At 35.9% G+C, this 72,089-nt stretch overlaps 1 pseudogene; it reads left to right on the top strand.

The window, feature by feature from the left end:
- The first annotated feature begins 8,040 nt into the window (after positions 1-8,040).
- LOC149536744 (MLO-like protein 6) lies at positions 8,041-56,259 on the top strand (annotated as a pseudogene).
- Positions 56,260-72,089: the final 15,830 nt, after the last annotated feature.

The following is a 72,089-nucleotide window of genomic DNA, read 5'->3' on the forward strand; positions in this document are numbered from 1 at the left end:
TACGTACCTATCAACATAGATAGATGACTTATTAGTTGGGTCTTAAGGCTTGCCAACCACTTAGGCATGAGAAAACTTGCAATCAAGTTTGTGAGATCCAATTGCATTTTCTTAATGCATGTTTATGACTTGTAATTGATGTCAAAGACCTTGACTACATATGAGAACTAAGACAAACTATTCACATGTTGAGATTCAAATATTGACCTATACACTAGTAACTATAAGGATAATGCAAGGGCATTCAAAGACATAAAAAAAGGGCCTAAGAGACATCAACCTCAATGCAAATGGATTTTCGTGTAGACTTATACATAATTCTTACCAAGCAAAAATCAAGAGAAACATATTCAAGGTTATGTTAAACAAAAATAATTTTGATGATGACCTTCAATCTACCTATGAAAACTTTTAAAGAAAGTCACATCTCAATATACTTAGTTATTTAAGATGAAACAATATGTGCATTGTTCAATTCACTTGCTTCATATGTTCTTTACTCTTTTCTATCCCCACCTATATAATTCAAAATTATACTACATGCAAAATACTTTCTATTCTCCCATTATGTTTGGTATCATAAAAGGTGTTAAAAGATTGAAATTGCATGAATTATTCTTCATAACTACTTTATCTATTTGTTCAATAGACTCATTTAACCATAGTTGAAAATTTGGTTGGATCATAAATACTTTATCTATTTTTTGTGGTTTTAGTTGCAAAAATGTAGGTACAAGGGAGAAAGATGATGCCCTAGGTGCATGTAGCATATATGCACCAACTCACTATCCCCAAGAGGCTATACAATTCCAATGGTTGGATAGTGAGTTACACCATTATTTCTACAAGTTGCTGAAAATAGGACAACAAACTATCTAAAATAGAAAGATTTTTATAGCTATGAAAGAAACAAATTTCAAAGCAAACTTCCTAAAGTAAAAACATTCTAATTAACCCTATCTATTATTCCATTAGGTACAACAACCAAGGACAATGCCAAAAATGTCTTAAAACTCAGATAATCAGTAATTTTGCCTTCAAAATGTCATGCTACAACACTTGTCTGTACAAATGACAATTCCTTATGCCTCTTTTAGGGTTAGGAAGGTATTTATATGTCTTCTTAGGTGTTTTCCTTCCATATTAGGGCTTGTGTTGGCCTTCTTCAATTGCATATGTACTATGTGAAAATAAATCTCTCCCTATCCCACCATCCCCCATCCCCTATTTTCTCTCTCTCCTCTCCCATCCCCTACTCTCTCTTGCTCTATCTCTCCTATCCCATCCCCTACTCTCTCTCACTCTCCCTCTCCCACTACCTACTCTCTCTCCCCCCTCTCCCATCCCCTACTCTCTCTCTCCCCCTACTCTCTCTCTCCTCTCCCACCCCCTACTCTCTCTCCTCTCCCATCCCCTACTCTCTCTTTCTCTTTCTCTCTCTCCTCTCCCATCCCCTACTCTCTCTTGATCTCTCTCCTCTCCCATCCTCTACCCTCTCTCTCTTACACACACTCCCATCCCCCTCTCTCTCTCCCTCTCCTACCACCTACTCTCTCTCTCGCATCCCCAAGTCTCTCTCTCACTCACACACTCTCATCCTCCTCCTCCTCCTCTCTCTCTTGCTCTCCCTCTCCCACTCCCTCTCCCATCACCTACTCTCTGTCTCTCCCATCCCCTACTCTTACTCTCTCTATCTCTCTCTCTCTCTCTCTCTCTCTCTCTCTCTCTCTCTCTCTCTCTCTCTCTCTCTCTCTCTCTCTCTCTCCCCCATCATGTTCTCTCTGTCTACCACTTGCTACTCTCTCTCACACTCCCACACTCTCTCCCATCCCCTACTCTCTCTCTTACACACACTCCCATTTATCTCTCTCTCTCTCCCTCTCCCACTCCCTCTCCCACCACCTACTCTCTCTCTCCCATATGCTTCTCTCTCTCTCTCACACTCTCTCTCCCTATCTCTAGTCTCTCTCTCTACCATCCCCTACTCTCTCTCTCTCTCTCTCTCTCCCATCCCTTACTCTCTCTCACACTCTCTCCTATCCCCTACTCTTTCTCTCTCCCATCTTGTACTCTCTCTGCCACCCCTACTCTCTCTCACACTCTCACTCTCTCCCCCATCCCCTTCTCTCTGTCTCTCACATACATTCCCATCCTCCCTCTCTCTCCATCTCCTACTCCCTCTCCCACCACCTACTCTCTCTCTCTCTCCCATCCCCTACTCTCTCTCTTTGAAACACACACACACTCCCATCTCCCCTCTATCTCTCTCCTCTCCCATCCCCTACTGTCTAGATCTCTCACACACACTTCCATCCTCCTCTCTCTCTCCCTCTCCCACTGCCTAGTATCTCTCTCTACCACCCCTACTCTCTCTCACACTCTCTCCCATCCCCTACTCTCTCTTACACACATTCCCATCCCCCCTCTCTAAATCTCCCTTTCCCACTCCCTCTCCCACCACCTAATCTCTCTCCCATCCCCTACTCTATCTCTCTCTCTATCTCTCTCCTCCCCATCCCCTATCCTCTCTCTTACACACACACACCCCCATCCCCCTCTCTTTCTCCTTCTCTCTCTCTCCTCTCCCATCCCATAATCTCTCTCACACTCATTCTCCCTCTCCCACTCCCTCTCCCATTGCCTACTCTCTCTCTCTCTCTCTCTCACTCTCACTGACTCTCTCTCACTCTCACTCTCTCCCTCTCTACTCTCTCTCTACCACCCCCCACTCTCTCTCACATTCTCACACTCTCTCCCATCCTCTACTCTCTCTCTCTCTCTTATGCACATTCCCATCCTCCCCCTCTCTCTCTCACTCTCCCACTTGCTCTCCCACCCCCTACTCTCTCTCTTCCATTCCCTATTCTCTCTCTCCCTTAGGCTACTCTCTCTTTCCCCCTCTTGCATCCCCTACTCTCTCTCTCTCTCTCTCTCTCTCTCGTTCACACATGAACATTCCCATTCCCCCTCTCTCTCCTCTCCCATCCCCTACTCTCTAGATCTCTCACACACACTTCGATCCCCCCTCTCTCTCTCCCTCTCCCACCACCTACTATCTCTCTCTCTACCACCCCTACTCTATCTCACACTCTCTCCCATCCCCTACTCTCTCTTACACACACTCCCATCCTCCCTCTCTCTCCCTCTCCCTCCCCCACCACCTAATCTCTCTCCTCTCCCATCCCCTACTCTCTCTCTCACTCACTCTCCCTCTCCCACTCCCCACTCCCTACTCTCTCTCTCTCTCTCTCTCTCTCTCTTTCTCTCTCTCTCTCTCCCCTATACTCTCTCTGCCACCCCCTACTCTCTCTCACATTCTCACACTCTCTCCCATCCCCTACTCTCTGTCTTAGACACATTCCCATCCCCTTTATCTCTCTCTCTCTCCCCCACTCCCTCTCCCACTACCTCCTCTCTTTCTCCCATCCCCTACTCTCTCTCTTTCACACACACACACCCATCCCCCTTCTCTCTCTCTGTCTCCTCTACCATTGCCTATTCTCTCTCCCCTCTCCCATCCCCTACTCTCTCTCACTCGTACACTCTCAACCTACTCTCTCTCTCCACCACCTACACCCTCTCCCATCCCCTACTCTCTCTCACACTCACACACTCTCATCCTCCTCTCTCTCTCTCTCTCTCCCACTCTCTCTCCCACCACCTACTCTCTCTCCCATCCTCCACTCTCTCTCTTATGCACACTCCTATCCACCCTCTCTCCCTCTCCCTCTCCCACTCCCTCTCCCACTACCTACTCTCTCTCTCAGGCTACTCTGTCTCTGTCCCCTCTCCCATCCCCTACTCTCTCTCCCTCTTTCACACACACACACACACACACTCCCATCCCCCTCTCTCTCTTTCCCCTCTCCCATCCCCTACTCTCTCTCTCACACACTCCCATCCTCTTCTCTCTCTCCCACTCCATCTCCCACCAGCTACTCTCTCTCTACCACCCCTATTCTCTCTCACACACTTCATCTCTCTCGCATCCCCTACTCTTTCTCCCCCTCTCCCATTGCCTACTTTCTCTCTTTGCCACCCCTACTCTCCCTCACACTCTCACACTCTCTCCCATGCCCTAGTCTCTCTCTCACACACACTTCCATCCTCTCTCTCTCTCTCACTACCTCTTCCACTACCTACTCTCTCTCTCTCTCTCCCATCCCCTACTCTCAATCTCTCTCTCCCATCCAGTACGCTCTCTACCACCCCTACTCTCTCTCTCCCATCCCCTACTCTCAATATCTCTCTCCCATCCCCTACTCTCTCTACCACCTCTACTCTCTCTCACACTTCCTCTCTCTCCCATCCCCTACTCTCTTTCCTCTCTCCCATCCCTTACTCTCTCTCTCTCTCTCTCTCACACACACACACACACCCACCTATGTCCCCCTCTCCTCCCTCTCTCTCTCTCTCTCTCTCTCTCTCTCTCCCTCTCTCTCTCTCTCTCTCTGCCTCTCTCTTTCCCTCTTTATGCACTATTTAGGTCTCAATAGCGCATGTGCACTAAAGCGCATATGCACTAAAGTGTGTATGCAATAAAGCGTGCATGCACTATTATGACTCAAATTTAAAAAGCTTTAAATAGCCTATGCATGCTATAGCGCACACACACTATTCAAAGCTTTGCATTCCACCAAGCCTAAGGCTTGGTTTTTCCTTGGGGATCCAACCCAAAGGTTTGGAGTCTGTAAACTGGTCTGAGACATGTTTCGCTACAAACATAGAAAAAATGGTTGATTTTTCTTGTGTTCTCTCCTTCAAGTTTCTTTGTGGTTGAGTGTCGATAAAATCAGGTTACATGACATTGTAGATCTCTGTGTTAGCTATATAACCATATAATTTATTTTTTATTTGAACTATTTCAAGCTTTCAACTATAATTTCTTTTGAATGTATGTCCATTTTTTTTCAAAAACCAACATGTACTAATTGGATTGTAGATTTTAGCTCTTTCATTGAATTTTGCAACAACTTAGTTTTTTAGACACTAAACTCTATTCTACACACTTTGAAAAAAAGAAGTTTTGAGTTTAGATTAGTTTTCAATCATTTCTAGGGAGAGCACACAGATATTTCACATTTTTGGGATGTGTCTAATTAAAAAATTCATTAAAAAATACACATTATAAAATTACCCAAAAACTGGGATAAACTATATAGTGTTAGGTAACTTTTGACCAAAGCGATTAAATAATTTTAAAAAAATGTTAAAATTTTAGGGGGGACACACTTTGTACTATGTTATATTTTTTTGGAATAAATAGTACTACTTTATGTGGTCCCCTTTTTTGCTGACCTAAAACTAAATCACTTTGAAAAAAATAGTAGTTTAGAAACTAGATTCAAAGGACTACAACTTTTTTTTTTTTGTCATATCTTAAAATTTTGAGCATAACTATCTTCAAATTCTTGTTGAAGTTCAAAAATTGTTGATTTTAGAAAAAAAGTGTCCACTTATACCCCACTTTTGGCACCACAATTTGGTGCACTTACCCCTAAATCTAAAAATTATAGAATTTAAATTTAGTTATATTAACCATTCAAATGAATCGAGTAATATAATATATGATTTCCTAACTAAAAGAAATATAGTTTGATTGAAATGAAACAACCAAATATGCTCATAAGTACATAAACATATACATAGAATACAAATTTATGCTTTCTTAAAATAATTAACAAATACAAGATATAATACAACATAAAAATGTTCAAACTAAGTGGTTTACAAAAAAAAGTAAAGATGGAAATTGTGACAAAAATAAAAAGTATGTGGAATCAAATAAATTTCATCGAGCAAGTTAAAAATTAAATTAAGGATTAAAAGATAACTAATTTAAATTAACAATATTTATTTTTAAAAAATCATGAATACTCATTTTCTATTAATATAAATATACAATTACATTTTCAAATTATAAAAAGTTTAAAATAATTACATTTAATTTAAATTAAAAGTTAATTAGAAATATGATTTAAAAATAAAATTATTTAAAAACTAACAACTAATCAAGAATTAAATTCTAATTCAAAAACAAAACTCATCATAGATAAATAAATCTGAAATATAGGCCTTAAGATTGTTGACTAAATGTCTCCAAGAACTATCAAACATAAAATTTTGTCCTTTCCAAAATAATCTAGAAACTTCTCAATAACTATGCAAATTAAAAGATGTACCAATCTAGATTGATAATTTAGATACTTTCTAAAATATCTAGTTTTAAACTTTTTTTTTTCTTTTTAAAATAACATCTCAATTACGAGATTGTTTAAGACTAAGTTTAAAATAAGTAAACTTATTTTAAACTAAAAGTTTATTAGAAATATTATTTAAAATAAAATAAATTAAAAATAACAACTAATTAAGAATTAAACTCTAATTCAAAAACAAAACTAATCATAGATAAATAAATTTCAAATATAGGCCTTAAAATTCTTGACTAAAGTTCTATCAATGAAATTTTGTCCTTTCCAAAAATCAATCTAGAAACCTTAGGAATAACTATGCAAATTAAAAGACCATATACAAATTCAAATTGATAATTTAGATACTTTCTAAAATATCTAGTTTCTATGTTTTTTCCTTTTTAATGGTAACATCTCAATTACGAGATTGTTTAAGACATAGCAGACCTGAAATTTGACAGTCGCCCATGCCTGTCATATGATTTTTCAATGACGGCTAAGTATTTTTTCTTGCCTTTCATTTTACATTTTAAGAAAAAAAATTGATTGCCAATTTTTTTAATTTTAAGATAATTTAAGACAACATTTTAAATATAATTATTTTATAAATGAAAATAATAAATATTAATTAATAGTATGTGCAAAATTCATAATGAAGATGTTAAAATTATAAATTAGTAATATATACAAAAAATAATTTTAAATAAAAGAAGAAGTTTCTAAGTTCATGTTACTTTAAGAGATTTTTAAATTAATAAAATTATATAATAAGTAATATAAAAAATACATAAAAATAAGTTTTTAAAATTCATTATATTCTTATTTCAATTTTGAATTAATATAATTATACAATCATCAAAATAGAAACATATCTAAATAGAAGAAACATATATAAAATAAAATAATATATATTTATCATGCATATCTATTATACATATTATAAAATCATGTGTTTATATATTATTAAACATAATACTAAGTTCTCTATAACAAGTATTGATGGTTTACTAATAATTTTATTTGTCATATTGACAATTCTCTAAAATTTTAACCTATCAATTCATACGGTCTTACAATTTTATAGCCTGTCATATATGGTTAAAAATTGTAAGAAACAACCAATACGACCATCAAATTCTAGGCCTAGACGCAACTATCCTCCCTACAAATTGTACAATTGACCAAATTTCAAAAAATTGAAAACACCATGGATTTTTCTAAAAATTTCAGCATTTGATCTTATAATATGCATAGTTTGTAGTTGAAAACAACAATAAAATTAGAAAAAAATCATTATATTTTCATGAGTTTGAAAATTTTTTTTGACTTTATTTTGCCTTTAGTACATTTTATGTGGAGATTAGAGTGTCCTAAATTGTTTAAAAGCTCTCATAAATAGCTTATTCACTAAAAAAGGTATGTATGGTATGTTTAAAAAAACAATTGTTTGTTACTAATTTTGTCATAGACCGAGTCAAATACCATGTGATAGGTAATACCAAGAAAGAACACTCCGCATAGAAATGCACTTGTTAATGTTTATCGATCACAATTGAAGGTGTGCACTATCTTATGTTCAACATGAAATGTGGCTTGAATAGTTTTGCTCTTACTTTTCATGGTACCAATATGATCAATGCGCTTACTTTTTCCTTTGGAAGACTTTAATCTCTCATGAGTTAAGAAATCATATATAGTAAGTCTTAATTTTTAGGCTAAAAGTGTTGAATGGTCTAAGTTGACATACTTTTAGTTTGATTTTCTACTTAGTATGTGATATCAACTGTATTTTGAAATCTATAAAACAACCTATAGGATACAAACGTAGCAATATAACAATTATTTCAAAATGGCACTAGGCGGAGGAGATGCAGATTCTAGATCTTTAGAACAAATGCCCACTTGGGCTGTGGTGATTATTGTTCTGGGCTTTATACTTGTTTCTATATTAATTGAACAAGTTATACATTTTCTCTCTAAGGTATTCTATTGCCTCTATTGTATGTTTTATCTTTATTTTGGATGCAATATTGCTATAGTATGTTTGAAATGAATTGGAAAGTATATACAACTTTTAGATTTGATTATAGTATGATCTAGAACATTGATAAATTTTTTTCAATATAATCAAATCATATCCTAATGTTGGATCATGAAGTAATTGAAAGTTTTGATACAAAAGCTTCAACACAATAGAACCATAACATGCTTATGGATCATAAAATGTAACTTAGAACGTCAATACAATTCAATCTAGAAAAAATCTATACAACACAATAGACTATGGAAACTTGAGACCATAATGAACTGAAATGTTTTTTGTGTCTTTCAAATACAGTGGTTGAAGAAACATAGAAACAAATTCCTAAGAAAAGCACTAGATAAGATCAAAGAAGGTGAATGATTTGCTAATGCTATATTCAATCTCATAAAATTACATTAAGTTATATTGTTATTTTTTTTTCCATCAAGGTTCATATGAACTTGATTCTAATGAATAATAAATAACATACTAAGAACAAGAAGATTTCCACAATCCATATGAACCTATCATTTATGGTTTTGAATTTTATTGTGTGATTATTTTTGCATCAATGTTTCAGATCACATATTCTATAATCCATCATCTAAATAAGAGAAAGAGAGCATCATGACAAAGCATGATCTGAAATGTTAATACAAAAATAATCATACTCAAATCCACATAAATGATTGTTAAATAACATATTGTCAAAATTAAAGTATTTAGCTTATTCTTCTAGTTTTCTTGCACAATTGATGCTGTTAGGATTTATCTCACTTCTGCTTACTGTTGGGTAGACAAGAATTGCAAAGATTTATATATCTGAGAGCTTAGGAGACTCTTTTCTTCCATGTCCAAAGGAGGAAGCCTTAGAAGAAGAAGATAGTAGTGTTGAGGAGACTGAAAAATTTTCATTACATAGAAAGCTCATGTTCATAGCTTCTTATGAAACACCATTAAGGCCTAGCTTGGTCATAGATGAGGTTGCGGCTGGTCATTGTTCTTCAAACTTAGATATTTGTGCTTGCTATTCATACAAAATGGGGCTATATTAGTAATTGAAAGAAAATTAAATGGTCCCGTCCTTTATATTTTTGTTGCAGGGGAAGGTTCCTCTTATATCACAAGATGGACTGCACCAATTGCACATCTTCATTTTTGTATTGGTAGTTTCTCATGTCTTGTCTTGCATTATAATTATGACACTAGGATGGGCAAAGGTATGAGTCACTAGGCTTTCTTCTTATTGTTATATGCAAAAGAAATATGTGGTCATGGTTAATAATTAGAATACCTTTGTAGATGAGGAAATGGAAATCATGAGAGGAAGAAACTAAAATAGTGGATTATGAATTTTCAACTAGTTAGTCTGATATTTCCAATTCTCTTATTGAATGATTGCATCAACGATTGCATTTGATAACTTTTTCTGTAAATTGGGAGCATGTGTAGCATAAGAAAGAAGAGTTTGAATAGTTGAAACAAATGATATTAGATCACTCTAAAGTATAGATTATTCTTTTAATTCAAACAGAGCATTATCATATAAATTGACTTGACTTGATATGTTGGGTTGACTATAAATTTAAGTGGTAATTGAGAAACTAAGTCATATATCAGTCTTTTGATTTGTAAAGTATACATATGTTGTAGATCTTTCAAGGTTCAAATTTACTTGTGAAACTACTTTTGGAAGAAGGCATATGACCTTTTGGTCGACTAAACCAATTCTTACTTGGATTGTAAGTAAACTTAACAAGTCAAAAGTGTTTTTTCCTTCAAATTTAAATTTAATCTCACTACAGTTTCTATGCACTACAGTCTTCAGTCTTTGATCTACAGGTATGCTTTTTTAGGCAGTTTGTTAGATCTGTGCCAAAAGTGGATTACTTAGCACTCCATCATGGATTCATACTGGTAGAGTTTGTTATACTATACTACAAAATTTCTACAATGTTTGGTTAAAAATATACTTGTAGTTATATCTATGTTTAATTTTTTAGGCTCACTTTGCTCCACATAGTAGATTTGATTTTCAAAAATACATAAGAAGATCATTGGATGACGATTTCAGTGCTGTTGTATCTATCAGGTGTGCTTTGTAATTCCAATTTAAGAATAGTTAAAACTTTTGTTTTTTTATTGTTGATTTCCTAAATTAAGATTGATTTGTTTAACAATTCATAAGGTATGTGCAGGATCATGGTGTACCAAACTATGGCCTTAAGTGGCAATGAAAAATCGGCAAATCAGGTTTATGTCAACTTGACACATAATTTTGAAGTGGTTATGTACTTTATATCAAAAAGTTGTAAGAAAATAATTTGCAGAAAATTGAATGTAGTTTCTAAACTACTAGGCCTTATCAGGAGAAAAAAATAATTGATTAGTCAAAAGTTTGAATTTTAATGTAGTACTAAGAAAATTTTAGAGCGAAAATAAAAAGTAGGTGTATGTTTGACCACCTTAATCAAAATGAAATCATAATATTTTTTTAATATAATTATAGATATGAAAACTAGACTCATGCCCGGATGTGATGCATATTTTTTGATATTTTTATTCCAAATAAATAATTAAATATGAATTTTCTACCAAAACTTTTTTGGATTAAAAAAAAGTCCCATGTCTGACCACCCTAACTAATAGAAAATTTGACCAAATTTAATTTAATTTTTTTTTTCCTTATACTAGGTGAAGTATAGAATGTGACGCAACTTTTAGATTTAAAAAATGTTATACCATTTGAAAGTTATAGCTATTTTTCATTCAGTATGTCAATCAGCACTTTACAATAATCTTCATTGATAATTAACTAATAAATACTTATCAAACTTAGAATTTGACAGAAATTATATTGATGGAATCTAGAGAGAGATATTAAAAAACTCATTTCATTTCATTCAATTTTGATCAAAATAACATTGTCAGACGGCTACCTAAAGTTCTAGTATCACTAAAACTCTCTATAAACACGTCTTTGGGGTTGATCGGGCAAGCTTGGTAAATACCAAGCTTGATCGGATATCCGATTCCAAATCGGATATTTGATTTCCGATTTGAAATCAGATATCTAATATGGCTCGGTAGTCAAATTCCAAAAAATTTCAAATTTTGGAGGGAAATTCGATTTAAACATTGTAGTTTTTTATTTTAAAATCATTTCACTTATATTAATATGTAAAGGCATATTTTAAAATATTATACATATATATAATAACATAATGTAAACATACAAGATATAATCTAGCAATATATAATAATATCTTATGTTAATCTTATTACAATCTATAAATATAATTTATGTTATTATTATTTTTACTAAATATAATAACGTAATTTATATATATATATAAAATACGTATTATATATTATTATATTAATATGTATGTTATTAATATATCTATATAATAACGTAATATTTTCATTAAATATAATAATGTAATATATATATATATATATATATTAATATGTATATTATTAATATATGAGAGTCAAAGGGGGTCATAGGGTGACCTATGACCCTTTTTGACGCATTAAACAACGATATATGTCTCTAAGGGTCCTAGGACCCCTAGGGACATATTCGAATGGGTAATATGGGTCAAAGGGGGTCATAGGGTGACCTATGACCCTCTTTGACCCATTAAACGACAACATATGTCCCTAGGGGTCCTAAGACCCCTAGGGACATATTCGAATTGTTCATATGGGTCCAAGGGGGTCATAGGGTGACCTATGAGTCGAATTGTTCATATGGGTCAAAGGGGGTCATAGGGTGACCTATGACCCCCTTTGACCCATTAAACAATGACATATATCCCTAGGGGTCCTAGGACCCCTAGCGACAGTCGAATCGTTTATATGAGTCAAAGGGGGTCATAGGGTGACCTATGACCTTCTTTGACCCATTAAATGATGATATATGTCTCTAGGGGTCCTAAGACCCCTAGGGACATATTCGAATGGGTACTATGGGTCAAAGGGGGTCATAGGGTGACCTATGACCCTCTTCGACCCATTAAATGACAACATATGTCCCTAGGGGTCCTAGGACCCCTAGGGACATATTCGAATCGTTCATATGGGTCAAAGGGGGTCATAGGGTGACCTATGACCCCCTTTGACACATTAAATGATGACATATGTCCCTAGGGGTCCTAGGACCCCTAGGGACATAGTCGAATCATTCATATGGGTCAAAGGGGGTCATAGGGTGACCTATGACCCCCTTTGACCCATTAAATGACAACATATGTCCCTAGGGGTCCTAGGACCCCTAGGGACATAGTCGAATCGTTCATATGGGTCAAAGGGGGTCATAGGGTGACCTATGACCCCCTTTGACCCATTAAACGATGACATATGTCCCTAGGGGTCTTAGGATCCCTAGGGACATATTCGAATGGGTAATATGGGTCAAAGGGGGTCATAGGGTGACCTATGACCCTCTTTGACCCATTAAATGATGACATATGTCCCTAGGGGTCCTAGGACCCCTAAGGACATATTCAAATCGTTCATATGGGTCAAAGGGGGTCATAGGGTGACCTATAACCCCCTTTGATCCATTAAACGATGACATATGTCTCTACGAGTGCTAGGACCCCTAGAGACATAGTCGAATTGTTCATATGGGTCAAAGGGGGTCATAGGGTGACCTATGAGCCTCTTTGACCCATTAAATGATGATATATGTCTCTAGGGGTCCTAGGACCCCTAGGGACATATTTGAATGGGTAATATGGGTCAAAGGGGGTCATAGGGTGACCTATGACCCTCTTTGACTTATTAAACGATGTAATGCCCCGCCAAGGGATTCAAAGAATTTCACTAAGTTTGCCAAATAATTTTTTTTTTTAAAACATGAAAGTAAAACCATTCATAACATTTGCGGAAGCAATAGAAACAATTTGAATAAAATTACACATAACATAACAGATTACTTTCTTTAAAGATCCCTTAACGTTGTATCACATCTAAATTAACTATTCATCTAACATCCCATCCTTATGAAATAACAATGATACATCCAACATTCTTAACCATATACATGTGTCCTTTTAAAATTACATTTTAGATTACTCAATCATCCATTGTACATGTCACAGGGTATAAAAAAAACTTAAAAGTATAAACATCCATGTAAATAAAGTACATTAACATCCAATATTAATCCATGATGCAATAACATAATGAAACCATAAACCATACATGATACATTATCGCAAAAGATATAAACATCCATCATAAAAGATAACCATATATCACAAACATAAATAACTAAGTGCACGGTTCCTCCCAATCGTAAAAAGCATCATTAGACCATCGTGGATCCTAGCCATCCCTCCATGCGTAACATTCCAAATCACCGAAGAGATCATCGATATTATCATAGTAGGAATGTCACTCCTAAAACATCCTACTAACATGTAAAGTAAAGCATAATATATCATCAACTGACATATGCAAATCATCAATGTAAGAAACATACCCAATAAATACATCCATCATAAAGTATATCATCTATCATAGTGATCCAAGATCATAATGAAGATAAATATCAACCAAGAAAGCTCCAGTCACGGTGTCTTGGATGGATCTCAAATGATAAGTGTGGAAAAACACTACCACCCAACCATGTGGAACCTAAGTGGTCCACTCCCATCGTGCTTAGGAGATAATCTCAAGTCCCAAACACGCTATCCAAAATCACAAAGCACAAATCTCTATAAGTTCAAGAATCCTAAAAGTATACTAACTCAAAGTTTCCATCACACAAAACCGACATCTAATTCCTAGAGGCACACAATGACATGTAGGAAACCTACTCTGCAAGCGAGAAAGTGTCATCACATTTATCACGTATAAGTTACCCTGGCAGTTAGCTAAACTCCACGGGTCCATACTGATCTCATGCGGCCACTAGTATCCTCTCATACTGACGAGGCATACTACGGAATGCATAGTCGCAACCATGCATTCTCACTACTCCCATCCTAGCCTATACAAGTGCTCAAGGCATGGGCGAGAACATCAAAACAATTATATTTTTAGGTTCATTTAATCCCCATTTGGTGTGTAAATGTTATCACTTATTAACCAATCTTACAATGAGTTACCCTGGCAGCCACTGAGGGCCCCGACCCCCATTGCAAGCCACTTCCCGACACTACAAGTAGATTACCTACCCTAAGCTCATGGAATCATAAAATCACCACAGTCCTGTACAAGCGACTATAAAGAAAAATCTAAAAGATAATCGGAAAAAAGAATCATCAAATATCCATGATAAAAATATCAAATATCCATAATAAGAATCATCAAATCACCAAGATAAGAATCATCAAATCTCCATGAGCATCTAGAAAAGCATCCATAGAAAATCATGACCACAACAGTTCTCTATTAGCAACTAAAGGCATCATTGATAATCATAATAATCATTGGTTCTCAATAACCAAAATATATCTCAAAATAAATCACAATATCCATTGGTTCTCAACAAGAAACCAAGAATATCTCAAAATCATACTGATCGAAGACTCCAAAATGGTTGAGTCAAACATGTCACAATATGACATCATCAAGAAATAAATCAACATTTCAGTCCCATCATGGCGACTAGAAAATAATCCAAAGATAACTGATCGATGACTCCAAAAATGATTAGTTCAAGTGTCTCATACACATACATCTCAGCTTCACACATGAAGAATTATGAACAATAAAAATCAGTAAATACAAACATTTCATAGAGCATACGATCACATAACCATGGTTGGGCTTATAAAGATCGAGACCAGATAAGATCAACATGCCATCACATCTCATAACCCCCGAGCCTCTGGTAACAACCTAAGACTGGTCAACGCTAGTCAACCCAAAACCCAAAACAAGAAGCATATAGAATACACGATGCAAACACATGTTTTGGTTTACTAATATCACATAGTTGAATCAAGTGTAGAGCTTCAATTTTTGTTTCAAGTATACTTCAAGTGTCTTAAGTTTTATCATTTGACCTACAAGTCAACCCATTTTTTTCTCGATAGCATTATCCTTCCATTTTTAAGAATTACATTCTAAGAATAACTTAAGGATAAATATTCACTAAACTGATCATCATTGACCTTAAATGAAATTGTTCTATATTTAACCATGATCCATATTCTATTTGATTAGCCTTTCAACTTTTCTAGGATCATTATTCGCTACATTATAAGAGAGCCAATTATCAATTTTCGAATAGGAAGATTATAAATTAATTAAAATGATCAATTTAATCAACCAATTAACATAGGTACACCATCCATGACCTATTAACATTCTAATGGTTAAACTCAATTAAATATCTCTAACACTTAAGCCTCTTAATTATAATCATTATAATAATTAAATCGTTACTAATAACCATTAAAATATCTAAGTCATTATTCAAGTCATTAGAATAAGACTTATCAACTTCGATATCAATATTTTACAATCTCGTTAAAAGAATTATATCAACTAAATCCAATTAAATCTAATTAATTGATTCAATTAATAATTTACACAACCATACCATCAACCCAATGAATATTAGTTGGCTAATAACTATCTATAATTTGTATGTTAAAAGTCAACTATAACTCATATCTGTAATACTCATATTAATAGTTCAATAACGGCTTGTTATTATTTAATAGCAAGTTATAGGAAATCTATAATGACCACAGTTGTCAAGATTCCCTTGACAAATTCATATTATCATTAATCATTTCAAATAAGGCTCTATCGCACAACTTAATTATTAATATCATAATTATAATATCAACTCAATGAATATCAATTGATTAAAAATCAATTAAAATCTATCCAAAATTAATATCTTTTACCAAACTTATATCATCAAATAATCTCCTCTAGATTAACTCTAATCGAATTTATTGATAATTATTTAAACCATTATTTATTACTAGTTTGTTCGACTCAACAAACATTAATAAATAATAAACTCATCAAACTATTATTTCCATAAATTCCATTAGTTAATATTTGACTAACTCTTAACACTATTAAGGTATTCAAACGTATTAACCAATAACATAATAATTCAATCTTAATCCAATATCATTTAGAGTTTCTAAATTTAAATCAACATAATATAAATAGTTTAATCAATATTAAAATCAACCATTAGACTCCATTTTCTAATTGTTCTAATAATATTTTTTTTATATAAACGTTGTTTGAAAAAGATCCCTATCACAAACCAATAAGACTCATTGTAGATTTTAACATGAATGATCTCCAAATTCTTAACATTATCATTTTCATTAAACAACTCTAAAATTGTTTAATATATATTAAACAGTATTCAATATACATTATAAAAAGGCCACTATATAAACTATATTAAAATATCTTTTCTTTTAATTTTCTCTCATTTAAAAATTCATTTACCTAGATTGACTAATAATTAATTACACTTCTTCTACTATTAACTAATCTTAATTAAATTTGATTTAATTAGATTAGATAATAAATCATATAAAACTAATGCATATTAATAAGATTCTAATAAGAGAAGATTACAATAATATCTTTAATTAATTCCATGCTTTGATATATTATTTTTGTGAAGTTTAAGCATAAAGAACTCTTGGTTATGGGAAATAGAGAAATATCTGTCTTTGAATAAAACAGTCCCAGTACGACGGCCATATCTCCCTAATGAACCGTTGGATCGGGCTGAAATTAAAACATGTTGAAGAGGGCCAACTTGCGCCAATTCTAACTAGAGAAATTGAATAAATTTGATCTCGATAAAAAGTTATGAATGACTGAGTTTGGGTCTATCCAAGGGGCATCGACAGGACAATTTGTGATGAATTAAGAATTTCTCCTAAAAGGTAATTGTTGTCTAAATTTTTCCAATAATTCCACTAATGGATTTGGCCATAAATTTTGAAACTATTTTCAAATCTATTTCAATTTGATTCTAATTCGAACCCAAACCCGTTTAGATCTAATTTCTTTCTCATTTGGAACTAGTGTTTTTCTATTATTTTCTTCTCAACCAATAAAATATCTAGATTCCAATTTCAATTATAGATTCAATCACCAGAGTATTCAGACACATATAACAGACATGATGAAGACAGGAAGAGAAATAGTGCAAAGAGAATATGTGAATATCACGAGTGCACCTGGACACTGATGCTAATCCGGCATGCCTCAGAAGTCCATAGAAAATCTCTTCCTTCTCCATCATTCGCAATTCCTCCAAGATCCAAGCCAACCAAATCCTCCAAGTGACTAGAAGATCTAGAAGGAACATAGAAGCATGTAAAAAATATACGAGCATATGAATTTCTCCAATGCATGTAAGCTTTGAAGCTTCCATTTTAAGCTTGTAGCTTGTAGCTTCCTTTTAAGCTTGTCATTTAAGCTTGTACAAACACACTAGGAGAGCCTCTATTTAAAGGCCTCTAAGATGCATCTAAAGTGTCTCTAGAAACAACTAGAAGATAAGCATGACAACCAAGCATGGGTCTTCTCCAACCTTCTAGATGAGTCTTAAGGTTGTAGACACCATGTGCTCAAATAAAATGCTAACTCTTAAGTGTAGACAACTTGTGCATTCTTAGAGTGCAAACTCCTATGTTGTCTACATGACAACTTTCGAGAATTTGCCAACTCCTATGTGAGAAAATATTAAAATAATGCACAATGATTAATATAATATTTACTTTTACTCTTTCCAATTTTATTTATTTATTTATTAAATCTCATGCACTAACTTTTATAATTACACTTTTCAATCTTAATATATTTATATTTTAAGCACATGAAATTTAGAATCTTTTAATAATTTTAATATATTTTTCACTTTTAAATTTCGTTTTCCAAAATTTAATTGCTAAAATATTTATTAGCTTTAATAATAATAATATTTAGTCATTTATTTAAAAATGAACTCCAAATATATTATTATTAAAATAAATATAGTCACATTCCAAATTAAAGTTTAACTTTTTATTTTAATTTTTTTTATTTTATTTAATTAATTTTTCAATTAATTAAATAAAATAAATATTAAAATACCATATTAATTTTTCATTTAATTAAACAATTAATTAAATCTTTTAATTAGGCTTAATTAATAAAAAATACATCAAAGACACAAGATAAAAATATGAAAAACCCATCATAGCCAAAATACATACAAAATCAAACCAAGGGTTTAAATCATGAATTGCGTCATCTAACGCATTCAGAGGGTACTCAACTCAGATACTTGTCCTAATTTTCCAATTAGGACAAATGGCTTAAAGGGTTGGGATTTGGACCTGAGAATTTATCTCCCCTTTCTTATCATTGAGATAATATGATAGGGTACGCTCATCCTGGCAATTCAGGGAAGTCGATACCCGGTACCTGCAACCTGCATAAAAACTATGCATGTACAAGCACAATATATACTAAACTAAACAGGCAATGGCAGGAAGTGGTGCATCGTGTAGATCCCGACTAATAGGTGACTACGAATCCCTTCCTTAACCACATCAGACATGCCATACAAAAGCAAACATACAAACAAACACGCATACCATACACATACAAGTATGGGGTAAGTATCCATAAGAAAACACATATGATAACAAATCATCTTACTAATCATCATTAATAACTGCAAACACTAAAAATAATCATCATACATACATAAAATGTAGAGTCTAAGTAATCTCATCACATAATTAACTGAATCCATAGCACAATATATGATAATCTCAAAAGAATGCTGCTAACCAACAGCATAAAACTGGCTTTAAAAGAGTTTGACAATGTTAGCAAAAATGCGAACTAGGGGTAGGTACTACAAATGATGACATATGTCCCTAGGGGTCCTAGGACCCCTAGGGACATATTCGAATCGTTCATATGGATCAAAGGGGGTCATAGGTCTTTGACCCATTAAATGATGACATATGTCCCTAGGGGTCCTAGGACCCCTAGGGACATATTCGAATGGGTAATATAGGTCAAATGGGATCATAGGGTAACCTATGACCCTCTTTGACCCATGAAATGATGGAGGGACATATTCGAATCGTTCAGATGGGTCAAAGGGGGTCATAGGGTGACCTATGACCCCCTTTGACCCATTAAACGATGACATATGTTCCCAGGGGTTCTAAGACCCCTAAGGACATATTCGAATGGGTAATATGGGTGAAATGGAGTCATAGGGTAACCTATGACCCTCTTTGACCCATTAAATGATGACATATGTCTCTAGGCGTCCTAGGACCCCTAGGGACATATTCGAATCGTTCATATGGGTCAAAGGGGGTCATAGGGTGACCTATGACCCTCTTTGAACCATTAAACGATGATATATATCTCTAAGGGTCCTAGGACCCATAGGGACATATTCGAATGGGTATTATGGGTCAAAGCGGGTCATAAGGTGACCTATGACCCTCTTTGACTCATCAAATGATGACATATGTCCCTAGGAGTCCTAGGACCCCTAGGGACATAGTCGAATCGTTCATATGGGTCAAAGGAGGTCATAGGGTGACCTATGAACCCATTTGACCCATTAAATGATGACATATGTCTCTAAGAGTCCTAGGACCCCTAAGGACATAGTCGAATCGTTCATATGGGTCAAAGGGGGTCATAGGGTGACCTATGACCCCCTTTGACCCATTAAATGATGACATATGTCCCTAAGGGTCCTAGGACCCCTAGGGACATAGTCAAATCGTTCATATGGGTCAAAGGGGGTCATAGGATGACCTATAACCCCCTTTGACCCATTAAACGATGACATATGTCCCTAGGGGTCCTAGGACCCCTAGGGACATATTCGAATGGGTAATATGGGTCAAAGGGGGTCATAGGGTGATCTATGACCGCCTTTGACCCATATGAACAATTCAAATATGTCCCTAAGAGTCCTAGGACCCCTAGGGACATATTCAAACCATTCATATGGGTCAAAGGGGGTCACAAGGTGACCTATGACCCCCTTTGACCCATTAAACGATGACATATGTCCCTACGGGTCCTACGACCCCTAGGGACATAGTCGAATTGTTCATATGGGTCAAAGGAGGTCATAGGGTGACCTATGACCCTCTTTGACCCATTAAACAACGATATATGTCTCTAGGGGTCCTAGGACCCCTAGTGACATATTTGAATGGGTAATATGGGTCAAAGGGGGTCATAGGTGATCCATTAAACGGTGATATATGTCTCTAGGGGTCCTAGGACCCTAGGGACATATTCGAATGGGTAATATGGGTCAAAAGGGGTCATAGGGTGACCTATGACCCTCTTTGACCCATTAAATGATGACATATGTCCCTAGGGGTCCTAAGTCCCCTAGAGACATATTAGAACCATTCATGTGGATCGAAGGGGGTCATAGATTGATCTTTGATCCCCTTCAACCTATTAAATGTCAACATTTGTCCCTAGGGGTCCTACAACTCCTAGGGACATGAGAATCGTTCTTATGGGACAAAGGGGGTCATAGGTTGACCTATGACGCCCTTCGACGCATTACATGATGACATATGTCTCTAAGGGGTCCTGAGATCCGTAGAAAAATATTAAAATCATTCTTATGGGTCAAAGGTGGTCATAGGTTGACCTATGACCTACTTCAAACTATTAGATGATGACATATGTCCCTAAGGGTCTTCGAAACCCTAGGGACATATTAGAATCATTTTTATAGGTCTAAGGGGGTCATAATTTGACCTATGACCCCTTTTAACCCATTACATGATGATATATGTCCCTAGGAGTCATACGATCCCTTAGGGACGTATTAGAATGCTTCTTATGGGTCAAAGGGGGTGATAGGTTGACCTATGACCCCTTTCGACACATTACATGATGACATATGTCCAAAGGGGTCCTAGGACATGAAGACATTTATCCCTAGGGGTCCTAGAACCCCTAGGGACATATTAGAATTGTTCTTATGGGTCAAAGGGAGTCATAGGGTGACCTATGACACCCTTCAACCCTTTACATGATGACATATTTCCCTAGGGGTCCTAGGACCCCTAGGGACATATTAGAATCATTCTTATGGGTCAAAGGGAGTCATAGGGTGGCCTATGACACCCTTCAACCCATTACATGACAACATATGTCCCTAGAGGTCCTAGGACCCATAGAGACATATTAGAATCATTCTTATGGGTCAAATGGGGTCGTAGGTCAACCTATGACCCCCTTTGACACATTACATGATGAGATATGTCCCTACGGGTCATAAGACACCTAAGGACATATTAGAATTGTTCATATGGGTAAAAGAGGCTCATAGGTTGACCTATGACCCCATTCGACCCATTAAATGATGACATATGTCACTAGAGCTTCTAGGACCCCTAAGAACATATTAGAATTGTTCATTTGAGTCAAAGGAGGTCATGAGTTGACCTATGACCCCCTTAGACCTATTAAATGATGACATAAGTCCCTAGGGGTCCTAGGACCCCTAGGGACATATTAGAATTGTTCATATGGGTCAAAGGGGGTTGACTCATTACATGACGACATATGTCCCTAGGACCCCTAGGGACATATAAGAATCGTTCTTATGGGTCAAAGGGTGTCATAGGTTGATCTACGACCCCCTTTGACACATTATATGATGACATATGTCCCTATGGGTCCTAAGACCCCTAGGGACATATTAGAATCATTCATATGGATCGAAGGGGGTCATAGATTGATCTATGATCCCCTTCGACTCATTAAATGACAACAATTGTCCCTAGGGGTCCTACGACCCCTAGGGACATATGAGAATCATTCTTATGGGACAAAGGGGGTCATAGGTTGACCAATGACCCCCTTCGACGCATTACATGATGACATATGTTAGAGGGGGTTATAGGTCAACCTATGACCCCCTTTGACCCATAAGAATGATTGTAATATGTCTCTAGGGGTAATAGGACCCCTAGCTATATATGTCATCATTTAATGGGTCAAAGGGGGTCATAGGTCAACCTATGACACCTGTTACCTCTGGTTTTACCGCCAAGGATTTAGATTCAAATGCACGGCTTATTCAATGATTAGTCTCAAAGTAAGTGTTCTAATGTTACAACCTGCAAGTTTCTGGCTGTCAGATCTAAGCAGACCAACGGTTGGCGCCATCGCGCTATAAGGGAAATGCACGATATTTATTATAGCATGATGACGCCCTGACGACACATTGCAGGGGTGGGTCCAGTATTCCGAGGGTCAGAAAAGGTTCTTAACGCCCTTGGCGCTATATCGTTATCGCAAATCGGCCGAAAAATCTCCATAGCGACATAGTGCCCGACGGAAATAGTCACGGCGATGAATTTTGACGATCGGCAGAATCAGGTGTTGTGGCGAAGAATTAGGAGAAACCACATGTGTCAGGTCAGAGTTCGTATCGACACGGCTAACATAGTCGGGGCTTACATTCACCACCGTCGGATCAGCTCAGATCAACGGTAAGCGCCATCGTGCTATGGAGGAGTTGCGCGAGGGTTATGATAGCGACATCATGCCCTGGTGACGCGTGTCAGGTGGGGCCGTGTCTCAAAGAAATGCCAAGTGGATCGACATGGAGGGTGGAAGCATGAGGTACGATGAGTAAATGTAAAACATAGAATGACACTCCACCCACCCGTTGATCCATCCACCAGGTCGGAGTGCAGTTATGACGCCATTTTCAGTCTTCTCAGGACATTATTGGCGAAAGAGATCAAAATTTCCAGAGATTTTTTCCATGATTATCTTCCATGGTACTCAATGGCAAGTAGTTGCAGGGTCATTTCAGCCAAAAAGATCTCAGTTACGCCTGAAGTATAAAGGCAGATTTTGTACATTTTGTAAGGGTCGACTCTTCCTGATTTTCTCTGCTACTGCTTGTAGACTTGCAGTGTAAAAATCCCTTTGTCTCTGAGCTAGATAAGCATCCTGTATCATCTCTTTTAGCCATCAACGTGTATGTGCATCGTTTTGCCTCTCATTGATGTATTGTTGAGATCAGTGGTCTGCATACTGTATCTATCTTTGGCCTATTGAATAATATACAAGCAAAATCTTTTTTTCCTAGTGTTATTTAGCTAGTTTCCTGATCTGTATGTGGTTGTTGATCGATATAAGTCTGAATGAATGTATGACTTTGGATGTTACCCTAGTTCTGTAGTGCATATATGGGCAGAAATGAGTCTGAACACTCTATTTTGGTGCATCACTGCCTTAGATTAGACTAGGTAGATTTGCTTTCATGCTCTGTTTCTCCCTTTTTCTTCTGAGAATAGATAGGTGCGCCCTGACAGTAAGAGGAAGCCGGCCTTCTCCGGAGACTCAACCTCGTAGTTCAAGTCCCATAGCTTGGAGGTTGTTTCCATGTTTCACTAGGTTTTCCTCGCGCATAGGCCTTGGACAAGGGTGCAAACCTAAGTGACAACAGTTTTTGGCACACCCGGTGGGACTCATATTAGAAGATTTTAGGTCTACTGGTGTCAAGAAGAAAGAATTCTAGAGATAAATACTGAAGAAGTAGTGCTGGCTTCAGTTTTCGAGCCTTTAAGAGGCTGGTTCTTCAAGTACTTGGTGACTCCGAACATCAAAAAGTCTGGTTCCAGACCAAGTTTGCAGTAATTCATGCCCAGGACTTAAACAAGGGCATCTTCTAGAGGTAAATTTCAATATCAAGAGCTTTCTCTTTCAAATCCTAGGAGAAGAAGGACTAGAACTTCATTATCACCAGTTAGGGGTAGAATAACAGTTCATATACCTGTAAGATCTGTCTCTACTCCCCCTACTGTTCGAACTCGGCCTAGATTGCCATCAACACTCATCAATAGAACACTTGTTTATATGGCATAGCCAAGAGTTCATGCTTTTTCCACCTTTAATGGTGGAAGTCCTCTGTTGTTAGCCCAAAGACATGATATACCAGTATCTGCACTAAAAAGTATACCTGATTTTACTGGTGAAACTTCTATTTCCCCTTTAGAGCATATCCAAGAGGTAGTGAATGTTTGCAATATTCATGGTATTACAGAAGACGATGTTGCTGTTAGACTTCTAGCCTCATCTTTAAAAGGAAAAGCATTACAGTGGTACAGAGGCTTAGCTCATGGTTCCATAACTAATTGGGATGGACTAGGAGCAGGATTATGCAAACATTTTGAGGATAAGAGTGACCATTTGTCACTACTAGAGTAGCTGACTACAATAAAAAGAGCCCCCCACGAAAGTATGACTGATTTTAATTACAGGTTCCAAAAGACATGGGATAGAATACCTACTATAGTGAAACCTACCCTTGGTAATGCCTTCTTGCATTACCTTAGAGCTTTCAATAATGACATTGCCACCACAATCCAAACTATGGGAGGAGATACATTACCGAATGCTTATGAGACAGCTATAAAAGCTGAGAACATCCTAATACAAGGAGGAAAGTTGGCTCCAAGGCCTCCTATGCCTTTCTTTCCTGATGTTCCCAACCACCAACCAGCGATAGCCCCCCTTCCTACAATTTCTACATCACAAGCCCTTACTCTAGTTCCCCAAGCTTCCACATCCTCAAACGGAATAGATGAACTCAAGGAAATGCTCCAAGGTCTAGTGCTGAATACAGATAAAAGAGAGAGGACTCTGGATAAAAAATTGCAAGAGTAGGGGAAGGAGTTGAAGGACCAAGGGAAGAGATTAGAGGATAGTTTTTCTCTAATACAAAAAATGAGTAACAAGGTGGTGGCCTTAGAAAGGTAGCAAGCCCAAAGTGGCAAGCCCCCCCAATTACAACATCAGGCTCTAAGTGGTGGTAGGCCTCCTAATCATTGGAATAGCTCTTTTGATCAGAATAGGCAAAATAGTCATGCTGCTGTTTCAAGCTCAAATCAGAATAGAGCTTTAGTTCCTCAAAACAACTTAGCCCAAGATCAAGACTTCTATCCTTCATGTAACTATTCTTATACCTACTACCTATGTCAGAAAGCAGAATCTTATTTGGCCCTAACTGTCCAGGAGTCCGCAGTAAAGCAATCACACAAGGAAGATCATCCCAAGGAGGCCTCATATGTTCAGAGGTAGGGTGATTGCTCTTTTATGAATCACCAGATGGAGGAGCATTGTAATGTAAACCAGGATTCTGTTTCTCATAACACAAGAAGCAAGAGGAGAGCTATGGAACATACTGCCCCCCTTTCTCCTGAGTAGGCCTCAACTTCGAGTGTTATACCTCATACACAAAAAGAAAATGAGTAGACAAACACTTCACAATAGCAAAGGCAAGGTCCAAGAAAGGAGGATGCAAGTGATCCCTATGTTACTTCATCTCGGCCTCTCATGGGTACAGCTCCCAAAGTTTCCGCCAAAATTCCTAATGCACCCTTGAGTGTGGTAGAGAAAATGAAGAAAACCAATGTAAGCATTTCCATGTGGGATGCAGTTGCCACCATACCAATGCAGAAAAGGATGCTGCAACAAGAATTGGAAAAGATTGAGCCCAAAGATCAGTCATCTACCATGGAGGGTGACACTAGTTTAGTACAACCATCAGGTGACATGGAGACAAATAAAAAGGTTAGACCTCCTCCATTCTATGTTTCTCTGATTATAGGGGGCAAGTTAGTCCATAATTGCATGATAGATTCAGGGGCTAGCAGCTCAGTAATGCCTAGGTGTGTTGCTGATGCTTTAGGAATGAAATATGAGCCCATTATTAGGGATGTGTTACAACTAGATGGGAGTACTGTCAAAACCGTAGGAATCCTTAGGAATGTGGAAATGGCCCTACATGCATGCCCTGGTTGTACTGTGATTCAAGACATATCTGTTGCTGAAGTCAAGCCCTATTTTGCCATCTGTCTTTCAAGAGACTTCACTGCCCAAATAGGTGGATTCATATCTGCTGATTGGTCTTATATGTCATTTAAGACCAGATATGGGGCCAACGCTTCAATTAGAGTAGAACCTCAAGCCCTTCATCACGCTGAACCCTACACTCCCAACTTCATTAATATGAATTGCCCTATTTTATAGATGGATGAAAATGACATAGTGAATGAGCCTGCCACCTCCATAGTAGAGATTCCTAATTTCTTCTTAGATGAGTGGGCAAATACATGTCAATTTGTGCCTATGTTGAAAACTCTTGAGACATGCCTTAGTACATATTACATAATAGAGAAGGAGGCTCAAGTTCTTGATCTTGTTGGAGGTAATGATGACATGAGTGGAATATGGAATATGTACTTTGATGGCTCAAGGAATAGAAATGGAGCAGGGGCCAATGTTATGTTGATCTCTCCTGCACAAATAAGATACTACTTCTCTTTTAGGCTCCAATTCAGTTGTACCAATAATGTGGCCGAGTATGAATCCTTGATCCAAGGTCTCCTACTTTCCCAAAAGAGGGGAATTCAAGCCTTGAAAGTATATGGAGATAGTGAGTTGGTAGTGAACCAAGTGAGAAATTAGAATATCACCAAAAATGGCCTGCTCAAGTCTTACAAACACAAAGTCTGGGATTTGCTTGAGGGTTTCAAAGCATTTAATATCCAAAGTATTCCTAGGAAAGAAAAAAAATATGCTGATAGACTTGCAGCAGTGGGTGCATCTTATGATGTGCCAGGGAATCTTGAGGAAGAGAAGAAGCAACAAATAAGGGTGGTAATAAGCCCTGTTGTTCCTGATAATAATACTCATTGGCAGGTGTTTGAGTCTGATGAGCTGATTGTGAGTTCCTTGCAGAATGAAGCAGAATTTTCAGAAAGAAATCAGTCAAGACTACAAGATCAGTATGGTGATAAGATCATTCACCTTAGTTCCAACAAGTTTCCCAAGGGTCTCATTACCTTGGAGAGTGTCTTTAATCCTGATGATCAGACAAGGGGCAAAGGAATAAATCTAGCTGCAGAAAAGGATGATCATGCTCCAGTTACTATTGCTGATGGAAAATCTCTTAACATGGGGAAGGTATGTTCTGAGGCTGAGCAAGAAAATTTCATTCATCTATGTCAAGAATTTAATGATGTGTTTTCTTGGTCATATGATGACTTAAAGGGGTTTGACCCTAGTTTTTTTCAGCATACCATAGATTTAGTTGATAGGGTCAAACCAGTAAGGCAAAAAAAGAGGCCAGTGAATCCCAAGATTGAACCCTTAATGAGGAAGGAACTATCCAAGTTGATTGAAGCTAACATAATTTTTCCTATCAAACACTCATCATGGGTGGCTAACCTTGTCCTTGTAAGGAAGAAGAATGGAGAAATCAGATTGTGTGTGGACTTTAGGGATCTTAATTAGGCTTCCCTTAAGGATCACCATCCTCTCCCTTCTATGGAGCAAATTCTATCCAAGGTCAGTGGGTCAAGGAGGTTCTCTTTTCTTGATGGATTTTCTGGTTATAACCAAGTGTTGGTTAAAGAATCTGACAGATATAAGATAGAATTTACTACTAAATGGGGCACCTATGCTTATTACAAGATACCATTTGGACTAACAAATATAGGTGCCACATTCCAAAAGGCGATGGAGGTAGCTTTCAAAAGATTAATCGACAGGTTTGTCTTAGTATACCTTGATGATATAACTGTATATTCCAAGAATGTAAAAGATCATCTTGATCATTTGAGACAGGTATTTCTAAGATGTAGAGATTTTGGGGTTTCCCTCAACCCAATCAAGTGTGTCTTTGCTACAAGCCAAGGAAAATTACTGGGACACATTGTGTCTAAGGATGGGTTGACCATTGATCCAGAAAGAACAAAAGCAATACTTGCCCTTCCTCTCCCTAAACACAAGAAAGGGCTGCAAAGTTTCCTTGGTAGGATAAATTTTGTAAGAAGGTTTATTCCTAATCTCGCCATCATGGTGAAACCCCTCACAGCCATGCTTAAGAAAAATATGGTCTTCTCATGGACTAAGGAGGGGAAGGAGAGTTTTGAAGAAATCAAGGCAGCCATAGCCTCGGCCCCCACTCTCATGAACCCAAATTTTGAGAAAGATTTCATCCTCTACACTTTAGGTGGTGAGTCAAGTGTTTCTGCTGTCTTGACTTAGACAAATGAAAAGAATGAGGAGTAGGCCATAGCCTTCTTTAGTGAAGGACTCAAGGAATATGAAGATAAGTATAGCTTTGTTGAGAAGCAAGCCCTTGCAGTCATTAGAGCCTTGAAGAAATTTAGACACCTCTTATCCCACAATAGGATCCATTTGTTGGTGCCCCATGCGAGTGTAAAAGACTTCCTGTTAAGCAAGAACATCAGTGAAAAGAGAGCTGGATGGATCACTAGGGTAATGGAATATGATGTTGATATTCAGATTACCAAATTGGTAAGAGGGAGAGGATTATGCAAAGAAATGTTATCAGGTCAGGATTCAGATGAAGGGATTGCTATGGTAATTGCAGAGCAGCAGGAGGAAAGAAATGTTAATGCCCCAAGGAGTTGGATGGATGACATGAGGAACTTTTTATCAGGGAATAGATACCCTCAGGGATTGGATAGAGTTAAAAGAGGACAATATAGACTGCAGCCCATTCCCTATGTTGTGATTGATGATGTCCTATTAAGGAGGGATTTTAATGGGACCTTGTTGAGATGTATTGAAGAAGATCAGGTTGAGAGGATGATTAAAGAACTTCATGATGGCCCTGATGGTGGCCACTTCTCTGCAAGAACAACCGCCATGAAGATCATGAGGGCTGGATATTACTGGCCATCTCTGTTCCATGATTGTTATAGGTATGTGAGAAAATGTGAGAAATGTGCCTTTTTCTCAGGAAAACAGAGACTTGCAGCTCTTCCTCTTCATCCTATTCAGGTGGATCAGCCCTTCACCCAGCGGGGGTTGGATTTTATAGGCCCCATTAATCCTCCATCTAGTGCAGGTCACAAATGGATCTTGGCTGCTATTGATTATTTCACTAGGTGGACAGAGGCAGTTTCCTTGGAGGATGCTACAGAGCCATCAGTTGTTGAATTCCTTGATGGAATTGTATCTAGGTTTGGAGCTCCTTCTACTATCATCTCAGATAATGCCAAATCTTTTGTTGGAACCCAGATTTGTGCATGGGCAATGAGTCACAATATCTATCTGAGCACATCATCAAATTACTACCCGCAGGGTAATGGTTTGGCTGAATCCTCCAATAAGAATCTGATCAGAATCATAAGGAGAATGATAGAAGACAATTAGAGGGTCTGGCATAAAAAATTAAGGACTGCTCTGTGGGTTGATAGGATAACACCCAAGAAATCTATTGGAAATTCACCTTTTGTGCTGGTATATGGTAGAGAGGCCAGACTTCCAATCTCGTTGGAATTCCCATCCTTGGAGTTGGCTCATCAGCTGGAATTGGTTGAAAATAGTCCCATGTCAGTGAGAATGGTAGAGTTGATTGAACTAGAAGAAAAGATAAACAAAGCTATGCAAACCCTGGAGATACACCAGCAGCAGATGAAGAAGAGTTTTGATAAGAAGGCAAGGGCCAGAATCTTCAAAGAAGGAGATTTAGTTCTCAAGTGGGATTCAGACAGAGAAAAACCAGGAAGGCACTCCAAATTTGATCCACTATGGAGTGGCCCTTATCTGATCTCCAGTTGCAAACAGGCCAATGTGTTCCAGCTAAGCAGGCCAAATGGTGAAATTCTGCCCATTCCAGTCAATGGGATCCATTTGAAGCCCTGTTTTTGAAAGTTGTGAATCCATGTACATAGCTAGTTTAGTTGCTTCCTGTTGTTCCTGTTTTACAATAAGTGCGTGTGCACATGGCTCACTTCTTGAGTCACCAGTTCCCGAAGTTTTGACAAGTCTCAAGTTGCTGAGGAAGTCCTATTTTTTGTTTTCAAGTCACAAGACAGAGCCAGAGTTCAATAGTTCTTTAATGTTTTGATTTCCTCATTAGAGGTTAGGGTTTCTTGCAGCTCTCAGCTTCGTATCTTCCAGGTCTTCTTTTTGACTCTATGGCCCAATGGATTATTCTCAGGCACTGGTCATGCATTGAGCAGGCTCATGCCCCCTGCGAGTCACCAGAAGTGTTACCTCTAGTTTTACCGCCAAGGATTTAGATTCAAACGCACGGCTTATTCAATGGTTAGTCTCAGAGTAAGTGTTTTAATGTTGCAACCTGCAAGTTTCTGGCCATCAGATCTAAGCAGACCAACGGTTGGTGCCATCGCACTATAAGGGAAATGCACGATATTTATTATAGCGCGATGACGCCCTGAAGACATGTTGCAGGGCTGGGTCTGGTGTTTTGCGGGTCATAAAAGGTTCTTAATGCCCTTGGCGCTATGTCATTATTGCAAATCGGCCAGAAAATCTCCATAGCGACATAGCGCCCAACAAAAATAGTCACGGCGGTGAATTTTGACAACCGGCGAAATCAGGTGTTGCGGCGACGAATCAGGAGAAACCACGTGTGCTAGGTCAGAGTTCCTGTCGACACGACTAACACAGTCAGGGCTTATGTTCACCACCGTCGAATCAGCTCAGATCAACGGTAAGCGCCATCGCGCTATGGAGGAGTTGTGCGAGGGTTCTGATAGCGACATCGCACCCTGGTGACGCGTGTCAGGTGGGGCCATGTCTCAAAGCGATGCCAAGTGTATCGACATGGAGGGTGGAAGCATGAGGTATGACGAGTCCTCATGATCGTCAGATTTGGTCACATCAATTGATGGCACCATCTCGCTATGGAAAAGATGTGCATATTTTATCATAGCGACATGGCGACCATCCGCCAAGTGGATCAACAGGACCAGGTCTCACCAAGGATCGCCAGGTGTCATCCAAGGTGTGGTGCAGTTACGAATATGGCAATGAGTGGGATGGGTTCGGTCATAGGTCGCAGAGTACAGTAGGTCAGAGGTTTCGTGGTGACGGGCAGACAGGTTCATGGCTCAGAGGTTTCAAAAACACGGTGAGGCACTATGGCGCCAATGGAAAACCCATGCATTTTCTAATGGCAACATAGCACCCAAGTGAAAAGTTCACCATGGCAAGAAATGATCAGACAGATGGGTCCCAGCGGGTACTGTGCAAGCACAGTCGGCATGGTGAATCAGATGGGGACACACTTAAATCTCAGGGCACGCTGTCAGTGGGCGCTATGGCGCTATGGGAATTTGGCCTCGATTTTTGCATAGCGACATGGCGCCTAGCTGACACGTGGTCTCTCTACGGATCAGGTCTTGGGTTGCCAGCTAGTCTTCATCGAACCAAATAAGGAGGTGCCATGTGTATGAGTCAGTGCATGGCATACAGTGGGCCCAGTAGTCTCAGCATGAATGGCGAGTCTTCACGATCGTCGGATCCGCAGGGATCTACGACTGGTGCTGTCTTGCTATCGAGAACTGCTCGAGAGCTAACATCGGTGACATAGCGCCCGTGCACCACATGTCCTAGTGGGGCCACATTCCATGCTGCCGATGTAGTTAGATTTAAGTGACCAATAGACCAATGAGGAGACGCCACGTATCAATGGGCCTAGCAAATCATGAGAAAAGGAGGGTCGCAGGAGGGAGAGTTTTGTGACTATCGGATTGGAAAGGATCGACGGTAGGTGCCATCTCGCCATGGCGAAGCTATGGGTGTTTTAGCATAGCGACTTGGCACCCTTTTTCCACATGTCGGTGGGGTCAAGTCTCGCTAGGATGCGTCGCTAAGGTGGTGCCAAACAGGATGGGCCCAGTCGTGGATTGGAGGGTCGACGACGAATCAGGATTTGCCACATATGCCAGGTTAGGGCATGGACATGTCGTGGGACCAGTTTCTTGATGCAACCAGCACGTTGCAGAGGTGGGTTCTACACTGTCAGATCTATAGGGATTAGCGGCAGGTGCTATCTCTCCATGGAGAAACTGCATGAATTTTATGATAGTGAGTTAGCGCCCATGTGCCACGTGTCCTGGTGGAACCATGTTTCATAAAGCTGGCGCAGTAAGGACTAAGTGATCATCAGACCAATGGGGAAGTGCCACATGTCCCGCGGGCCCAGTGATTTACAAGGGAAGAGGTTGTAGAATGATGAGTCTCCATGATTGTTGGATCGAGGCTGATCGATGGTAGGCGCCATCATTCTATGGCGGAGATGTGCGAGGGTTATGTTGGCGACACAGCGCCTTGTCGACACGTGTCTTGTCGGCGCAGTCTAGGATGGCGATTGGCGGTTAGTGTAACCGTCACCATCATGATAGTATTCAGGGTGGCGCGGTTAGTCCAATGAAGGGTGGTCGACCGTGGGAGGACCTCCAGGTGGCGAAATAAAGAAATGCAATTGGCCCGCGCGGCCTAGTTGACGCATAGGGAGCCTGGTTGACCTTTTGATCTTTGAACCAGGAGGCGAGGATAATCAATTTTGTCATGCAATCTGATCTCCATGATAAATCTCGACCTACCAGAGTAAATGTAAAACACAGAATGACACTCCACCCACCCATTGATCCATCCACTAGGTCAGAGTGCAGTTATGACATCGTTTTCAGTTTTCTCAGGACATTATTGGCGAAAGAGATCAAAATTTCTAGAGATTTTTTCCATGATTGTCTTCCATGGTACTCAATGGCAGGTAGTTGTAGGGTCATTTTAGCCAAAAATATCTCAGTTACGCTTGAAGTATAAAGGCAAATTTTGTACATTTTGTAAGGGTCGACTCTTCCTGATTTTCTCTGCTACTGCTTGCAGACTTGCAGTGTAAAAATCCCTTTGCCTCTAAGCTAGATAAGCATCCTGTATCATCTCTTTCAGCCATCAACGTGTATGTGCATCATTTTGCCTCTCATTGATGTATTGTTGAGATCAGTGGTCTGCATACTGTATCTATCTTTGGCCTATTGAATAATATACAAGCGAAACCTTCTTTTCCTGGTGTTATTCAGTTGGTTTCCTGATTTGTATGTGGTTGTTGATCGATATAAGTCTGAATGAATGTATGACTTTGGATGTTACCTTAGTTCTGTAGTGCATATATGGGCAAAAATGAGTCTAAACACTCTGTTTTGGTGCATCACTGCCTTAGATTAGACTAGGTAGATTTTCTTTCATGCTCTCTTTCTCCCTTTTTCTTCTGAGAATAGATAGGTGCACTCTGACAGTAAGAGGAAGCCGGCCTTCTCCGGAGACTCAACCTCGCAGTTCAAGTCCCACAACTTGGAGGTTGTTTCCATGTTTCACTAGGTTGTCCTCACGCATAGGCCTTGGACAAGGGTGCAAACCTAAGTGACAACAACGCCCTTTGACTCATATGAAGCATTCAAATATGTCCCTAGGTGTCCTAGGACCCCTAGGGACATATGTCATCATCTAATCTGTCGAAGTGGGTCATAAGTCAACCTATGACCTCCTTTGACCTATAAGAATGATTCTAATATGCTCCTATAGGTCCTAGGACCCCTAGGGACATATGTCATCATGTAATGGGTTGAAGGGGGTTATAGGTCAAACTATGACCGCTTTTGACCCATAAGAATGATTCTAATATGTCTTTAGGGGTCCTAGCACCCCTAGGGACAAATATCATCATTTAATGGGTTGAAGGGGGTCATAGGTCAACCTATGACCCCCATTGATCCATAAGAACAATTCTAATGTCCCTAGGGGTCCTAAGACTGGTAGGGACATGTGTCGTCATTTAATGGGTCAAATAGGGTCATTGGTAAACCTATGACCCCCTTTGACCCATATGAATGATTCTAATATGTCTCGAGGAATCCTAGGACCCCTAGGGACATATGTCATCATGTAATGGGTTGAACGGGATCATAGGTCAATCTACAACCCCCTTTATGCCATATGAATGATTCTAATATGTCGCTAGGGATCTTAGGACCCATGGGGACATATATCATCATGTAATGGGTCAAAAATTCTAATAACTCCCTAGAGGTCTTAGGACCCCTATGGATATATGTTGTCATTTAATGGTTCAAAGGGGGTGATAGGTCAACCTATGACCCCATTTGACCCATATGAAACATTCTAATATGTCCCTAGGGTTCCTAGGACTCCTAGGGACATATGTGGTCATGTAATGGGTCAGAGTGGGTTATAGGTCAATCTATGACCCCCTTTGACCCATAAGAATGACTGTAATATGTCCCTAGGGTTCTTAGGATCCCTAGCTATATATATCATCATTTAATGGGTCGAAGGGGGTCATAGGTCAACCTATGACACCGTTTGACCCATATGAAGCATTCTAATATGTCCCTAGGTGTCCTAGGACCCGTAGGGACATATGTCATCATGTAATGTGTCAAAGAGGGTCATAAGTCAACCGATTACCCCCTTTGACCTATAAGAATGATTCTAATATGTCCCTAGGGGTCTTAGGACCTTTAGGGATAGATGTCATCATCTAATGGGTCAAAGGGGGTCATAGGTCACCCTATGAGCCCCTTTGACAAATAAGAATGATTCTAATATGTCCCTAGGGGTCCTAGGACCCCTAGAGACATATGTCATCATTTAATGGTTCAAAGGGGGTCATAGGTCAACCTATGACCCCCTTTGACCTATATGAAGCATTCTAATATGTCCCTAGGTGTCCTAGGACCCCTAGGGACAGATGTTGTCATGTAATGTATCGAAGGGGGTCATAGTTCACCTATGACCCCCTTCAAACCATATGAAAGATTCTAATATGTCCCTAGGGGTCTTAGGACCCTTAGGGACATATGTCATCGTGGAATGTGTCAAAGGGGGTCATATGTCACCCTATGATCCCCTTTGACCCATATGAATGATTCTAATATGTCCTTAGGGGTTTTAGGACCCCTAAGGACATATGTCATCGTAGAATGTGTCGAAGGTGGTCATTGGTCACCCTTTGACCCCCTTCGACCCATATGAAGATTCTAATATTTCCCTAAGTGTCATAGGACCCCTAGGGACAAATGTCGTCTTGTAATATGTTGAAAGGGTTTAGAGGTCATCCTATGACCCCCTTCGACCCATATAAACTATTCTAATATGTCTCTAGGGGTCCTAGGATCCCTTAGGGACATATGTCGTCATGGAATGTGTTGAAAGGGGTCATAAGTCATCCTGTGAGCCCTTTTGACCCATATAAATGACTCCACTAGAAATAATATAGTAAAAATAATAATAATATAGTATAATAATCATATATAGGGTATGTGCAGGATCATGGTGTGCCAAAAAGTGGCAATGTGAAAAAAATAGAGTTTGAACACGTCTAAAAGCGATTCAAAATCCGCTCTGACTTTTTTTCACCTATCCAGGTACCAAACCTGGAAAGTAAGGCCCAAGCCTTATCGGATATCCGATATGAGATCGGATATCAGATCTCATATCGAATATCGGATCTCATATCGTATATCCGATATCCGATATCGGCGGCATAAAAATTGGAGGGAAAAGGGACAAAAATTAGAGGGAAAAACAAATTTGTAAGTGATATAACTAATTTGAGTTATGAAATATGTAAAGATATAATATATAATTTATTAATATATAATAATATATTATGTTATTATTATTATTATTATCTATAAATATAATATATATTATTATAATATATTATTATTATATTTACTATATTTTTATTAAATATAATAATGTAATATATTATATATATGTTATTAATACATATTATTATTATTATCATATATAAATTATAATATATAATATATTATTATTATTATTATTATTATCATATGTAAATTATAATATATAATATATTATGTTATTATTATTATTATCTATAAATTATATATATATATATATATATATATGATTGTTATACTATATTATTATTATTTTTACTATATTATTTCTAGTGGAGTCATTTATATGGGTCAAAAAGGCTCATAGGATGACCTATGACCCCTTTCGACACATTCCATGATAAAATATGTCTCTAAGGGATCCTAGGACCCCTAGGGACATATTAGAATAGTTTATATGGGTCGAAGGGGGTCACAGGATGACCTATGAACCCTTTCGACATATTACAAGACGACATTTGTCCCTAGGGGTCCTAGGACCCTTAGGGACATATTAGAATCATTCATATGGGTCGAAGGGGGTCATAGGGTGACCAATGACCACCTTCAACACATTCCACGATGACATATGTCCTTAGGGGTCCTAAGACCCCTAGGGACATATTAGAATCATTCATATGGGTCGAAGGGAATCATAGGGTGACATATGACCCCCTTCGACACATTCCACGATGACATATGTCCCTAAGGGTCCTAAGACCCCTAGGGACATATTAGAATCTTTCATATGGTTTGAAGGGGGTGATAGGGTGAACTATGACCCCCTTCGACACATTACATGATGACATATGTCCCTAGGGGTCCTAGGACACCTAGGGACATATTAGAATGCTTCATATGGGTCAAAGGGGGTCATAGGTTGACCTATAACCCTCTTTGACCCATTAAATGATGACATATGTTTGTAGGGGTCCTAGGACCCCTAGGGACATATTAGAATCATTCTTATGGGTCAAAGGGGCTCATAGGGTGACCTATGACCCCCTTCGACCCATTAGATGACGACATATGTCCCTCGGGGTCCTAGGACCCCTAAGGACATATTAGAATCGTTCTTATGGGTCAAAGGGGGTCATACATTGATATATGACCCTCTTCGACACATTACATGACGACATATGTCCCTAGGGGTCCTAGGACACCTAGGGACATATTAGAATGCTTCATTTGGGTCAAACGGTGTCATAGGTTAACCTATGACCCCCTTCGACCCATTAAATGATGACATATATAGCTAGGGGTCCTAGGACCCCTAGGGACATATTACAATCATTCTTATGGGTCACAGGGGGTCATAGGTTGACCTCTAACTCCCTCTGACCCATTACATAATGACATATGTCTCTAGGGGTCCTAGGACCCCTAGGGACATATTAGAATGTTTCATATGGGTCAAAGGGTGTCATAGGTTGACCTATGACCCCCTTTGACCCATTAAATGACAACATATATCCCTAGGGGTCCTAGGACCCCTAGGGACATATTAGAATCTTCAACCCATTACATGACGACATATGTCCCTAGGGGTCTTAGGATCCCTAGGGACATATTAGAATCATTCATATGGGTTAAAGGGGGTCATAGATTGGCCTATGACCTTATTTGTCCCATTACATGATGACATATCTCCCCAGGGGTCCTAGGATCCCTCGGGACATATTAGAATCGTTCATATGGGTCAAAGGAGGTCATAGATTTACCAATGACCCCCTTTGACCCATTAAATGACAACATATGTCCCTACCGATCCTAGGACCCCTAGGGACATATTAGAACTGTTCTTATGGATCAACGGAGGTCATAGGTTGACCTATGACCCCCTTCAACCCATTAAATGATGACATTTGTCCCTAGGGGTGCTAGGACCCCTAAGGACATATTACAATCATTCTTATGGGTCAAAGGGGGTCATAGGTTGACTTATAACCCCCTTTGACCCATTACATGACTACATATGTCCCTAGGGGTCCTAAGACCCCTAGGGACATATTAGAATCCTTCTAATTGGTCAAAGGGAGTCATAGGGTGACCTATGACCCCCTTCGACCCATTACCTGACGACATATGTCCATAGGGGTCCTAGGACCCCTAGGGACATATTAGAATACTTCATATGGGTCAAAGCGGGTCATAGGTTGACATATGACCCTCTTCAACCCATCAAATGATGACATATCTCCCTAGGGGTCCTAGGACCCCTAGGGACATATTAGAATCATTTTTATGGCTCAAAGGAGGTCACAGGTTAACCTCTAACCCCCTTTGACATATTACATGACGACATATGTCCCTACAGGTCTTAGGACCCCTAGGAACATATTAGATTCGTTCATATTGGTCAAAGGGGGTCATAGGTTGACCTATGACCCCTTTCGAACCATTAAATGATGACATATGTCCCTAGGGGTCCTAGGAGCCCTAGGGACATATTAGAATCATTCTTATGAGTCAAAGGGGGTCATAGGTTGACCTATGACCCCCTTTGACCAATTACATGATGACATATTTTTGAACGTCTTAGAATTGTTCACGACCCGTTACATGATGACATAGTCCCTAGGGGTCCTAGGACCCCTTGGGACATATTAGAATCATTCATATGGGTCTAAGGGGGTCATAGGTTGACCTATGACCCCCTTCGACCCATTATATGACGACATATGTCCCTAGGGGTCCTAGGACCCGTAGGGACATATTAGAATCATTCATATGGATCAAAGGGGGTCATAGGTTGACCTATGACCCCCTTCGACCCATTAAATGATGACATATGTTCTTAGGAGTCTTAGGACCCCTAGGGACATATTAGAATCGTTCATATGGGTCAAAGGGAGTCATAGGTTGACCTATGACCACCTTCGACACATTACATGATGACATATGTCCCTAGGGGTCCTAAGACCCTTAGGGACATATTAGAATGCTTCATATGGGTCAAATGGGGTCATATGATGACCTATGACCCCCTTTTACCCATTAAATGACAAGATATGTCCCTAGGCGTCCTAGGACCCCTAGGGACATATTAGAATTGTTCTTATGGGTCAAAGGGGGTCATAGGGTGACCTATGACCCCCCTCGAATCATTACATGATGACATATGTCCTTAGGGATCCTAGGACCCCTGCGAACATATTAGAATGCTTCATATGGGTCAAAGGGGGTCATAGGTTGACCTATGACCCCCTCCAACCCATTAAATGATGACATATGTCCCTAGGGGTCCTAGGACCCCTAGGGACATATTAGAATCATTCTTATGGGTCAAAGGGGGTCATAGGTTGACCTATGACCCCCTTCGACCAATTACATGATGACATATGTCCCTTGGGGTCCTAGGACCCCCAGGGAGATATTAGAATTATTCTTATGGGTCAAAGGGGGTCATAGGGTGACCTATGACCCCCATCAACCCATTAAATGATGACATATGTCCCTAGGGGTCCTAGGACACCTAGGAACATATTAGAATGCTTCATATGGGTCAAAGGGTGTCATAGGTTGACCTATGACCCCCTTCGACCCATTAAATGATGACATATATCCCTAGGGGTCCTAGGACCCCTAGGGACATATTAGAAACATTCTTATGGGTCAAAGGGGGTCATAGGTTGACCTATGACCATCTTCGACACATTACATGATGACATATGTCCCTAGGGGTCCTAAGACCCTTAGGGACATATTAGAATGCTTCATATGGGTCAAACGGGGTTATATGATGACCTATGACCCCCTTTGACCCATAAGAACAGTTCTAATATGTCCCTATAGGTCCTAGACCCCTAGGGACATATGTCATCATTTAATGGGTTGAATGAGGTCATAGGTCAACCTATGACCCCCTTTGACCCATAAGAATAATTCTAATATATCCTTAGGGGTCCTAGGACCCCTAGGGACATATGTCTTAATGTAATGCATCGAAAGGGTTCATAGGTCAACCTATGACCTCCTTCGACCCATAAGAATGATTCTAAGATGTCACTAGGGTTCCTAGGACCCCTAGGGACATATGTTGTTATGTAATGGGTCGAAGGGGGTCATAGGTCAACCTATGACCCCCTTTGACTCATATATATTAATAATATACATATATATTAATAACATATATATTAATATAATAATATATATTAATAACACACACACACACACACACACACACACACACACACACACACACACACACATATCTATATATATATGGTTATTATATTTAATAAAAATATTACGTTATTATCTTTAGTAAAAATAATAATAATAAAAATTATATTTATAGATTATAATGAGAATAACATAATATATTATTATATATTAATATATTATATGTTATATCTTTACATTACGTTATTATATATATATATATATATATATATATATATATATATATATATATATAAAATATTATAATACATATTTACATAGTAATATAATTTTTTTAAAAATAAATTATAAGCTATAAAATATTATGTTATAATATATATTACGTTATTATATATATTAATAACACACACACACACACACACACACACACACACACACACACACACACACACATAACTTTATTATATTTAATAAAAATATTACGTTATTATATATATATTAATAACATACTTATATATATATATATTACGTTATTATATATATTAATAACATATATATATATATATATATATAAAAGGTTATTATATTTAATAAAAATATTACGTTATAATATATATATATATATATTACTTTATTATATTTAATAAAAATATTACGTTATTATATATATATATATTAATAACATACTTATATATATAATATATATATTACGTTATTATATTTAGTAAAAATAATAATAATATAAATTATATTTATAGATTATAATGAGAATAACATAATATATTATTATATATTAATATATTATATGTTATATTGTTACATTACGTTATAATATATATATATATATATATATAATATATTATAATACATATTTACATAGTAATATAACAAAAATAATTTATAAATCATAAGCTATAAGTCTTAAATCCGGTTTTCCCTACAAAATGGGTTGGGATTTCAAATTTCCCACCAAAATTCACCTAGCGATATCGGATATCCGATTTCAAATCATATATCCAATTTGAAATCTGATATCCGATTTCAAATCCGATATCCGATTCGAAATCCGATATCCGATTTCAAATCCAATATCCGATTAGGCTTGGTATTTACCAAGCCTACTCGGTCAACCCAAAAGACGTGTTTGAAGAGGGTTTTAGTGATACTCAGACTTCGGGTAGTCGTCTAACAATGTTATTTTGATTGAAATTGAATGAAATGAAAAGGGTTTTTTAATATTGCCCTGAAGATTCCATCAATATAATTTCTGTCAAATTCTGAGATCGATAACTATTTATTAGTTAATTATCAATGAAGATTATTGTAAAGTGCTGATTGACATACTGATTGAAAAACAGCTATAATTTTCAAACGGTATAACATTTTTTAAATCTAAAAGTTGCGTCACATTCTATGCTTCGCCTAGCATAAGAAAAAATAAAATAAAATCAAATTTGGTAAAATTTTCTATTAATTAAGGTGGTCAGACACGGGACTTTTTTTTTTCCGAAAAAGTTTTGGTAAAAAATTCATATTTAATTATTTATTTGGAATAAAAATACCAAAAAATATGCGTCACATCCGGGCATGAGTCTACTTTCCATATCTATAATTATATTAAAAAAATATTATCATTTGATTTTGATTAAGGTGGTCAGACATGCACCTACTTTTTATTTTTGCCCTGAAATTTTTGTAGTACTGCATTAAAATTCAACCTTTTGACCAATCAATTATTTTTTTCTCCTGATAAGGCCTAGTAGTTTAGAAACTACATTCAATTTCTTACAGATTATTTTCTTACAAATTTTTGATATAAAGTCCATAACCACTTTAAAATTATGTGTCAAGTTGACATAACCCTGATTTTCTGATTTTTCACTGCCACTTAAGGCCATAGTTTGGTACACCATGATCCTGCACATACCCTATATATATATATATATATATATATATATATATATATATATATATATATATATATATATATATATATATATATAATTTATAGATTATAATAATAATAACATAATATATTATATATTATAATTTACATATGATAATAATAATAATATATTATAATAATATATATTATATTTATAGATAATAATAATAATAATAACATAATATATCATTATATATATTAGTAGATTATATATTATATCTTTACATTACGTTATATATATATATATATAATATTATTTTATATATAATAGTTATGGTATTATATTATATATTTATAGGTTATATATTATATCTTTACACATTGCATAACTCAAATTAGTTATATCACTTAAAAATTTATTTTTCGCTCTAATTTTTGTGCCTTTTCCCTCCAATTTGTATGCCACCAATATCAGATATCGAATCTCATATCGGATATCCGATATGAGATCCGATATCCGATTTGACCGATCTCATATCGGATATTCGATAAGGCTTGGGCCTTACTTTCCAAGTTTGGTACCTGGATAGGTGAAAAAAGTCAGAGCGAATTTTGAAGCGCTTTTAGACATGTTCAAACTCTATTTGTTTCACATTGCCACTTTTTGGCACACCATGATCCTGCACATACCCCACATCATTGTGTGCAGTCCACCACTATGGTTTTTCATCATCCTGTGGACACCTAAAATTGTCCAAATCCTGTTTCCTAGCCAATTAAATAGATATTTATTATTTATTTAATTCCCCTACCTTTAATTAAATAAATTTTACATTTATTAAATTATGTTCACCTTTCCTTGATTTAAATAAACTAAGGTTTATTTAAATCCTAACCCATTCACTTTAATTAAGTACTTCATTTACTTAATTAATCCCTTTTCCAATCCCACTTGGAATTAAATATTACATTTAATCCTATTTGAGCACATGGCTCCTAACTTTAACCCTCACCTAACCTCACTTTCCTAACCTAACCCATCCTTCTAATCTAGGTCAACCCACTTATCCACTAATTAATCCTAGTTTCTAATCTTATTACATCCTTAATCATTTGCACAATCCTAATCAAAGGATTATAAAACCCTAGTCACATGTGACATGTGACTCTTACACATTTTTCCCTCTTCACATATGAGCAAAGGTGTCTCACATGTGTGAGAAACCTTGAGCCTCCAACCCTCTTACACATGTCATTGACTCATCACTTACAAAGGTGTCTCACATATGTGTGAGGAAACATGATCTTACACACCTCTTACACCTGTCATAGACATGTCACATCAAAGGTTGCTCACACATGTGTGAGCATCTTCCCCCCTTTGAATGGTCAAAAACCCTAATCCACATGGAGTCTACTTGGCCTCCACCTCATGGACACCTCATCAATCCTAAGAGATCCTAGCCCTTCATCTTGCATTGAATCTCAACCGTTTGTTTCATCTCATTTTCTATAAAAGGAGAGCCCTCTCCTCATTTTCATGAAGCACTATCTACCTGATTGTTATGCTGTAGGATTTGTGAGAAACCACATCCCACAACAATGAAATCATCTACACTTGATGATTTCATGGGGTTTGCATATGTGCTATTTTGAATAGTTTAATGCTATTTTGATTTCATGTTATGCTTATTTACATGTTCATCTTGCATATTTTGAGGTTTGTATGATCATGTAGGAATAGATGTTAGTTGCTTAGTATTTATTCTGTTTATTACATTTTTATGCAATACATTTTGGCACGCCCGATGGGACCCACTTCACGGGTTCGAACTAACCATTTAATGCATTTTTGAGTGTTTTGTGAGTGTTCAAGCTTGTAGGTTGAAGGCTTGAATTTGCAGATCAAGTTTCACAAGGAGCCTCTAATCGAGCCATAAAGCCCATCATCATCTTTGGAGTGCATAAGGGAAGTTTTTTGACATATAACACTCTATATTTCATTTTTTATTGCTTTATTTTCAAGTTCTAGAGTGTATATACATTGAATATACTCTTTATTAATGGAAAAAAAAAAGAAAAATACTCCTTTGTCAATTGATAGATAGATTATATATATATATATATATATATATATCATCCTCTTTCCTACATTTAAAACATATAAACAAATTGTTTCAAAAAAAAAAAAAAAGTGGGTTGAGGGAATAAATTTATTAAAGTTGTTTTTTTTTTAATCATTTGTGTATATATAAATTAAATCTAAAATCTAAAATCTAAAAAAAAACAAAAAAAAATAAAAATTGTTTGTTTTGTTTTTGCTCTGTGTAGGTTAGTGGTACCCACGAGTGCTGCCCCTACGACCGCTGCCTGGCGGCTCTCCTTGTGTGCTCTATTCTTCCTGTCCCCGTGCCTCCCTCTGAGCCTAGTGGCTCCCCCTCAATCTTAGCCCCGTGCAGGCTCCTCCTGATTGTAGCACTTGAAACCGTTGAGCCCTCTGCTCTATCTCGTCTACCGCCCAAACACTCTGCTCTCCTGCAACCACCACCAAACTCAACTGCCTCACCCACGCTCAGCCATTGACGCCACTCCCTTGTGGCCATAACTGTTGCCACCACCACCGTGGCCCCTCTGGCCTCTCTGCGCAGTATCAAAATCATTCACTAAACCCTGTCCTCCACTCCTCCCTGCTCCGTACCTCCCATCGGCGGCCACGACCCTACTCCCTCCCCTCCACCACCAACTATCGCCACTCACCATGGCCTTAGCTTCTCTACTCCCTCTGCAATCGCTCTGCCACCATCTAGCAACTCCATCTCTGTAGCACCTCTTCTCGGCCCCGCCGCTCCCCTCGCTGCCACCTCACCATTCACCACCACTGCCACTAACTCCTGCATGATCCGTTGCCAAAACCATTTCCACTGCCACCTCCTCCCACCAGCTGTTGGTACCTTCTCCCCTTTTCTTACCTACACCCCTTGCTCCTCTAGAGCTTGACTTTGCAAGCTCGCGACCCCTCTGCCCCATCCACTGCTGAATCCCTACTCAACCTGTTCTCCGCTACGTGCAGCCACAGCTCAAACCACCCACTTGTTCTCATCCTTGCCCTCTGCCATCGTGCCCTATTCCACGGCTACTTTCGCAGCTACGACCATACCACTCTGCTTCGCTAAACACCAAAACCCCTCTCTTCTCAGTCCTACAACTCCAACGCTACCATTCCTCTGCCCACTCTTTCGCATTTCCCCCACCAATTGCAAAAACAAACACATAAAACAACAAATAAAACCTTTATTTTGTTGTTTTTATTTTCGTCATTTATAGTAAAGTTTTTATTTTTTAATCTCACTTTTAGTTTTTAAAAATAAATTTATTATTATTTTTTTTTCAACATATAAATCATATCATGACTATCTTTTTAAGCAAAAACATCAAAAACAATTTTTTTTTTTTGCTTGACGTTCTCCTAACTGTTAAATTTTTGCTCGTAGGTCACTGATGTCAGCACTGCATTAGTAGTCCACATGCCCTTCTAAGCCATAAGGAGCAGCCTTCCATTTTTTTCTCATAACTTGGGCATACAAACTCTATTTTTGGAAAATGAAATATCACCGAAAAGCTGATTCTGAAACCATCGTCATGGTGCTAGTTTCATGAAATTTTGATGCTATCTAGATCTCTATTTTCTCTTTCAAAGACCAAATTTTGTTCTAACCTTTTCATTGCAGGGTTGTTTCATGTTTGTTCTACATTTTCACTACCCTAACTTGTGTTTTTGTAGGGATATTTTCTCATTAACCATATTGCTTGCAGATTTTTGCTTTAATTTGTTTTTGGGAATGACCTTGTATGCTTAAACACTCATCTTTGAATGCATGGTTAAAGCTAAAAAAATTGAATTAAATCTTGAATGCCTTAAGGGAATTGACATGCATGTTTAGGATAGCAAAAATTTGGGCTTGGTTCTTAAAACAAACTCACACAATCTTGAATGCCTTAAGGAAAATTGATTTTATTTTCAGCAATCTTGCTTATGCACACGCTGAGTTTACTTTCTTGTTGACAAACTCACACTTTTCATTTATCTTGACAACGATTTCAAGTTGGATAGAACATTGTATGGTTTAATCTCAAGTGTCTTCAAGTAGATTACATAACCTAAAGTTTCATTGAGAACGAACACGTGTCTATTAAACCCCGAGGCCACTTATGTATTCTCTCCCCTCGTGCCTTCAGGTGATCTTGGCTGCACAAGAAATAGGTGGTCTTGTTTTTCTTTTTTAGGAGGCCTGCTTGGAGATTTCATCACCCCTTGGGACGACCTCAACTCCAGCATTCTGGCAAAGTATAAAAATTGGGAGGTGAATCGAAAGACACCTCTCTTGGAAGCATAATATTGTCACTCTTGGGTAAGCCCCAAATAACTTTATACATTTGGGAAGTGAAGGAGGAGATTTGGGTTACCATCTCCCCCTGGCTTTGTGGTAGTAGTTTCTTTCATCTACAGATTTGGGGCCTCACGTACCTTGCATATATCGAGGATGCCCTCTAGTTGATCCTTGTACATTCTAGTCAAAACCTTATAGGATTGTTGGTGTGTTTGACGTTCTTGAGTGTTTGAAACACACCTGCCTTGTATATATTTTCTTGTTTGATTTTGCATCTTAAACTATAAAAACCCAAAAAACATCATAAAACATAAAAATCCAAAAAAAAATCGTAAAAGTTCAAAAATCTAAAAAAATCAAAATATCTCAAAAACAACAAAAAAAATCTTGGTTTAGGTTCCCCTTAGTCAAGTTTTCCACATCATTCCATGTCACTTCTTCTTTCCATCACATTCATCACCCTCACATATCTCTTGTCTTCATCATTCAAACCATTCCTTGCAATCTTAATCATCTCTATTCATCCAAATCATTTCCTCATCTTCATAATCATTAAATCTCATCCATAATCTTCATCCTAATCATGGTTCATAATCCACATCAAGATCTAATTCCCTCATTCAATTATTCATCATCATTCTTCTAATCCAATCCCTTCTCAACTTCAATCATTTCTAATCAATTCTTAATTTGATCCATTTACATCTTCTTCCATAATCAATCTTTCTAATATCATTTATTCAAGTCTTCTTCTAATTCAACTTTTCTTCAAATCTTCTACTTTGGACATATGCGCATTGTCATCAATATTGGACTTTCATTCAAATTTCACATTCACTCGTTTGGAATATCATAGGGTTTTTATCAAATCAAATCAAACCCTTATCCAAATCACATCAAATCAAATCAAATCAAATTCAATCAAATCAATATCAAGTCCAATTCAATTAGAATCAAATCAAGTCAAAGTCCAAAATTGCTCCTAGTCCTAGGTTCATATTGCATCCATCATCGAATCTTTCATCACTCGTCTTCTAAAATCTATGGATCAAAATTTTCTTAATCAAATGGTTGACAATCTTCAAAGACAATATGGAGTTATACCTCCTATTCAACCTACATATCAAATTCATCCTCAACATTTCATATCCAACTCTCATCCATCTCATGTCCATTATTCTTCTACCTTTGACAAGGGAAATCCACCTCATTATCCTTCATCTAGATACTCTTCTATTCATAGCCCACACACTTCCTCAAACACAAATGACCTTGCCAAGGAAATAGTTCAACTAAAGAATTATCTTTTAGCAAGTCAATAGAAAGAGGCCACCTTCCATGCCATGTGTCCTCTTCCCCCATGTTTCAAAGACCATAATCCTCATGTCCCATCCATCCCCAACCCTCCATGCAATCCCCTACCCATAGTTACACCTTCCTAGAAGCCTCATTTTAATCCTCCAAAAACATCATCGCCACCTCGTAAGGGGTATTTCTCATCATTCTTGGCTAAGTGTAAAATACAAAATAAAGAGAGCCAATCACCCAAATTCATAGACCCAATTCTATCTGAAGATCTTCCTCTAAAGCATGACATTATAGATGACTCTTCTCCTCTAGATCTGAGCATTTATGCATCCCATCATTACCTTATCCCTCAAGATCCATTTATCCCTCCTAGACCATCTCATGATCCCCTTCCTTATCAAGATCAAAACATTCCAAGTACCATGCACATTATTGCTTCCATTCCATCTCAAGAGTTAGCCTCCATAGATCCTCCACTTCATGAAGAGATTCCTTCCACTCCATCCATTAATATTCCTTCATGTCAAGATCAAATCACACCATCTCATGATTCCATTCCCTCCACTCCAACATATGATTCTATTCCATCTCATGATCCACTCATTCCACTACACGATCCTCTTCTAAGTCAAGATTAAAACTCCCCTCCATTTTCCTTTCATGATCCCACCTCATCCCAAAATCCTATTATCGCTCATAATCCTCCTTGTGATCCTAATCCTCCACATGATCCTATCACACCTATCCAATCCACTCATGAACCCCATCTACCTAGACTCATATCTTGTGTTGAAAATGCTAAGTGTTCCATTGAAAAAAACATGTCTCAAGATGTTGGTATCCCTTCTATTTCTTCCAATGCCACAATTCCTCCTTCCAGACTTAAACACTTCCATCATTCATCTTCCAAGTCCATTCTAGGTCCTTATCTTCCATCCATTCTAGGTCCTTATGTTCCTTCATCAAACCCTTCATCCCTTCCATCCATTTTGGGTCCTTACATACATCCATCCACCATATCCATGCCTGCCATTTCATTCCCTCATGGTCCTATTATAGATCAAAAAAGGCACAGATCCTTGAATTCCTTCCAATGTTCACCATCCATTTTCTCTTCTTCATGCACCCCTACCATGGCAAATGGAAGCAAATTGAATGCTATAGAAAAAGAAAATAAAGCCCAAAATCCACAAAAGCACAAGGATCAACATGTCACCTCTAAACAACATGTTCAAGAAAAGAAAAATCTGATCCAAAGAAAAATCAAAAGGCCACAAAGGCTGAAAATAAAAAATGCAAAAATTATGTGGATCCCAAAGCTACTTAATGTAGCAATGAACCTCAAAGAAAGATTCAAAATGACGTCCAATGCTGCTAATCCAAAGGCTTCCCTCATTCATAAATCATCCCAGCTTCCATCTTCTAAATCCATTTTGGGCCCTTATGCCCCAAAATCCACCATCCTAAATCCATCGTCTCCTTCATCTATTTTGGGTCCCTATATCCCAAAATCCACACATTCTCCTACATATCCTCCACAATTTCCTCCTTTCAATCACCCTTCAAGGTGTGTGCTGATGACGATCTTTTCACTTCCTTCACAAGTCTTCCAACCTAGCATCCATCAACCATATCTTCCTCCCACCCACTCCAATCGCTTAATCCAAACTTTTTCATAATCCATTTTCCTCCATTCACTACCCTATCAATATCTAGGAGAAAATAGTAAAAATTCCTTGATAATAACAAAGAAGAAAGGAAAAAATATCAAGGGATACCATCCATATATCTAGATGCTTGAGTCCTCCCTTCATTTTCCTATCATGTCTTTCACTTCCACTTATCCATCCATTCAATTTTCCTCTTTCACTCGCACTCTACACTGGGGGCAAGCTCCATCCATAGCACTCTTCCTTACATATCTCCCACACTTCCATTTACCATTCATTATCCCCTTCCATCTTTGATCTTGACTTTCACTTTCCTTTTCATCCATCCATATGCACTTTCCATGTCCATACATTTTCCTACATACAGTTCCATAATTCTTCCATATATTTGATCTTGACATGCTATCCATATCTTGCATCCCATAGTCCTTGTCATGTTCATTTAATCCATTTTCCAATCATATTCCTACATACTTCCATCCTTTTTTCATATGTCCTTGATCTTGGTTATCCAATACCTTTCCTCCATTTCATGTTCCACATTTCATCCATACCCTTCATATCCTTATCCCTTTTTCACACCCTCCCTCCGATATCCCCTCTTCATTCTGCTTTCATCCCCATGCTCATGATCACCATTAGAGGCCTAACAGCAAAAATGTTCATACATTCTTTGGAAGAGCACATGCCTTCTTTTCCTCCATATGCTAGCCTTCCTACCATCTTTCCATTTTCATGCATCCTTTCCCACCACATTTTCTTCCATTTTCCTATCCTTAGTATGGGGCATTTGGACTCCTTTGAAACATGATCCTTGGCTCTACATTTTTTGATACCATATCATTTGGCCCCTCGTATCCTTTCACCATCCCTTTCGTCCACCAACTCCCATTGCTTTTCCTCAATTTACCATGCCTTGGTTTTCCCTTATCATTGGTCCCAATCCATTTTATCCATTCTATCCCACATTCATTCAATCACTTCATTTCTACCCATTCTATCCTACATTCATTCATATCACATTCAATCTAGTTCTTCCACTCAATTTAGTCAAATTCATACTTCAATCAATTTTCCCTTCCTCTAATTCTTCCAATCAATTCTACTCTCATCATTTTTCATCTTATCAACATCATTCTTCCAATTTCATCTATTCATCCAACTTCTCCATAAAATCAAAAAATCAAAAAATCTCAATCACTTGTGCAATCAATACTAATTCAATCAATCTAATCTTGCAATCTTGTACTATCAATCATTAATCAGTTCATCAAATTGACCCAATCAGCTAAAAATTTGTTAACCATATTTGAACATTATCATGGGATGAATCCTTCCTAATCCTTGGATGTGCATTATGCTTAGCATTAGCTTTGCCATCCTTAATCAATCATCACTAATCAATCCATTAATGGGTTTTCAGCTTGACTAGGGGCAAAATGTTGGTTTGCTTTTGGTTTTTCATGCATGATTGCTTGTTACTTGTATGCGTTAGTATTTTTTGCATTTCGCATGGTCTTTGCATCCTATTGTCCCAGGAATCATGGTCTTCCATATCATGGTTTCATAAGGCATATGGTTGTATTAGACCCCTTTTTTGATGTACTTGACACATTGTCATCTTGGTTCCTCATACCTTGGTGCATAGTGTTGACTACAATATCAAACTTAGCTTGTTCACACCATTGTAGCATAACCCCCTTCCATGCTCTCATCCATTTTGAGAGAACATCCATGTTCTCCTAACCCGCATGTCCTCTTGAGGGGGCATACCTTTCCATCCTCGTCATCCTTCCTCATTCTTCCATGACTGGGGCATCATGCTACTAGTCTTATCCTCTTGGCCACTATATTTTATTCTTCTTTGATATAACATTACTAATGCTATATCAAAGAGGGGCAAAATGTAGACACCTAAAATTGTCCAAATCCTGTTTCCTAGCCAATTAAATAGATATTTATTATTTATTTAATTCCCCTACCTTTAATTAAATAAATTTTACATTTATTTAATTATGTTCACCTTTCCTTGATTTAAATAAACTAAAGTTTATTTAAATCCTAACCCATTCACTTTAATTAAGTACTTCATTTACTTAATTAATCCCTTTCCTAATCCCACTTGGAATTATATATTACATTTAATCCTATTTGAGCACATGGCTCCTAACCTTAACCCTCACCTAACCTCGCTTTCCTAACCTAACCCATCCTTCTAATCTAGGTCAACCCACTTATCTACTAATTAATCCTAGTTTCTCATCTAATTACATCCTTAATCATTTGCACAATCCTAATCAAAAGATTAGAAAACCCTAGTCACATGTGACATGTGACTCTTACACATTTTCCCCCCTTCACATGTGAACAAAGGTGTCTCACACATGTGTGAGAAACCTTGAGCCTCCAACCCTCTTACACATGTCATTTACCCATCACTTTCAAAGGTGTCTCACACATGTGTGATGAAACATGATCTTACACACCTCTTACACTTGTCATAGACATGTCACATCAAAGGTTGCTCAGATATGTGTGAGCATCTTGTTAGAGTAATTATTTTATTTCACTTATTAATTAGATCATCTTGATTTAGTTAATTAAGTGGTTTATTACTCTAGTTCTTAAACTTCCTTTTAGGTGCATATAATTAATATTTTATATTAATTATAATGCACAAACCTAGTTAGGGTTTCGTGATTTCTTTTATAAAGGACTCACCTCTTTGTATTTTTTCAAGCATTCATTCAATCAATCTAGGAATACATTTTTCTCATCTTGTTGAGTACTTTCACTCTACTTTTTCCTTTTTTTTTTGATTTCTCTTCAGTAGGTTATTTGCATGCAAGTGATCTTGGAAATCTGTGAAGTTGGTTTTCACAACTTCTACATGGTATCAAAGCCTCCTTGCTGCTTCTTTGTTGAATAATTTTTGAAGCTATGATTCAGAGTTAGAAACCCCAGCTTTTTTTAAGTTTTTTCTTCAATCAGGAGGAAGAGCATTTTTTTAGAGCACTTTGGGCCCAAACCGACATTGCCATTTGATCCGGAAGCCCGTTTACAGTTAGGATCCATATAAAATTTATCTTTTTTTACTTCCGTAGCGTCAGGCAATTTTTTTTTGCCCCTTAGGAGGCCGTACGGTTTAAGGTTTAAAAAGGTTTAAGGGCTGCTCCACCTAGCGGCCACCCGATGGCCACCCGCGCCCCACCGAAGGCCTGCCTGTGCTGGCTGTGCCTCCTTCTGGCCATCGTGGCCCGACCGCTGCTGGCGGACCACCCAGAGCTCACCACTGCCACGACACTGCCAACATCCGCTACCACTGCGGCCACCACCGCCCACATTCGTAGCCATTCCATGGCCCCGCCTACTCAGTGCCACCTCTGCAGCTTTTACCTAGTCAGTAGTTTTTGCTAGTACAATCAACACTGCTACGTGGATGCCACGTGGCTCTTTTTTTGCTATGACAGGCCGCAGGCTGTCAAGTTTTTTGTAGTGATTTGCTGACATTAGCATGATGTCATTAGACCTTGCATGCACCTCTCCTGATTTTGTTTTGGAGCTACTTTTGGTTTTTTGGCCATAACTTGAGCATACAGATGTATTTTTTCGATTTGAAAGAAGCCCCAAAAAGATGGTTCTGAGATGGAGATAGTGGTGTAGGATTTTTTTAGTTTTGATGTAGTTTTTCTTCTTTTTTTTTAGTTGAAGTTTGAAGTTCTATTTTTGACTCCATCGAGCGTTTCTTGTGCATCCCATCTTCATTTTTTGAAAACATGATATTTTTGGAGCTGGTTCTGTCTATTGTTTAGAAATGATGTAATTTCTTCCAAATTCTGCCCCATGCTCTTTCTGTCATGTTTTTGGCATTTTTTGCTCTATGATGGATATCTTGGGTATTTTAGGTCCGGGGATCATTTTCTCAGCATGGGATCTCTTCTTTTGGGCTGTACTATCTTTTGTATCAACTTTTTTTCCTATTCTAATCATTATTGATATTCATTGTAAGCATCTTTATGCAAATGCACTGAGATAAAGTGCCACTCTTGCATTTTGGGATTCTTTTCATCATTGTGGTTTGTTGTACTCGCATTATTTTATAAAGTGCCATGGGGGGGGGGATAGTTGTTTGCCAATTTTGTGCCCTCTTCCTCTTTTTTCCTCATGCAGTGTCGGTGACACGTGCCTTTATAGGTGTCTGTATCTCACTCTCGATGTGTTTGGTTCCTGTGTTGTAGGAGATTTTGGCCCATCTTTTCAGTTGCCTATCACCTCACCCTATCTGCATTAAGGGGGGGTTATATTGTTGGTTCTAATGCTTCCTTGGTTCAATGGTTTATTGGACTGAGCTATGTATTTAGTATTTGATCCTATATACTAGGTGATTGCAGTGGCTGGCTACCTATGCATTTCGGTGAGATGGATCACCTACCATATAGACACTCTCAGTTCATGCCTTCTATTTCCATGGAGGATCTTTTCTTTGTTCCTATCTTCTGGAACATTCTTTGCTATCTCTTTTTGGAGAGGGTTTTTTCCCATTGAGTTTTCTCCTTTGTCTCCGATTTATAGAGATTTCCTTGTATTGGGTACCTGATTAGGCCTTGTTGCCGGGACCCATATTTTTTCCTGCTTTCATAGCTTTGCTAGGTTAGCTTACTCCTAAGCTTCACTTAGGGGGGGGTGTTAGAGTAATTATTTTATTTCACTTATTAATTAGATCATCTTGATTTAGTTAATTAAGTGGTTTATTACTCTAGTTCTTAAGCTTGCTTTTAGGTGCATATAATTAATATTTTATATTAATTATAATGCACAAACCTAGTTAGGGTTTCATGATTCCTTTTATAAAGGATTTGCCTCTTTGTATTTTTTCAAGCATTCATTCAATCAATCTGGTAATACAGTTTCTCTCATCTTTTTGAGTTCTTCCGCTTTGCTTTTTCCTTCTTTTTCTGGTTTCTCTTCAGCAGGTTATTTGCATGCAGGTGATCTTGAAAATTTGTGAAGTTGCTTTTCACAACTCCTACACATCTTCCTCCCTTTGAATGGTCAAAAACCATAATCCACATAGAGTCTACTTGGCCTCCACCTCATGGACACCTCATCAATCCTGAGAGATCCTAGCCCTTCATCTTGCATTGAATCTCAACCATTCATTTCATCTCATTTGCTATAAAAGGAGAGCCCTCTCCTCATTTTCATGAAGCACTATCTAACCCTTTGTTATGATGCAAGATTTGTGAGCAACCACATCCCACAACAATGAAATCATCTACACTTGATGATTTCATGAGGTTTGCATATGTGTTATTTTGAATAGTTTAATGCTATTTTGATTTCATGTTATGATTATTTACATGTTCATCTTGCATATTTTGAGGTTTGCATGATCATGTAGGAATAGATGTTAGTTGCTTAGCATTTATTCCGTTTATTACATTTTTATGAAATACACATCCTTTTTGTACTTCTCAATAGAAGAGGTAAATCTAATTGACACACCACTACTACTACTACTACTATTATTATTTTTTCTTCTTCTCTATATTACACTTCTACTACTCTTGAGGAACTAATAACAATGATAACTAATTGAACAGGGGGGTTCATATTTTTTTGTCTCTCCTTCATTCCATTGATTTTAAGTTAACACAATATTCCATTCAATTTATTGAATTTTATTGAAATAATTGAGCATGAAAAGATATTTGTATAGTGTCACATAGGAACATACAAATTGTTTAATTACACAAAAGATATCACTTCCTTTTTTACACCATGCAATGTGAAAGTATGAAATCTTTAGTTTCAAAATGGTATCTCAGAAAGACTAAAAATAAATTTTGTTTTGCAAATTCTTTTGATAGTGGGTACAAAACTACTAGTTATAATAATTAAAATGGCATTAGATATCCAAGAAACAAATCTTGTTATGCAAGGAGCTCCAGTGATGAAGCCCAATGATATATTATTTTGGTTTGCTCAACCCAAGTTGATTCTCTATCTCATTCATTTTACCTTATTTCAGGTTAGACAAGATTTTTTTTCTTCTTAACGTTCATTTGTTCCATCTTTCTCTTCTTGAGAAATTCTAATCATTGAATATTCATTTTTCAAAGTGCATTTTAGTTAGCTTTCTTCTTTTGGACATGGGTAATGAAAAAAAATCATCACCCAAATATCCTCAAATACCTACTTTCAGTTGATTTCGAAGCTGGATTTGTATCTCAACAAACTTACATTTATCTGTTATTATTGATGCGGTATGAATATGGTCTAAAATCCTACTTCCATGATTAGGGGATGGACATTTTAGTCAGAGTAACTTATGGGTAAGTTTATTTGATGTGTTGAATTACTCTAAATAGTCAAACTATATAACATTACCCTAAGATTGAAAAACTATACAACATTTGAAGAAGTGACCCAACATGATCATGGTCATGAAACACATAGCATTACCAAATTCTAGTCATTCTTTATAAAGATTTTCCTTTCAATATTACATTTATATCCATATCTACAACATTCCTAACTCAAAATGAATTTGTTTTTTTATTATGGTTGCAGTTCAAATACTTCGTAGCTATGTAAGTCTACCTCTCTATGCTCTTGTTACATAGGTATGCATTAAGATGGAAAGAAACATATTTGATTCATAATCTTTTCAACACCACTGTAAAATGAATATATGGGTTTTGTGAATGCAGCTAGGAACACACATGAAAAAAACCATATTTGATGAAAAAATAGCCATTTCTTTGAAGAAGTGGCACCAGAGAGCTAAGAACAACATTAGAGAAAAAAGGCATGAAGATCTCTCAAGCAGAGGAAGTACTCCATATGGAGGATCTTCTCCAATTCATCTTCTTCGAAATTATTTAACTTTAGGGGACTTATAAAATGCCAAAAATTTAGAACAGGTTGAATATGATATTGACATGTATGCACCATCTCCTTCTCACCATTCTCGCCACAATGCTATCGAGAAATCAAAGGTAGAAATAGATGAAGACCAAAAAGAGGATGGAACAAGTGGGTTTGAGTTGAGCTTTGATCATTTTCAAAATGAAAATATGAAAAACATTATCACTACTTCTTACAAGGACAATGATTCATGCAAAGATGAACATTAGCGGAGGTGGGAAAGAGAAAAAATCCCTAACTAATATGTGGTCATAGCAATTTTTTAGGATTTTAAAAATATGTCAAATGCACAGTAATAACATCTTTTCGTATATCCTTGTATAAATGCAAAAATTCTTTTGTAAGCATTTATTTTGATAGAAATATTATCAAATTCAATTTTGGAGGATACAAAGTTATGGTGTAATTTCTAAATTATTTAGAAAAGTGGAATGTTTGTTTTTTTTTTTGAAGATAACATATTTTTCTAATTTATGAAATATTTTTGTTATATTTTTGAGAAATAAGATGTACCAATTTTCTACAAACATTCAATCATACTCTGTGATAGTCTAAAAATGTAGTTATATCATTCTTTTAAAGTCTCACATCTTAATGATGGATTATAGAGGATGATCGGAAATGTTGTTGCTATAGACTTGCACACAATCTTTCCCAGAATGATGTGCTATTATGGATGACATGAATATAGTTGTGTCTTATAATTAATATATATATGGTAAACGGTTCCAAGTCATTAGGAATTAGAATCAAACTATCAAAAAACAACTAGATGGTCAAGAAAAAACCCTAATATTGGAAACAACAAAATTAGCAAAGGTGACAAAGAAAAAAAATCAAATATTTAAAAAAGTAGACAACAAGTTGCTAAGGAAGGTAATTTGTTGCCATAGCAATTTATGAGAGTTTTAAAACAAGTCAAATGTACATTGATATCATATGTGTGTATATCATTGGTGTAACTTAAGTGTTTTACATGTCAAAATTCTTTCATAGGCATTTAATCCAATAAGAAATATGATCAAATTTAATTTTGGGGGATGCAAAGTTATTGTCTAACCAAAAATTATTTTAAAAATTGGAAAATATTTTGTTAAGCATCTTTCTTTCTTTTTAATAATCTAATCAATTTTTATATAATTCTTCCTACTTTACATTACTTTCTAAGTAGACTCAAGTATTCAAAGCACAAAGATTCAAGTGCCAATAAAACAACAAGGTAAGAAGATCCATGTAATAGTGAAACCACATTAACATTCCCAAAAACCAAAAGTATTGGAGCAACAAAAATACAATGCGAAACAATGGTTTTAGGGACACCAACTTTATCATGATCTGCAAAACAATAGAAATCCTTAAAATTGGGATAAACTTTAGAAATATCAGTTTACCATTATATTTTCAACGTTAAAATAATTAGTTATGTAATGAATAAGAATCCTTCATTTCATGGAAATCTTGCATCAACCAAAACTATTTCCTTATAGTTTTCTCCTATTTTGTTAGTTTCTATGTGTCTTTTGGCATTCCTTTGTGTTGCCTCAATTGTTGTTGTCAACCTCATGGTATGTTGTGGACATCATGTTTAACCTTTGTCTACATTCACATCTCGATCTAATTTTTTGTTGCAAAGATCTCTTGGATTTTAGCTTGGAATTATTTTTTCTTCATGCTTCATGACTACATTGGAGTTTCCCAATCATAGGAAGAAACTTTGTGATTTGTGAAAATATGTGGCTCATTGTTTGATGCTTCTATGCATGTGGCTAGCATACTTATGGGTACACACTTAGACTTAGATCATGTTGGTTAAGTTCTCCATGGTTTAGGTCTTGACCTATGTTTGTGACATGGCTTCACTGGGTAAAAGCACAAATCTGTGTCACCCTTTTACAAAGGAAAAGGCTAACAAAAGTATAATTGTTCACCTTCAATGACATAAATCTTGTATTATTATTTAGAATTTGAAAATAAGGTAAACTAATAAAATGTGTACAAATGGATGAAGTTTAGGATTATAATTTTTAATAATTATTTAGAAAAAAAAAATGATATAATTTCCTATTTTTTAAAGACAACGTTTTAGTTGCCAAAAAATGCTAGAAATTAGGGGTCTAGTTCCCACCACAAAACTACATGGAAATAAACTTATTTCCCTTTGATTTTAGATTATATTATAGATAACATATGTAACTAGAATAATAAAAAATAAAAATTGGCTTTAGACCTATATTTTCTATTTTATAACAATTCAAATTTCAACTTATTCAAATCGATAGTTTTCATCTCCCACCACATTTTTCAAAATAAATCTATTCAAACCAAAATAAAATTTATAGATTCTTGAAGAGGAATCTCTCCTCTAGAACATCATATAATTTTTAAATTTTTTTGATATGATATGATATTTTTTCTTTCTCAAAATTGACATCTTCTTGAGTGTTAAAATACATACGTGTAGAATTTTTTAATTAGAATATACTATATCTAATTAAAACACTATGAAATCTATATGAGAATATTCTTGACTTTGAACTCTATAAAATGGTATTTATATGTTATTAAAAACATGTCATAACAAATAGTAAGAGTTATTGAAATGTCAATTTTATGAAATAATTTTTTTAAATAAATAATTGGATACTAGCTACTATAAAACATGCATTTAATAGACATTTACAATTGGACAAGTGTAAGACCATATATAACTTAGCTAGATTAAATTTACCAAGATCATATGTTTGAACAAAATTAATTTTTAGATAAAAATACTCAAATTCAGTTATTTTGATAAGTTAGCTTGAAAGGTGACACAACTTTATGCTTTCACCCAACTATCTCTTGTTGTTCTATAAGACTATTGGGTATATCAGGAATTAATGGGTCAATCTTTTGGTGCAATCAAAACCCTGTCAATATCTCAATATTATTTATCATTCACTTATTGTTTTTATGATTATCTTGTAGTATTCAATGTATGTCTTTGGGGATTCACTATGAAATGATTGCATGTAATATGTTCTAGCAAGTAATAATTTGAGGAAATGATAAATAAATTGTGTAGAATGTCGATATTTAATCATTACTTTCTATTGTGTTTGTTGCAAATGTTTGAAGTATCTTGCAAGTTTTGGCATAAATATGGGGTTTTATATTTTTTTATAACATTCTTCAACATATTTACCAAATTCATTACTTTTACTTGTTTCAATCATTTTTTTAAGGTTCTATTGCAAGTAACAACATCAATAAAGATAATCATTATAGGAAAAGGGAAACAAAAAACTAGGTTGAAGAGTCTAATGATTTAAGAGTTTTTAATCACCAACAATCATTAATTTATTTTGTTTTTTTGTGAATGTTTAAAGGTTTTTGGTGTGTTTATAATTTTCTTTGACATATTTACCAAAATAATTTGTTATAGTCATTATAATGATTTTTTAAGGTTCTCTTGCAACTAATAATGGAAATGAAGGAAATTATTACAGAATAAGTGAAATGATGAATACAAATTTCAAATGGTTTCAAAAAATGTAGATGAAATATTAAAGGGATTCTTTCAATTGTTATTTGATATTTGGTCAAGGGTTTGTAATGATTTAAGGGTTTCTAATGGTTTTATTTGGTTGAAGGGTTTAAAATCAAGAAAGATTTTGTGTATAATTTCAATATAATCATTTATTTCTATTGTGTTCTTTATGAAAGTTTGAAGTACCTTGTTGGTTTTGGCAGATTATTGGGGTTTTGTCTCTATTTATAATTTTCTTCAACATGTTTGCCATGATTAATTGGTTCTCATTTGGTTTTGGAAAAATTAGCTGAAATGTAAAAGGGATATTTTTAAAATGATATTGCATTTGTGGTTAAGGGTTTTGGGATGATTCAAGGGTTTTTAATCATTAAAAGTGAAACCATTGAAAAATAAAATTAGTTGAAATGGTAAAGTAATTCTCTATAATGTCCAAACTAAAGAATGGTTTTTAGTTGTTCCTTTCTTATTCAATCGTTCAATCATTCCATAGTTTTATGTTTCAATCTTTCCACCTTCAGATCATTGCATATAATGTGATAGAAAGAAGTAATTAGAAGGAATGGTAAAGGAATAGTCTACATTTCCAGTTTAATCATTAGGTGTAGTACTTTTGTAAAATCTTCATAGTTTCTTCCACTATTTCAAATGATAATTGATTTACAACTAAGGGTTTTGGGATGTGATTCTAGGGTGTGTAATCATTGAGGTTAATGGTGTATAATGATTTAAGGGGTTTCAATCAATTAAATGTACAACTAAATAGAAATAAATAACTACTTGAATTAGTCAAGTAATTGCCTACATTGTCCAAAATAGAGAGTGGTTCTCTATTATGCTTTTGTAATTCCAATTTTTTGAAATTGATAAACTTTTGTGATGTATTCAACATATTTAAGACAATCTTATTTTTAATGTGAACTAAACCATTTCAACTTTACTATTTAAATTTATTGGCATTGTGCTCATGGTTTGATTGTTGATCAGGTGTATTGTTATTAGAATATAGTCAATGTGTACTTTGAATCAATGAATATAGCCAACACTAAGCTTAACAATCCAATTAAATCTTTTCATCAATGACAACACAGCAATGCATGTAGGAAATACAGTCCAATACAAGTAAGAAAATGCATGTCATCATGTCTCACATTCCATGGTAGTCTCGAACAAATATAACTATTTATGCAACATAACTATTTGTGCAATGTAACTATGCACTATCATATGAGATGTATCTATTCATGCGATATAAAAATTGCATATAATGTGACATAAATAAATAATTAAAGATATGGTAAAATAATAGTGTACATTGTCTATTTAATCAAAACTTTATATTGTACCTTTTGTGTTTCTCCACTGTTTCTTCCAATCTTTGTTTGAAGTATGGGGATTTTTCTATATTCATTGTTGTCATCCACATACTATTATTATGCACACTTGACCACCCACTCATGCTTATTTTTCCCTCCTTTGCAATACTTACCTTATCAATAATTTGTCATTCATTTATTGAACACCTTTAATATACTTAGTTGAATACATCTATTTGACTACATTTCCTCATTCAAGTAACTACATGCATTATTAGATTATTATTAATGCATGCATTGTTTAGTTGACATTAACTATGTGCATTGTTAAGTTGACATGAGTTGTATGATCTGTGAAGTTGACATTCACCATATGCATTCCTTGATGTACCATTAATCGTATACATTTTCTAATGAAATCCACTATATGCATGTATATAAGAATATATCTATTTTTCAACTCATATGCATTAATCTAGTTTTCAATATACTTCACTCCATTATTCATGTAACATAATTTCCATAACAAGTTTAGACTATCTTGATGTTCTCCTTAATCCATGTACACTATCAAGAATTGTTGTCCAATAATTATTGAAGTTGAATATCATTTACTATTAGATTGAAGAGATGGAAGCATAAAAAAGAAGGAACAAATTATGTTATATTGAACTTAGGAAGTCATTTCATGAACCAAACATTATTTACAATTTATTGAATGAAATGACTGATCAATTCCCAAAAAATTGAAAATTCTAATCGACAAACCATTCCTTTTATGTCAAAAATACTATAAGAAAGACACAATGCCATGTTAATATCTTTGGAAATTCCCTATTTGAATGCTCTCAGACTCCTCTCCATAGTCTGCAAATTCTTTGTACTTGTTCAAGCTAGTAACATATTATTCAAATCGTGTTTATTTCTTACTTTAGTGGTTTGAATGCACAATTCTTTCCAGATTATAGTGCTTATTACACATAGTTTTTTTCCCAATTTGTGTGCTTCTAAATGATGTATTTTATCCAATTTTCTACTACTTTGTCTTTTAAGTGAATGGTTCATGGTTTTTATTAACATAGGTTGTAATTTATATGCATAATTTATCTTTTCTTTATCCATCTTATTCCCTTTTATGACATAGATAATGTAGGCACTCATAAAGTTCAATGCAAGTGTTATATCCATTTTTGCACCTTCTGTCGCACCAATATTTTCAACTATTTATTCTTTGAATACTTAGTGTCTATGCTTAATGAATTATATATTATGATTATATGAATGTATGTTGAAAACTTTATTCCTTTCTTATGTCATTGTGGTCTTCTTTAATTTACATGTAGTTGTTGTTGACTACATGAATAAATCTAGTCTACATAATGCAATTTTAGTTATGTTATGTATTCACTAATGAAATGTAGTTTTCATTCTACCAAGTCATATTCATTTTACATCTAGATTTCACATTGCTCGAGCTTCATTCTATAATGTTGCCAATGTTGTGTATAATGTACAATTAGATTATTTATGTAATTAATGATTCCGTGTGTTTATCAATCTAGTATTTGAGCTTTGCTACTTGAGCTCTATTGTAATCATTGTACTCTATTATTTGAGCTTTTTGTCTACATTATGTGATTAGTTTTATGTGAGGTTTGTATTTTTGCATGGGTGATTCAAGAATTGCCACATTTTACAATCATTATGTTTGCAAATATATTTCTAAATGATACCAAATTTAAAGATGTATATTGCCAAAATAATAATCGATTGAACTAATAGTAAGAGTTTCTATTTTTTGTTTTGTCCTTATTTAGGTCTACTAGCTTTTGTTTCCTGGTTGTGTGCCTATCCTTTGTTTTGGCTTTTTATAAGCAGATGCATAGGGGCTGGACTTTATTTAAATTTTTTATGTGAGATACTTTTTAAAAACTCTTGGGTTTCAGGATCCCTATAAAACCTATTTTTCTTAATAAAAAATAATTGATTGAGCAATTTTGTAATGCCCCTCCTATTTGATGGTTCCTAGTTCATGTACTTAGGATCATTGTTTGACTTTTGATCATATCAATAGAAATGATCTATATGTAGGGTTATGAAATAAGATTAAGTATACTAACTTAAAAGATTTAACCATGTTATCTATATATAAAATTGATTTTGGAAAAAATATCACACTACTATATTTTGGTCTGTATTGCAATGGCCACCTTTCACCCAAGTGACAAAACCACAAATTGGTTCCTATCAGATGAGCACGATACTTTTGTTGTCACAAATTGGGATGGCAAGGGCATCCTTTGCAATTATGATAGATAAAACTATTGTAACTTGGAAGAGGAAAGAGGCAAGAGTTCATGTTGATGATGTTGCAATTATGATAGTATGCCATCATAATTACGATGTCTTAAGATTTCATTTTACCATAGAAATTGTGATAGTTACATTGTGAAAGTGGTGTTGATCCATCAGAATTAGCCATCAAAATTGTGATAGTTTTGTGATAGTTGTGTTGTGCAAGTGATGGCTAGCCATTGAAACATGCTATCCCAATTGCAATGGCTAACCAAATTATTAAAAAGAAAAATATTTCTTGTAATGCCAAATTTTGTATTTTCTTGTTTAATGTTTACTTTTGCCAAATATTTTTTTAAAAAAAAATTTCAGATATGAGTTTAGAGGAGGCAAAGCTTGTGCTTGAGTTAGTTCTCAAGAAGAGGAAAAGAAATAAAGAATGGGAGAACAACAAGAAGTAGCATTTGGAAGTTGCAAAAGTGAAAAATGCTACAAACTGCAAATTGATATTTAAGAAGGCTGAGGAATATTCAAAGGAGTGTATAGAGAAAGTAATAAATTGCTTGATTTGTGAGTGATGTGTCACCATTCCATCTAGTGTTAAGTGTGTAGCTTAGTTCCTTTTTGGCAAGTTTTATATCAATTTATGAGTCACCAAGGAGTATGTGGATCCTTTAATATATTGTTTCTTTTTATGTTGATGTGTCATAATACCATCTAGGGTTGAGGAATGTACCTTAGTAAGTTTCTTGTGTACTTTGCAACAAAAAACAAGAACAAGAGTTATTAGATTAAAGAGAGAGAAATAAGATTTAGGCTCAAGAGAGTAAATTGAAGTCTATCGGGATCAAGAGAGAGATTCATGAGTCAATTTGAACCATTTTATTGATTGTGAGTGCTTCACTCTTGTATGACCATTAAATAATGAGAAGGATCTCAAGTGACATGATCATATTTTGGTAAGACACATTTTCTAAGTCTAGATTTTATTGTCTTTGGATAATCATGTTGCAATTAGACTCTTTTAAGTTATGAGAGTAATAATGTAGCAATAGTTATTGCAAAGTATTGGTATTCAACTATGCCCTTTTCTAATAGTGGGCAAGTTGCACCCAAAATTCTAAGCTAGTCTTGATGCATTAACAAAGTTTGTATTTGAAACAATGAGGCCAAAGTAGGTTGGGTCAATAATCATGACCGGTCCAATACTTGCAAGGCTCACACAATCCTTCTTGGATGCAATTAATGTAGGGGTTGTATCAACAATTGCAACATCATGGTAGGTGAATGCAATGGGTCATCTTTCATTTATGAGCTTTTCTATTGATGTTCATTTCTAGTTTCTATTGTTGTTCAGTGTTTCCCAAAATTGTTGTAAGACTATTCATGACTTCTTAATTGCAAAAGAATGGTTTTTAAAAGACCTTATAGTAGCACATGGTACATATCATACTATCATAATGCTTATTTTAGGATCATATTAAGCCTAGTATTTACTAATTTTCTATGGATTGCATGGTTGTGGTGGCTTTATTTCTTTATTTTTGGCATGATATTTTTGTTTATCATAATTTCAATTTACCCTATTACTTGAGCACATTTAAATTCTTTGGCCAAAAAATAAATATAACTATGATGCTAATAATGGCTCTAGTATGCTTATTTTTAAAGATGCATATTTTCTAATTCTCAAATTTAATTATCTTCTAGCTCTTGGCCATATAAAAACTGCCACGAATCATTGTCCTTGATATAAGAATCACAATCTAGTTTAGATTTTTGAGCTACTTGCATTTCTTAACTATCTGCAAGATAGAGAATGTGTTTTGTGAGTTGTTGGGTCATTATTATCCATAAAATACATGAATCACTATCCATCGTACAATGTTAACAAATTTTTTATTTATTGATTTAGAGTGTGAAGGAAGGTGAATGTAGGTGAGCTTATGAGTTTTCTATTGAATTCTATGCAAGGCTATCAATCTACAAGATTGAGAGTCAGTTTGTAAGCTATTTTCATTATTCTTTACAAAATACATGTATCACTACTCATCATACAATTCAAACATTTTTTTTTATTGATAGTAGAGTGTAGATGAAGGTGAATGCCGATGAGCTTATAGTGTGTTATTGAAGCCTATGTGGGGTCCTTTGATCAATCAAAATCACTCAAAGAGGTAGTTTATTCTCTACAAAAGTTTATAAATTTAATTATGTTGTTTGTTCTAGGGTATTTGTGTGTATCAGGTCCATAACCTTGGATTTTGTTTATAACTCTATGACATTGAATTTGACTCTTTCTAGGAAGCTCTACAAGAATCATATGAAGGTGCATTGCAAAAGGCTTTATCTATCTTTAACAGAAGTGCAGTGGGAGTAGGTGTTGCAAGACAGAAATATAAGAAATGGTCTATACTACCTTGAAGAAGCAATTTGAGGTAAAACCCAAAATAATATTTTAATATTTTTGTTTCTACATATGCTTAGCCTGCAACATTGAGGCTCATACTCCAAAGAACTTCTATTTGTGTAAGTTATTTGTACACTAGGCTCATTAATACAACATTTATTTTATGGCCTTAAATTTTAACATACAAGTAAAATTATAGTTTGATTCCTACATTTTTTGAAATATGTAACATGTCCTTGCATAAGTTGGATTGTGATGTATATGTCTATTCATAATTGTCAAGGAAAAATTACAATTCTGGCCTTCTAGGTAGGTGTATTGCCTACTACTAGACAACTAGTCCTTATTAAGAAATAGTGATAGCAATGGTAGGTAGACAATAAAAATTTTAGAATCAATAAAAAATGTATTCTTAAAGAGGAGAATATGTACATAAAATGTAGCTGCGTGATTTTCCCAATGTATGCAGACACATGTTTAGCTCCTTAATGTTGAACTATAATGGGTGATTATCAGGTTACAAGTTGCATAACCAAATTTATTATCTATCCCATACATCTCTTTAACTTGGTTGATTTGAATGTGGAAGATGAAGATATTTAGAATTACATTAAGTTAGTACTAAAATATTGGATATCTTTGCAGGATTTTGAGTGGAATGCATTCAAAGATTTTGAACTGAAATGCAAGTATTATTCAAATGATGGACAAAAAGCTATGTGCTTCTTGCTATGCCCCTAATACAAAGCTTGATCAAGTTCTAAAAGGTATTCTTATCTTTTGTTAAAATATTGTTTGCATTAATGTTATTTGTTCAAGCTCATGTAAATTGTACAGTGATCATTTTATGAGACAACTTTAAAATTTATTCTATAATTGTACCCACCTTGAATCTTATTAATGTCTTTATGGCACTATGTGATTATGGATATGCCAACCATTATATTTGCTTGCCTTTAACTGCAAAAAATATTTCCATTCTCTATTTTCGGGTTCTAGGCGACCTTGTGTCTGTATGCACCCTAAAATGGTTGCCTAGACTATGGGCCCCCATTATTCAATTTATCAAATTTTCTAAATCAGTGGTTTGCAATATTTTATTAAATCAATTTAAATCAATTTCTTTGATCAAATTGTAATTAATTTAATTATTTCAATATTTCATAAGGTTTGATAATTTTATCCTAAGCCTTATTTAATTAAAAGAATACCTCTCTTTTAATAAATAATTAATCCATATTTAATTAATTAAGAGAAAACCCCTCTTTTAATTTAATTAAATATTTCCTATTTAATTAAAAGAACTTGCTCCATTTGAATTAAATAAAATCTCACTTGAAAAAAGGAAATAGATTAAATAAAAATAAATAAATCCTTTTTTTCTCTACACTTAAATGCACATATCTCTAAGTGGGATTCCTCTTTTTCCTTTTTCCACTTTCTTCTCAAACACTCCTCTTTCTCATTGGTGAAATTTTGCCTCACATGGATCAAACTCTATTATCCCATATTGGTTGTGAGAAGCCTCCCACCTCCACATTTTCCTTTGTAAGGAGCCCTCTCTTTCTCATTTTCATATAGGATATATAGAAAGAGATATAAAGAATATAGTTCATTGCTATAGTATTGTTATGCTACAAGTTTAGAGAGAGATTTTGGAGAAAGAGTTTGAGCCTTAGAGTTTGGACATTGGAGCATCATTGCAACTTATCTCATCTTGTCTTATTCTCTCTTGTATCCATGGATTCCATCATGAAGTTTCATCCTTACATTTTCATATTATCTTAGAGTCACATTTGTTTTCATAGATTAATATTTCATTGTTATTTCCTTTCATAGATAAGGTTTACTTTCTTGAATTGTTATCATTTAGATTAGCTTGCATCTTAATTTGCATTCATATTTTAATATTTAAATCTCTCATTTTATGGTGTACTTGCATGGGTACAAATTAAGTCAAACTGAGGGCCTCCATTAAAAACCCTTACACTACATAAATAGAGAGCTATGAGATGCCATTTGAGACCTCATTCTTGAGCAATCTTGGATATAATGACTCATAGAAGTGTGCTCACATTTTAGGCATACATCTTTGGCACCCACCATTACTTGCTAGTTTTAGATATTTTTGGAGCTAATCCTCTTATGCGGATTTGTTTGGAGACAAAAAAGCTCTAGATCTTAAAAAATTGATCATATCTTGCAAATGGTTTGGTGTCTTGGTCTAAATTGATTTTTGTGGGTTGAAAAAATATCAAAGAAGCTTTAGTAAATTTTTTAGGTTTTTGTGAGATATTTTCAATTTCTTATTATTTTTTCTTGATTTTTCATCAAAAATCATTTTGAGGTGCTAATTAATGAATTTTTCTAAAAAGTCTATATTTTAAAAAAATTCTTTGAATTCTAAATAGGGTTGGTTCTTTGTATTTTTATTTTAGGGATCATATTAAGGCTCAATAATTTTATTTGCAAACACTAGTCTATTTTAAAAAAATAGCTCCCTAGGGCACAAATGAAAAGATATTTTCAAAATTGTAACATTTTTGAAAAGCTCTCTAATTTTTGATAGGGGTCTTTTTTCTGCATTTAGGGTTTTGGATCCGAATTCATATCATATAGGTCCAATCTTGTTGACTAGGTCAAAAATCAATATTAAAAAAAATGCATTAAATAAATAGCTTGCATTTAATTTTTACATGGATCAATGCATGATGTGAGCTTTCATTTGAGTTATTTTCTAGTTATTGTCACTCTTAAAAATCAAATTTTTAGATCTAATGCTATTTTTTCATAAGTTGGATATATATTGCATATCTTGTGTTTGCTTATTTTGCTTGTTGCTTTATTTGCTATGAGTGAGCATTCAAGCATAAATGAAAGGTGCAACAGAGAAAAGATGCATTGCAAGGATTACCAAGTATTTTTTTGGATCTCTATAACATTTGGATTTGGAAATGAAATGAATCCTCTCATGTTTTTGGCTTGAGTGTCTTTACATGCTTTCATAGATTTACACTTCAGTTGGTGCTCTAAAATTGGATCTAGATTTACTTTCATGCATATGTGTTTCACATAGTAATTAGATCCTATGAACACTATTTGTGGAGTTCATGAGAAAATGTGCTTCATTCACTTGCCTTACATGTGAAGCTCTTCTCAATAATAGATCCCCTTGTAGGTAGGGAAGGATATTTGTTATTATCTCACTATTCTGCTTGGGTTTGTCCTCAACATCCATTAGTACTTTCTCTTTTGAGATTGGTGGTGTTTGTTGTTAGATTTTCCAAAAATTTGGTGAGGTGATTTTGAATTAGCTTGTCAAAAAATTTTGTTTTCTATGTTTGGGTAAGGTAAAGAGGCTAGATGAGTATGCTTTGTTTCCTTTTGAGCACATTATAAACTTGGAACCCTTGACTCCAAACCAAGTCTCCATGTAGTATAACTTTGTGAGTCTTCTTTGATTACAGAGGGTTAACTGTAGTGGATATTCCCTTTATTGGGTCAACCACATGGATAGAACCTCAAACGGTAATAACCATTTTTGATGTGGTAGTAGCAATTGATATATAATTGTCCTTGTGGAGGAAATCCTCATGGGTGTAATCTTTTTTTGGATTGTTAGATCTCCTTAGTATCTCCAATTTATTAAATTATCAGAATATGTCAAAACCCTAGTGTGTCAGGATAGGATTTTTCCCACTCTATATTGAAAAGCTATAAAGTTGAACATTACTAAGAACCATAGTGCTACCAAATCTTCTTTTCTAGGATTATGTGTGTGATTGGAAATTTTTTTGAGAACATACATAGTGGTGGTTCTAGGGATTAGACTAATACTACAACACTATTATTGTTCATGTGCAAGGTTGCTTCATCCCTTGCTCATTGTTTGAAGATGTTTTCTTGAAATTCTTGATTGTTGTCTTGTGTGTCTGGTTCATGATTTAAAATTTATCACACCTAGTTGGATATTTAAAAAAAATAAAATTTGAGTTCCTGAGTCGAGACTTTATGATTAAACTACTTTGCTATCTTATTATTTCCAATCTCCCTAGTTTGACCCAGTTTAGATTAGGCTTCTTACCACATTGTTAGAAGCTTGTTTGCACCTTGGGTTATTGTGCTTTGACCCCTTGAATTAGTGATCTTTGATTTCACAAGTGACCTTTTTTGGAGTTGGTGAGTTAGAGACCATCTTGAGAAAGATATATTTTCGGATTATTTGATATTATGCTTGGAGAGTCTTAGTAATCTCTCATCCATCCACTTTCATAAAAAAATAATTTTAATTATTTATAATTTGGGTAAATCATCCTCCTAGTCCATATGTGCTAGGATATTCACCCAAATTTGTGGGCACCTCTGTGGCAATGTTGGTTTATGCCTATTGCAAAAGTCTATCTTATCACATCTCTTTTGGACAAGTGAGTGCTTTTACTATCCTAGTTTGGTACCAACATTTCTTAGGGTTGTCCTATCACCTAGTACCTTTTCTTTCATGCCGGTTACAACAAGATATCAAGTAGATCAAGGAATGACCTCAATTCATCTTTAAACAATTACCTTTAATTAAAACTTGTCAAATATGTAAGGGAAAAGAACCTATGTTTTCTCAAATGCTTGAGAATATTCTAGAAGCTTTTTTTGACCCTAGTAGTGACCTTATTGAGTTGAGTACACCCTTAGCATCACCACACTTGGATATGGATATGAATTTTACAATGCCTCCAAAAAAGAAAAATCAATGTGGTGAATATTATGTTGACCTATTGATTGGTGATCCTGCTCATGAAAATAGACCAACCTCACCCGATATTGAGGATAGATATGTGGATGCACACCAAAGGGCTAAGAAAGGTAAGCATTATACCAATCAAGAAGAGAAATCCCAATATGATGATCAAATTAGTGAGCCTTCTAGTGCTCATGTGAATGTAACATTTATTGGTAACTAATTGAGATAGTCAAGACCATATACACCACTCATGACACCTTTAGGTTATGCAAGTGACAGATTCAAAGTACTTGAGTGTGAGAGAAAAGCCCTTCTAGAAGAAAAAGATAAGAAGGAAGAAAAATTTAGATGATTTGAAGAAGAAAGGAAAATTATGATTGAGATAGAAAGGAAGGCCTTTCAAGAAGCACAAGACCTTCTTGTGGCTCCACAACTTGACAATAAATTCAACAATATGCACATTGGTGGTGGAAACAACTCTCCTCCATACACCCCTCCTAAGACTTGACAAAGTAGAAGACACTCAAGAACACCTTCATGATCTCCTAGCCCTAGAGGAAGGAGAGCTTCAAGACATGATGATTATAGGAGACCAACACCTCTTAGAGTTTCAAGACAACCTTCACCAAAAGCTCATCATGGTTCACAATATGGAGTTGGTAGCTCAAACTTTGACCATAATTATTATGATTTCATGGCTATGCAACATGACTCACATTTTTAGTAACATATGGAAGCATATATGGACCAAAAAAAAATGCATGATTTCAATGGTTAATCAATAAGGGTGCTAAGGTCCCTTAAAACTTTGATTTAGACAATAGGATTCAAAAGCATGATCCCTCTATGAAAGAAGAATTGACCAATTGAAGAAACAACTGAAGCAAATATCAACACCCAAGAGTTCTATTTTACTTGATTCAGTTTGTCCTAATCCTTTTGATAAGAGTGTTGACATGAAAGATTTTCCTAGAAAAATTGAGATCCCCCAATATGAAAAATATGATGGAAGTGGGGATCTGAATGATCATGTGCATCAGTTCTATACTATGATGTTTGAGTTTCATCATGAGGAATCATACCTTATAATATTATTTCCAAGGAGTCTTAAGGGTCAAGCAATGGAATGGTTTACCAATATAAATCCTCCTGTTAAGACATTCTCTGAGTTAATTTAGAGATTTGTTCAACACTTTACATACAATCTGTAATGCCCTGCCAAGGGATCTAAAGAATTAACCTAGAATTTTACTAAGTTTAGTAGAATTTTTTTTTTGAAACTAAATACCATATATAACTCATGCACAATAGGAAGCAACAGTAATGTCCATCTGAAAGTAAACATAACATACATACTAGATTACATTCTTAAAGATCCCTTAATGTTGAATTACATACATGAATCCATCACATGAAATAATAATGATAAGTCCCATGTTTATACATTATATTTCAAATACTCAATCATCCACTATACATGTCACAGGGTATGACAAGCTCAAAAGAATATACATACATAGAATAAGGTACATCATCCTATTCTAATCCATGATACATCAAAGTAGAGATAATCACATGATACACATGATACATCATCATAGAAGTCATATACATCCATCATAAAGATCAAACATAATAAACTAAGTGCACAGTTCCTCCCAACCGTTAATAGCATTATTAGACCATCGTGGATCCTAGCCATCCCTCTGTGCGTAACATTCCAAACTACCAAAGAGATCATCGGTACTAACATA

This window comes from Cupressus sempervirens, chromosome 10 (genome assembly GCF_028749045.1).
Source record: "Cupressus sempervirens isolate cs-2001-9-10 chromosome 10, ASM2874904v1, whole genome shotgun sequence".
In the NCBI taxonomy this organism is placed as follows: Eukaryota; Viridiplantae; Streptophyta; class Pinopsida; order Cupressales; family Cupressaceae; genus Cupressus; species Cupressus sempervirens.